This window comes from Anopheles marshallii, assembly GCF_943734725.1.
Source record: "Anopheles marshallii chromosome X unlocalized genomic scaffold, idAnoMarsDA_429_01 X_unloc_23, whole genome shotgun sequence".
Lineage (NCBI taxonomy): Eukaryota > Metazoa > Arthropoda > Insecta > Diptera > Culicidae > Anopheles > Anopheles marshallii.
Genome location: NW_026525813.1, coordinates 19785 through 91873, shown reverse-complemented (window position 1 = coordinate 91873; position 72089 = coordinate 19785).

The window sequence follows — 72089 nt, the reverse complement described above, 5'->3', positions numbered from 1 at the left end:
AAAGGCAACTTGCATACAAGTTTGACTAGTGACAATGAAATTTTGGTTTGCCAAAAAGTTTCCGAAATCGATTTTGGATTTCACTTTTCATTATTTTGGGGGCTCAAAAATGATGTTTTGGTTGGTCTCTGAAAAAATGATTTGTCAAAGTCGAATTTTAATAGGCAACTTGCATACAAGTTTGACTAGTGACAATGAAGTTTTGGTTTGCCAAAAAGTTTCCGAAATCGATTTTGGATTTCACTTTTCATTATTTTGGGGGCTCAAAAATGATGGTTTGGTTGGTCTCTGAAAAAATGATTTGTCAAAGTCGAGTTTTAAAAGGCAACTTGCATACAAGTTTGACTAGTGACAATGAAGTTTTCGTTTGCCAAAAAGTTTCCGAAATCGATTTTGGATTTCACTTTTCATTATTTTGGGGGCTCAAAAATGATGTTTTTGTTGGTGTCTGAAAAAATGATTTGTCAAAGTCGAGTTTTAAAAGGCAACCTGCATACAAGTTTGACTAGTGACAATGAAGTTTTGGTTTGCCAAAAAGTTTCCGAAATCGATTTTGGATTTCACTTTTCATTATTTTGGGGGCTCAAAAATGATGTTTTGGTTGGTCTCTGTAAAAATGATTTGTCAAAGTCGAGTTTGAAAAGGCAACTTGCATACAAGTTTGACTAGTTACATTGAAATTTTGGATTGCCAAAAAGTTTCCGAAATCGATTTTGGATTTCACTTTTCATTATTTTGGGGGCTCAAAAATGATGTTTTGGTTGGTCTCTGAAAAAATGATTTGTCAAAGTCGAATTTTAATAGGCAACTTGCATACAAGTTTGACTAGTGACAATGAAGTTTTGGTTTGCCAAAAAGTTTCTTAAATCGATTTTGGATTTTACTTTTCATTATTTTGGGGGCTCCAAAATGATGTTTTGGTTGGTCTCTGAAAAAATGATTTGTCAAAGTCGAGTTTTAAAAGGCAACTTGCATACAAGTTTGACTAGTTACATTGAAATTTTGGTTTGCCAAAAAGTTTCCGAAATCGATTTTGGATCGAATTTTTCATTATTTTGGGGGCTCAAAAATGATGGTTTGGTTGTTCTCTGAAAAAATGATTTGTCAAAGTCGAGTTTTAAAAGGCAACTTGCATACAAGTTTGACTAGTTACATTTAAATTTTGGTTTGCCAAAAAGTTTCCGAAATCGATTTTGGATCGAACTTTTCATAATTTTTTTGGGCTTAAAAATGATGTTTTGGTTGGTCTCTGAAAAAATGATTTGTCAAAGTCGAATTTTAAAAGGCAACTTGCATACAAGTTTGACTAGTGACAATTAAATTTTGGATTCCCAAAAAGCTTCCGAAATCGATTTTGGATCGAACTTTTCATTATTTTGGGGGCTTAAAAATGATGTTTTGGTTGGTCTCTGAAAAAATGATTTGTCAAAGTCGAATTTTAATAGGCAACTTGCATACAAGTTTGACTAGTGACAATGAAGTTTTGGTTTGCCAAAAAGTTTCCGAAATCGATTTTGGATTTAACTTTTCATTATTTTGGGGGCTCAAAAATGATGTTTTGGTTGGTCTCTGAAAAAATGATTTGTCAAAGTCGAATTTTAATAGGCAACTTGCATACAAGTTTGACTAGTGACAATGAAGTTTTGGTTTGCCAATAAGTTTCCGAAATCGATTTTGGATTTTACTTTTCATGATTTTGGGGGCTTAAAAATGATGTTTTGGTTGGTCTCTGAAAAAATGATTTGTCAAAGTCGAGTTTTAAAAGGCAACTTGCATACAAGTTTGACTAGTGACAATGAAATTTTGGTTTTCCAAAAAGTTTCCGAAATCGATCTTGGATTGCATTTTTCATTATTTTGGGGATCCAAAAATGATGGTTTGGTTGGTCTCTGAAAAAATGATTTGTTAAAGTCGAGTTTTAAAAGGCAGCTTGCATACAAGTTTGACTAGTGACAATGAAATTTTGGTTTGCCAAAAAGTTTCCGAAATCGATTTTGGATTTCACTTTTCATTATTTTGGGGGCTCAAAAATGATGTTTTGGTTGGTCTCTGAAAAAATGATTTGTCAAAGTCGAATTTTAATAGGCAACTTGCATACAAGTTTGACTAGTGACAATGAAGTTTTGGTTTGCCAATAAGTTTCCGAAATCGATTTTGGATTTTACTTTTCATGATTTTGGGGGCTTAAAAATGATGTTTTGGTTGGTCTCTGAAAAAATGATTTGTCAAAGTCGAGTTTTAAAAGGCAACTTGCATACAAGTTTGACTAGTGACAATGAAATTTTGGTTTGCCAAAAAGTTTCCGAAATCGATTTTGGATCGAACTTTTCATTATTTTGGGGGCTCAAAAATGATGGTTTGGTTGGTCTCTGAAAAAATGATTTGTCAAAGTCGAGTTTTAAAAGGCAACTTGCATACAAGTTTGACTAGTGACAATGAAATTTTGGTTTGCCAAAAAGTTTCCGAAATCGATTTTGGATTTAACTTTTCATTATTTTGGGGGCTCAAAAATGATGTTTTGGTTGGTCTCTGAAAAAATGATTTGTCAAAGTCGAGTATTAATAGGCAACTTGCATACAAGTTTGACTAGTGACAATGAAGTTTTGGTTTGCCAAAAAGTTTCCGAAATCGATTTTGGATTTTACTTTTCATTATTTTGGGGGCTTAAAAATGATGTTTTGGTTGGTCTCTGAAAAAATGATTTGTCAAAGTCGAGTTTTAAAAGGAAACTTGCATACAAGTTTGACTAGTGACAATGAAATTTTGGTTTGCCAAAAAGTTTCCGAAATCGATCTTGGATTGCATTTTTCATTATTTTGGGGGCTTAAAAATGATGTTTTGGTTGGTCTCTGAAAAAATGATTTGTCAAAGTCGAATTTTAAAAGGCAACTTGCATACAAGTTTGACTAGTGACAATGAAATTTTGGATTGCCAAAAAGCTTCCGAAATCGATTTTGGATCGAACTTTTCATTATTTTGGGGGCTTAAAAATGATGTTTTGGTTGGTCACTGAAAAAATGAATTTGTCAAAGTCGAGTTTTAAAAGGCAACTTGCATACAAGTTTGACTAGTTACATTGAAATTTTGGTTTGCCAAAAAGTTTCCGAAATCGATTTTGGATCGAACTTATCATTAATTTGGGGGCTCAAAAATGATGTTTTGGTTGGTCTCTAAAAAAATGGTTTGTCAAAGTCGAATTTTAATAGGCAACTTGCATACAAGTTTGGCTAGTGACAATGAAATTTTGGTTTGCCAAAAAGTTTCCGAAATCGATTTTGGATTTCACTTTTCATTATTTTTGGGGCTCAAAAATGATGTTTTGGTTGGTCTCTGAAAAAATGATTTGTCAAAGTCGAGTTTTAAAAAGCAACTTGCATACGAGTTTGACTAGTGACAATGAAATTTTGGTTTGCCAAAAAGTTTCCGAAATCGATTTTGGATTTCACTTTTCATTATTTTGGGGGCTCAAAAATGATGTTTTGGTTGGTCTCTGAAAAAATGATTTGTCAAAGTCGAGTTTTAAAAAGCAACTTGCATACGAGTTTGACTAGTGACAATGAAATTTTGGTGTGCCAAAAAGTTTCCGAAATCGATTTTGGATTTCACTTTTCATTATTTTGGGGGCTTAAAAATGATGGTTTGGTTGGTCTCTGAAAAAATGATTTGTCAAAGTCGAGTTTGAAAAGGCAACTTGCATACAAGTTTGACTAGTTACATTGAAATGTTGGTTTGCAGAAAAGTTTCCGAAATCGATCTTGGATTGCATTTTTCATTATTTTGGGGGCTCAAAAATGATGTTTTGGTTGGTCTCTGAAAAAATGATTTGTCAAAGTCGAGTTTTAAAATGCAACTTGCATACGAGTTTGACTAGTGACAATGAAATTTTGGTTTGCCAAAAAGTTTCCGAAATCGATTTTGGATTTCACTTTTCATTATTTTTGGGGCTCAAAAATGATGTTTTGGTTGGTCTCTGAAAAAATGATTTGTCAAAGTCGAGTTTTAAAAAGCAACTTGCATACGAGTTTGACTAGTGACAATGAAATTTTGGTTTGCCAAAAAGTTTCCGAAATCGATCGTGGATTGCATTTTTCATTATTTTGGGGGCTTAAAAATGATGGTTTGGTTGGTCTCTGAAAAAATGATTTGTCAAAGTCGAGTTTTAAAAGGCAACTTGCATACAAGTTTGACTAGGGACAATGAAATTTTGGATTGCCAAAAAGTTTCCGAAATCGATTTTGGATTTTACTTTTCATTATTTTGGGGGCTTAAAAATGATGTTTTGGTTGGTCTCTGAAAAAATGATTTGTTAAATTCGAGTTTTAAAAGGCACCTTGCATACAAGTTTGACTAGTGACAATGAAATTTTGGTTTGCATAATAATTTCTGAAATCGATTTTGGATTTCACTTTTCATTATTTTTATGGCTCAAAAATGATGGTTTGGTTGGTCTCTGAAAAAATGATTTGTCAAAGTCGAGTTTTAAAAGGCAACTTGCATACAAGTTTGACTAGTTACATTGAAATTTTGGTTTGCCGAAAAGTTTCCGAAATCGATTTTGGATTTCACTTTTTATTATTTAAGGGGCTCAAAAATGATGTTTTGGTTGGTCTCTGAAAAAATGATTTGTCAAAGTCGAGTTTTAAAAGGCAACTTGCATACAAGTTTGACTAGTGACAATGAAATTTTGGTTTGCCAAAAAGTTTCCGAAATCGATTTTGGATTTCACTTTTTATTATTTTGGGGGCTTAAAAATGATGTTTTGGTTGGTCTTAGAAAAAATGATTTGTCAAAGTCGAGTTTTAAAAGGCAACTTGCATACAAGTTTGACTAGCAACAATGAAATTTTGGTTTGCCAAAAAGTTTCCGAAATCGATTTTGGATTTCACTTTTTATTATTTTGGGGGCTCAAAAATGATGTTTTGGTTGGTCTCTGAAAAAATGATTTGTCAAAGTCGAATTTTAATAGGCAACTTGCATACAAGTTTGACTAGTGACAATGAAGTTTTGGTTTGCCAATAAGTTTCCGAAATCGATTTTGGATTTTACTTTTCATGATTTTGGGGGCTTAAAAATGATGTTTTGGTTGGTTTCTGAAAAAATGATTTGTCAAAGTCGAGTTTTAAAAGGCAACTTGCATACAAGTTTGACTAGTGACAATGAAGTTTTGGATTGCCAAAAAGTTTCCGAAATCGATTTTGGATTTCACTTTTCATTATTTTGGGGGCTTAAAAATGATGTTTTGGTTGGTTTCTGAAAAAATGATTTGTCAAAGTCGAGTATTAATAGGCAACTTGCATACAAGTTTGACTAGTGACAATGAAGTTTTGGTTTGCCAAAAAGTTTCCGAAATCGATTTTGGATTTAACTTTTCATTATTTTGGGGGCTCAAAAATGATGTTTTGGTTGGTCTCTGAAAAAATGATTTGTCAAAGTCGAATTTTAATAGGCAACTTGCATACAAGTTTGACTAGTGACAATGAAGTTTTGGTTTGCCAATAAGTTTCCGAAATCGATTTTGGATTTTACTTTTCATGATTTTGGGGGCTTAAAAATGATGTTTTGGTTGGTCTCTGAAAAAATGATTTGTCAAAGTCGAGTATTAATAGGCAACTTGCATACAAGTTTGACTAGTGACAATGAAGTTTTGGTTTGCCAAAAAGTTTCCGAAATCGATTTTGGATTTCACTTTTCATTATTTTGGGGGCTTAAAAATGATGTTTTGGTTGGTCTCTGAAAAAATGATTTGTCAAAGTCGAGTTTTAAAAGGCAACTTGCATACAAGTTTGACTAGTGACAATGAAATTTTGGTTTGCCAAAAAGTTTCCGAAATCGATTTTGGATCGAACTTTTCATTATTTTGGGGGCTCAAAAATGATGTTTTGGTTGGTTTCTGAAAAAATGATTTGTCAAAGTCGAGTTTGAAAAGGCAACTTGCATACAAGTTTGACTAGTGACAATGAAATTTTGGATTGCCAAAAAGTTTCCGAAATCGATTTTGGATTTCACTTTTCATTATTTTGGGGGCTTAAAAATGATGTTTTGGTTGGTTTCTGAAAAAATGATTTGTCAAAGTCGAGTATTAATAGGCAACTTGCATACAAGTTTGACTAGTGACAATGAAGTTTTGGTTTGCCAAAAAGTTTCCGAAATCGATTTTGGATCGAACTTTTCATTATTTTGGGGGCTCAAAAATGATGTTTTGGTTGGTCTCTGAAAAAATGATTTGTCAAAGTCGAGTTTTAAAAGGCAACTTGCATACAAGTTTGACTAGTGACAATGAAACTTTGGTTTGCCAAAAAGTTTCCGAAATCGATTTTGGATCGAACTTTTCATTATTTTGGGGGCTCAAAAATGATGTTTTGGTTGGTCTCTGAAAAAATGATTTGTCAAAGTCGAGTTTTAAAAGGCAACTTGCATACAAGTTTGACTAGTGACAATGAAACTTTGGTTTGCCAAAAAGTTTCCGAAACCGATTTTGGATTTCACTTTTCATTATTTTGGGGGCTTAAAAATGATGTTTTGGTTGGTCTCTGAAAAAATGATTTGTCAAAGTCGAGTTTTAAAAGGCAACTTGCATACAAGTTTGACTAGTTACATTGAAATTTTGGTTTGCCGAAAAGTTTCCGAAATCGATTTTGGATTTCACTTTTCATTATTTTGGGGGCTCAAAAATGATGTTTTGGTTGGTCTCTGAAAAAATGATTTGTCAAAGTCGAGTTTTAAATGGCAACTTGCATACAAGTTTGACTAGTGACAATAAAATTTTGGTTTGCCAAAAAGTTTCCGAAATCGATTTTGGATTTCACTTTTCATTATTTTGGGGGCTTAAAAATGATGTTTTGGTTGGTCTCTGAAAAAATGATTTGTCAAAGTCGAGTTTTAAAAGGCAACTTGCATACAAGTTTGACTAGTTACATTGAAATTTTGGTTTGCCGAAAAGTTTCCGAAATCGATTTTGGATTTCACTTTTCATTATTTTGGGGGCTCAAAAATGATGTTTTGGTTGGTCTCTGAAAAAATGATTTGTCAAAGTCGAGTTTTAAAAGGCAACTTGCATACAAGTTTGACTAGTTACATTGAAATTTTGGTTTGCCGAAAAGTTTCCGAAATCGATTTTGGATTTCACTTTTCATTATTTTGGGGGCTCAAAAATGATGTTTTGGTTGGCCTCTGAAAAAATGATTTGTCAAAGTCGAGTTTTAAAAGGCAACTTGCATACAAGTTTGACTAGTGACAATGAAATTTTGGTTTGCCAAAAAGTTTCCGAAATCGATTTTGGATTTCACTTTTCATTATTTTGGGGGCTTAAAAATGATGTTTTGGTTGGTCTCTGAAAAAATGATTTGTCAAAGTCGAGTTTTAAAAGGCAACTTGCATACAAGTTTGACTAGTGACAATGAAATTTTGGATTGCCAAAAAGTTTCCGAAATCGATTTTGGATTTCACTTTTCATTATTTTGGGGGCTCAAAAATGATGGTTTGGTTGGTCTCTGAAAAAATGATTTGTCAAAGTCGAGTTTTAAAAGGCAACCTGCATACAAGTTTGACTAGTGACAATGAAATTTTGGATTGCCAAAAAGTTTCCGAAATCGATTTTGGATTTCACTTTTAATTATTTTGGGGGCTCAAAAATGATGTTTGGTTGGTCTCTGAAAAAATGATTTGTCAAAGTCGAGTTTTAAAAGGCAACCTGCATACAAGTTTGACTAGTGACAATGAAATTTTGGATTGCCAAAAAGTTTCCGAAATCGATTTTGGATTTCACTTTTCATTATTTTGGGGGCTCAAAAAGGATGGTTTGATTGTTCTCTGAAAAAATGATTTGTCAAAGTCGAGTTTTAAAAGGCAACTTGCATACAAGTTTGACTAGTGACAATGAAATTTTGGATTGCCAAAAAGTTTCCGAAATCGATTTTGGATTTCACTTTTCATTCTTTTGGGGGCTCAAAAATGATGTTTTGGTTGGTCTCTGAAAAAATGATTTGTCAAAGTCGAGTTTTAAAAGGCAATCTGCATACAAGATTGACTAGTGACAATGAAATTTTGGATTGCCAAAGAGTTTCCGAAATCGATTTTGGATTTCACTTTTCATTATTTTGGGGGCTCAAAAATGATGTTTTGGTTGGTCTCTGAAAAAATGATTTGTCAAAGTCGAGTTTTAAAAGGCAACTTGCATACAAGTTTGACTAGTGACAATGAAACTTTGGTTTGCCAAAAAGTTTCCGAAATCGATTTTGGATTTCACTTTTCATTATTTTGGGGGCTTAAAAATGATGTTTTGGTTGGTCTCTGAAAAAATGATTTGTCAAAGTCGAGTTTTAAAAGGCAATCTGCATACAAGATTGACTAGTGACAATGAAATTTTGGTTTGCCAAAAAGTTTCCGAAATCGATTTTGGATTTCACTTTTCATTCTTTTGGGGGCTCAAAAATGATGTTTTGGTTGGTCTCTGAAAAAATGATTTGTCAAAGTCGAGTTTTAAAAGGCAATCTGCATACAAGATTGACTAGTGACAATGAAATTTTGGATTGCCAAAGAGTTTCCGAAATCGATTTTGGATTTCACTTTTCATTATTTTGGGGGCTCAAAAATGATGTTTTGGTTGGTCTCTGAAAAAATGATTTGTCAAAGTCGAGTTTTAAAAGGCAACTTGCATACAAGTTTGACTAGTGACAATGAAACTTTGGTTTGCCAAAAAGTTTCCGAAATCGATTTTGGATTTCACTTTTCATTCTTTTGGGGGCTCAAAAATGATGTTTTGGTTGGTCTCTGAAAAAATGATTTGTCAAAGTCGAGTTTTAAAAGGCAATCTGCATACAAGATTGACTAGTGACAATGAAATTTTGGATTGCCAAAGAGTTTCCGAAATCGATTTTGGATTTCACTTTTCATTATTTTGGGGGCTCAAAAATGATGTTTTGGTTGGTCTCTGAAAAAATGATTTGTCAAAGTCGAGTTTTAAAAGGCAACTTGCATACAAGTTTGACTAGTGACAATGAAACTTTGGTTTGCCAAAAAGTTTCCGAAACCGATTTTGGATTTCACTTTTCATTATTTTGGGGGCTTAAAAATGATGTTTTGGTTGGTCTCTGAAAAAATGATTTGTCAAAGTCGAGTTTTAAAAGGCAACTTGCATACAAGTTTGACTAGTTACATTGAAATTTTGGTTTGCCGAAAAGTTTCCGAAATCGATTTTGGATTTCACTTTTCATTATTTTGGGGGCTCAAAAATGATGTTTTGGTTGGTCTCTGAAAAAATGATTTGTCAAAGTCGAGTTTTAAATGGCAACTTGCATACAAGTTTGACTAGTGACAATAAAATTTTGGTTTGCCAAAAAGTTTCCGAAATCGATTTTGGATTTCACTTTTCATTATTTTGGGGGCTTAAAAATGATGTTTTGGTTGGTCTCTGAAAAAATGATTTGTCAAAGTCGAGTTTTAAAAGGCAACATGCATACAAGTTTGACTAGTTACATTGAAATTTTGGTTTGCCGAAAAGTTTCCGAAATCGATTTTGGATTTCACTTTTCATTATTTTGGGGGCTCAAAAATGATGTTTGGTTGGTCTCTGAAAAAATGATTTGTCAAAGTCGAGTTTTAAAAGGCAACCTGCATACAAGTTTGACTAGTGACAATGAAATTTTGGATTGCCAAAAAGTTTCCGAAATCGATTTTGGATTTTACTTTTCATTATTTTGGGGGCTTAAAAATGATGGTTTGGTTGGTCTCTGAAAAAATGATTTGTCAAAGTCAAGTTTTAAAAGGCAACTTGCATACAAGTTTGACTAGTGACAATGAAATTTTGGTTTGCCAAAAAGTTTCCGAAATCGATTTTGGATTTCACTTTTCATTATTTTGGGGGCTCAAAAAGGATGGTTTGATTGTTCTCTGAAAAAATGATTTGTCAAAGTCGAGTTTTAAAAGGCAACCTGCATACAAGTTTGACTAGTGACAATGAAATTTTGGATTGCCAAAAAGTTTCCGAAATCGATTTTGGATTTCACTTTTCATTCTTTTGGGGGCTCAAAAATGATGTTTTGGTTGGTCTCTGAAAAAATGATTTGTCAAAGTCGAGTTTTAAAAGGCAATCTGCATACAAGATTGACTAGTGACAATGAAATTTTGGATTGCCAAAGAGTTTCCGAAATCGATTTTGGATTTCACTTTTCATTATTTTGGGGGCTCAAAAATGATGTTTTGGTTGGTCTCTGAAAAAATGATTTGTCAAAGTCGAGTTTTAAAAGGCAACTTGCATACAAGTTTGACTAGTGACAATGAAACTTTGGTTTGCCAAAAAGTTTCCGAAATCGATTTTGGATTTCACTTTTCATTATTTTGGGGGCTTAAAAATGATGTTTTGGTTGGTCTCTGAAAAAATGATTTGTCAAAGTCGAGTTTTAAAAGGCAATCTGCATACAAGATTGACTAGTGACAATGAAATTTTGGATTGCCAAAGAGTTTCCGAAATCGATTTTGGATTTCACTTTTCATTATTTTGGGGGCTCAAAAATGATGTTTTGGTTGGTCTCTGAAAAAATGATTTGTCAAAGTCGAGTTTTAAAAGGCAACTTGCATACAAGTTTGACTAGTGACAATGAAACTTTGGTTTGCCAAAAAGTTTCCGAAATCGATTTTGGATTTCACTTTTCATTATTTTGGGGGCTTAAAAATGATGTTTTGGTTGGTCTCTGAAAAAATGATTTGTCAAAGTCGAGTTTTAAAAGGCAATCTGCATACAAGATTGACTAGTGACAATGAAATTTTGGATTGCCAAAGAGTTTCCGAAATCGATTTTGGATTTCACTTTTCATTCTTTTGGGGGCTCAAAAATGATGTTTTGGTTGGTCTCTGAAAAAATGATTTGTCAAAGTCGAGTTTTAAAAGGCAATCTGCATACAAGATTGACTAGTGACAATGAAATTTTGGATTGCCAAAGAGTTTCCGAAATCGATTTTGGATTTCACTTTTCATTATTTTGAGGGCTCAAAAATGATGTTTTGGTTGGTCTCTGAAAAAATGATTTGTCAAAGTCGAGTTTTAAAAGGCAACTTGCATACAAGTTTGACTAGTGACAATGAAACTTTGGTTTGCCAAAAAGTTTCCGAAATCGATTTTGGATTTCACTTTTCATTCTTTTGGGGGCTCAAAAATGATGTTTTGGTTGGTCTCTGAAAAAATGATTTGTCAAAGTCGAGTTTTAAAAGGCAATCTGCATACAAGATTGACTAGTGACAATGAAATTTTGGATTGCCAAAGAGTTTCCGAAATCGATTTTGGATTTCACTTTTCATTATTTTGGGGGCTCAAAAATGATGTTTTGGTTGGTCTCTGAAAAAATGATTTGTCAAAGTCGAGTTTTAAAAGGCAACTTGCATACAAGTTTGACTAGTGACAATGAAACTTTGGTTTGCCAAAAAGTTTCCGAAACCGATTTTGGATTTCACTTTTCATTATTTTGGGGGCTTAAAAATGATGTTTTGGTTGGTCTCTGAAAAAATGATTTGTCAAAGTCGAGTTTTAAAAGGCAACTTGCATACAAGTTTGACTAGTTACATTGAAATTTTGGTTTGCCGAAAAGTTTCCGAAATCGATTTTGGATTTCACTTTTCATTATTTTGGGGGCTCAAAAATGATGTTTTGGTTGGTCTCTGAAAAAATGATTTGTCAAAGTCGAGTTTTAAATGGCAACTTGCATACAAGTTTGACTAGTGACAATAAAATTTTGGTTTGCCAAAAAGTTTCCGAAATCGATTTTGGATTTCACTTTTCATTATTTTGGGGGCTTAAAAATGATGTTTTGGTTGGTCTCTGAAAAAATGATTTGTCAAAGTCGAGTTTTAAAAGGCAACTTGCATACAAGTTTGACTAGTTACATTGAAATTTTGGTTTGCCGAAAAGTTTCCGAAATCGATTTTGGATTTCACTTTTCATTATTTTGGGGGCTCAAAAATGATGTTTTGGTTGGTCTCTGAAAAAATGATTTGTCAAAGTCGAGTTTTAAAAGGCAACTTGCATACAAGTTTGACTAGTTACATTGAAATTTTGGTTTGCCGAAAAGTTTCCGAAATCGATTTTGGATTTCACTTTTCATTATTTTGAGGGCTCAAAAATGATGTTTTGGTTGGCCTCTGAAAAAATGATTTGTCAAAGTCGAGTTTTAAAAGGCAACTTGCATACAAGTTTGACTAGTGACAATGAAATTTTGGTTTGCCAAAAAGTTTCCGAAATCGATTTTGGATTTCACTTTTCATTATTTTGGGGGCTTAAAAATGATGTTTTGGTTGGTCTCTGAAAAAATGATTTGTCAAAGTCGAGTTTTAAAAGGCAACTTGCATACAAGTTTGACTAGTGACAATGAAATTTTGGATTGCCAAAAAGTTTCCGAAATCGATTTTGGATTTCACTTTTCATTATTTTGTGGGCTCAAAAATGATGTTTTGGTTGTTCTCTGAAAAAATGATTTGTCAAAGTCGAGTTTTAAAAGGCAACTTGCATACAAGTTCGACTAGTGACAATGAAGTTTTGGATTGCCAAAAAGTTTCCGAAATTGATTTTGGATTTCACTTTTCATTATTTTCGGGGCTCAAAAATGATGGTTTGGTTGGTCTCTGAAAAAATGATTTGTCAAAGTCGAGTTTTAAACGGCAACTTGCATACAAGTTTGACTAGTGACAATGAAATTTTGGTTTGCAGAAAAGTTTCTGAAATCGATTTTGGATCGAACTTTTCATTATTTTGGGGGCTCAAAAATGATGTTTTGGTTGGTCTCTGAAAAAATGATTTGTCAAAGTCGAGTTTTAAAAGGCAACTTGCATACAAGTTTGACTAGCAACTTTGAAATTTTGGTTTGCATAATAGTTTCTGAAATCGATTTTGGATCGAACTTTTCATTATTTTGGGGGCTCAAAAATGATGTTTTGGTTGGTCTCTGAAAAAATGATTTGTCAAAGTCGAATTTTAATAGGCAACTTGCATACAAGTTTGGCTAGTGACAATGAAGTTTTGGTTTGCCAAACAGTTTCCGAAATCGATTTTGGATTATACTTTTCATTATTTTGGGGGCTTTAAAATGATGTTTTGGTTGGTCTCTGAAAAAATGATTTGTCAAAGTCGAATTTTAATAGGCAACTTGCATACAAGTTTGGCTAGTGACAATGAAGTTTTGGTTTGCCAAAAAGTTTCCGAAATCGATTTTGGATCGAACTTTTCATTATTTTGGGGGCTCAAAAATGATGTTTTTGTTGGTCTCTGAAAAAATGATTTGTCAAAGTCGAGTTTTAAAAGGCAACTTGCATACAAGTTTGACTAGTGACAATGAAATTTTGGTTTGCCAAAAAGTTTCCGAAATCGATTTTGGATCGAACTGTTCATTATTTTGGGGGCTTAAAAATGATGTTTTGGTTGGTCTCTAAAAAAATGATTTGTCAAAGTCGAATTTTAATAGGCAACTTGCATACAAGTTTGACTAGTGACAATGAAGTTTTGGTTTGCCAAAAAGTTTCCGAAATCGATTTTGGATTTCACTTTTCATTATTTTGGGGGCTCAAAAATGATGGTTTGGTTGGTCTCTGAAAAAATGATTTGTCAAAGTCGAGTTTTAAAAGGCAACTTGCATACAAGTTTGACTAGTGACAATGAAGTTTTGGTTTGCCAAAAAGTTTCCGAAATCGATTTTGGATTTCACTTTTCATTATTTTGGGGGCTCAAAAATGATGTTTTGGTTGGTCTCTGAAAAAATGATTTGTCAAAGTCGAGTTTTAATAGGCAACTTGCATACAAGTTTGACTAGTGACAATGAAGTTTTGGTTTGCCAAAAAGTTTCCGAAATCGATTTTGGATTTCACTTTTCATTATTTTGGGGGCTCAAAAATGATGGTTTGGTTGGTCTCTGAAAAAATGATTTGTCAAAGTCGAGTTTTAAAAGGCAACTTGCATACAAGTTTGACTAGTGACAATGAAGTTTTGGTTTGCCAAAAAGTTTCCGAAATCGATGTTGGATTTTACTTTTCATTATTTTGGGGGCTCCAAAATGATGTTTTGGTTGGTCTCTGAAAAAATGATTTGTCAAAGTCGAGTTTTAAAAGGCAACTTGCATACAAGTTTGACTAGTTACATTGAAATTTTGGTTTGCCAAAAAGTTTCCGAAATCGATTTTGGATCGAATTTTTCATTATTTTGGGGGCTCAAAAATGATGGTTTGGTTGTTCTCTGAAAAAATGATTTGTCAAAGTCGAGTTTTAAAAGGCAACTTGCATACAAGTTTGACTAGTTACATTTAAATTTTGGTTTGCCAAAAAGTTTCCGAAATCGATTTTGGATCGAACTTTTCATAATTTTTTTGGGCTTAAAAATGATGTTTTGGTTGGTCTCTGAAAAAATGATTTGTCAAAGTCGAATTTTAAAAGGCAACTTGCATACAAGTTTGACTAGTGACAATTAAATTTTGGATTCCCAAAAAGCTTCCGAAATCGATTTTGGATCGAACTTTTCATTATTTTGGGGGCTTAAAAATGATGTTTTGGTTGGTCTCTGAAAAAATGATTTGTCAAAGTCGAATTTTAATAGGCAACTTGCATACAAGTTTGACTAGTGACAATGAAGTTTTGGTTTGCCAAAAAGTTTCCGAAATCGATTTTGGATTTAACTTTTCATTATTTTGGGGGCTCAAAAATGATGTTTTGGTTGGTCTCTGAAAAAATGATTTGTCAAAGTCGAATTTTAATAGGCAACTTGCATACAAGTTTGACTAGTGACAATGAAGTTTTGGTTTGCCAATAAGTTTCCGAAATCGATTTTGGATTTTACTTTTCATGATTTTGGGGGCTTAAAAATGATGTTTTGGTTGGTCTCTGAAAAAATGATTTGTCAAAGTCGAGTTTTAAAAGGCAACTTGCATACAAGTTTGACTAGTGACAATGAAATTTTGGTTTGCCAAAAAGTTTCCGAAATCGATTTTGGATCGAACTTTTCATTATTTTGGGGGCTTAAAAATGATGTTTTGGTTGGTCTCTGAAAAAATGATTTGTCAAAGTCGAGTTTTAAAAGGCAACTTGCATACAAGTTTGACTAGTGACAATGAAATTTTGGTTTGCCAAAAAGTTTCCGAAATCGATTTTGGATCGAACTTTTCATTATTTTGGGGGCTCAAAAATGATGGTTTGGTTGGTCTCTGAAAAAATGATTTGTCAAAGTCGAGTTTTAAAAGGCAACTTGCATACAAGTTTGACTAGTGACAATGAAGTTTTGGTTTGCCAAAAAGTTTCCGAAATCGATTTTGGATTTAACTTTTCATTATTTTGGGGGCTCAAAAATGATGTTTTGGTTGGTCTCTGAAAAAATGATTTGTCAAAGTCGAGTATTAATAGGCAACTTGCATACAAGTTTGACTAGTGACAATGAAGTTTTGGTTTGCCAAAAAGTTTCCGAAATCGATTTTGGATTTCACTTTTCATTATTTTGGGGGCTTAAAAATGATGTTTTGGTTGGTCTCTGAAAAAATGATTTGTCAAAGTCGAGTTTTAAAAGGAAACTTGCATACAAGTTTGACTAGTGACAATGAAATTTTGGTTTGCCAAAAAGTTTCCGAAATCGATCTTGGATTGCATTTTTCATTATTTTGGGGGCTTAAAAATGATGTTTTGGTTGGTCTCTGAAAAAATGATTTGTCAAAGTCGAATTTTAAAAGGCAACTTGCATACAAGTTTGACTAGTGACAATGAAATTTTGGATTGCCAAAAAGCTTCCGAAATCGATTTTGGATCGAACTTTTCATTATTTTGGGGGCTTAAAAATGATGTTTTGGTTGGTCACTGAAAAAATGAATTTGTCAAAGTCGAGTTTTAAAAGGCAACTTGCATACAAGTTTGACTAGTTACATTGAAATTTTGGTTTGCCAAAAAGTTTCCGAAATCGATTTTGGATCGAACTTATCATTAATTTGGGGGCTCAAAAATGATGTTTTGGTTGGTCTCTAAAAAAATGGTTTGTCAAAGTCGAATTTTAATAGGCAACTTGCATACAAGTTTGGCTAGTGACAATGAAATTTTGGTTTGCCAAAAAGTTTCCGAAATCGATTTTGGATTTCACTTTTCATTATTTTTGGGGCTCAAAAATGATGTTTTGGTTGGTCTCTGAAAAAATGATTTGTCAAAGTCGAGTTTTAAAAAGCAACTTGCATACGAGTTTGACTAGTGACAATGAAATTTTGGTTTGCCAAAAAGTTTCCGAAATCGATTTTGGATTTCACTTTTCATTATTTTGGGGGCTCAAAAATGATGTTTTGGTTGGTCTCTGAAAAAATGATTTGTCAAAGTCGAGTTTTAAAAAGCAACTTGCATACGAGTTTGACTAGTGACAATGAAATTTTGGTTTGCCAAAAAGTTTCCGAAATCGATTTTGGATTTCACTTTTCATTATTTTGGGGGCTTAAAAATGATGGTTTGGTTGGTCTCTGAAAAAATGATTTGTCAAAGTCGAGTTTGAAAAGGCAACTTGCATACAAGTTTGACTAGTTACATTGAAATGTTGGTTTGCAGAAAAGTTTCCGAAATCGATCTTGGATTGCATTTTTCATTATTTTGGGGGCTCAAAAATGATGTTTTGGTTGGTCTCTGAAAAAATGATTTGTCAAAGTCGAGTTTTAAAATGCAACTTGCATACGAGTTTGACTAGTGACAATGAAATTTTGGTTTGCCAAAAAGTTTCCGAAATCGATTTTGGATTTCACTTTTCATTATTTTTGGGGCTCAAAAATGATGTTTTGGTTGGTCTCTGAAAAAATGATTTGTCAAAGTCGAGTTTTAAAAAGCAACTTGCATACGAGTTTGACTAGTGACAATGAAATTTTGGTTTGCCAAAAAGTTTCCGAAATCGATTTTGGATTTCACTTTTCATTATTTTGGGGGCTCAAAAATGATGTTTTGGTTGGTCTCTGAAAAAATGATTTGTCAAAGTCGAGTTTTAAAAGGCAACTTGCATACAAGTTTGACTAGGGACAATGAAATTTTGGATTGCCAAAAAGTTTCCGAAATCGATTTTGGATTTTACTTTTCATTATTTTGGGGGCTTAAAAATGATGTTTTGGTTGGTCTCTGAAAAAATGATTTGTTAAATTCGAGTTTTAAAAGGCACCTTGCATACAAGTTTGACTAGTGACAATGAAATTTTGGTTTGCATAATAATTTCTGAAATCGATTTTGGATTTCACTTTTCATTATTTTGATGGCTCAAAAATGATGGTTTGGTTGGTCTCTGAAAAAATGATTTGTCAAAGTCGAGTTTTAAAAGGCAACTTGCATACAAGTTTGACTAGTTACATTGAAATTTTGGTTTGCCGAAAAGTTTCCGAAATCGATTTTGGATTTCACTTTTTATTATTTTAGGGGCTCAAAAATGATGTTTTGGTTGGTCTCTGAAAAAATGATTTGTCAAAGTCGAGTTTTAAAAGGCAACTTGCATACAAGTTTGACTAGTGACAATGAAATTTTGGTTTGCCAAAAAGTTTCCGAAATCGATTTTGGATTTCACTTTTTATTATTTTGGGGGCTTAAAAATGATGTTTTGGTTGGTCTTAGAAAAAATGATTTGTCAAAGTCGAGTTTTAAAAGGCAACTTGCATACAAGTTTGACTAGCAACAATGAAATTTTGGTTTGCCAAAAAGTTTCCGAAATCGATTTTGGATTTCACTTTTTATTATTTTGGGGGCTTAAAAATGATGCTTCGGTTGGTCTTAGAAAAAATGATTTGTCAAAGTCGAGTTTTAAAAGGCAACTTGCATACAAGTTTGACTAGTGACAATGAAATTTTGGATTGCCAAAAAGTTTCCGAAATCGATTTTGGATTTCACTTTTCATTATTTTGGGGGCTTAAAAATGATGTTTTGGTTGGTTTCTGAAAAAATGATTTGTCAAAGTCGAGTATTAATAGGCAACTTGCATACAAGTTTGACTAGTGACAATGAAGTTTTGGTTTGCCAAAAAGTTTCCGAAATCGATTTTGGATTTAACTTTTCATTATTTTGGGGGCTCAAAAATGATGTTTTGGTTGGTCTCTGAAAAAATGATTTGTCAAAGTCGAATTTTAATAGGCAACTTGCATACAAGTTTGACTAGTGACAATGAAGTTTTGGTTTGCCAATAAGTTTCCGAAATCGATTTTGGATTTTACTTTTCATGATTTTGGGGGCTTAAAAATGATGTTTTGGTTGGTCTCTGAAAAAATGATTTGTCAAAGTCGAGTATTAATAGGCAACTTGCATACAAGTTTGACTAGTGACAATGAAGTTTTGGTTTGCCAAAAAGTTTCCGAAATCGATTTTGGATTTCACTTTTCATTATTTTGGGGGCTTAAAAATGATGTTTTGGTTGGTCTCTGAAAAAATGATTTGTCAAAGTCGAGTTTTAAAAGGCAACTTGCATACAAGTTTGACTAGTGACAATGAAATTTTGGTTTGCCAAAAAGTTTCCGAAATCGATTTTGGATCGAACTTTTCATTATTTTGGGGGCTCAAAAATGATGTTTTGGTTGGTCTCTGAAAAAATGATTTGTCAAAGTCGAGTTTGAAAAGGCAACTTGCATACAAGTTTGACTAGTGACAATGAAATTTTGGATTGCCAAAAAGTTTCCGAAATCGATTTTGGATTTCACTTTTCATTATTTTGGGGGCTTAAAAATGATGTTTTGGTTGGTTTCTGAAAAAATGATTTGTCAAAGTCGAGTATTAATAGGCAACTTGCATACAAGTTTGACTAGTGACAATGAAGTTTTGGTTTGCCAAAAAGTTTCCGAAATCGATTTTGGATTTCACTTTTCATTATTTTGGGGGCTTAAAAATGATGTTTTGGTTGGTCTCTGAAAAAATGATTTGTCAAAGTCGAGTTTTAAAAGGCAACTTGCATACAAGTTTGACTAGTGACAATGAAATTTTGGTTTGCCAAAAAGTTTCCGAAATCGATTTTGGATCGAACTTTTCATTATTTTGGGGGCTCAAAAATGATGTTTTGGTTGGTCTCTGAAAAAATGATTTGTCAAAGTCGAGTTTTAAAAAGCAACTTGCATACAAGTTTGACTAGTGACAATGAAATTTTGATTTGCCAAAAAGTTTCCGAAATCGATTTTGGATCGAACTTTTCATTATTTTGGGGGCTTAAAAATGATGTTTTGGTTGGTTTCTGAAAAAATGATTTGTCAAAGTCGAGTATTAATAGGCAACTTGCATACAAGTTTGACTAGTGACAATGAAGTTTTGGTTTGCCAAAAAGTTTCCGAAATCGATTTTGGATTTCACTTTTCATTATTTTGGGGGCTTAAAAATGATGTTTTGGTTGGTCTCTGAAAAAATGATTTGTCAAAGTCGAGTTTTAAAAGGCAACTTGCATACAAGTTTGACTAGTGACAATGAAGTTTTGGTTTGCCAAAAAGTTTCCGAAATCGATTTTGGATTTTACTTTTCATTATTTTGGGGGCTTAAAAATGATGTTTTGGTTGGTCTCTGAAAAAATGATTTGTCAAAGTCGAGTTTTAAAAGGAAACTTGCATACAAGTTTGACTAGTGACAATGAAATTTTGGTTTGCCAAAAAGTTTCCGAAATCGATCTTGGATTGCATTTTTCATTATTTTGGGGGCTTAAAAATGATGTTTTGGTTGGTCTCTGAAAAAATGATTTGTCAAAGTCGAATTTTAAAAGGCAACTTGCATACAAGTTTGACTAGTGACAATGAAATTTTGGATTGCCAAAAAGCTTCCGAAATCGATTTTGGATCGAACTTTTCATTATTTTGGGGGCTTAAAAATGATGTTTTGGTTGGTCTCTGAAAAAATGAATTTGTCAAAGTCGAGTTTTAAAAGGCAACTTGCATACAAGTTTGACTAGTTACATTGAAATTTTGGTTTGCCAAAAAGTTTCCGAAATCGATTTTGGATCGAACTTATCATTATTTTGGGGGCTCAAAAATGATGTTTTGGTTGGTCTCTGAAAAAATGATTTGTCAAAGTCGAGTTTTAAAAGGCAACTTGTATACAAGTTTGACTAGTGACAATGAAATTTTGGTTTGCCAAAAAGTTTCCGAAATCGATTTTAGATCGAAATTTTCATTATTTTGGGGGCTCAAAAATGATGTTTTGGTTGGTCTCTGAAAAAATGATTTGTCAAAGTCGAATTTTAATAGGCAACTTGCATACGAGTTTGACTAGTGACAATGAAATTTTGGTTTGCCAAAAAGTTTCCGAAATCGATTTTGGATTTCACTTTTCATTATTTTTGGGGCTCAAAAATGATGTTTTGGTTGGTCTCTGAAAAAATGATTTGTCAAAGTCGAGTTTTAAAAAGCAACTTGCATACGAGTTTGACTAGTGACAATGAAATTTTGGTTTGCCAAAAAGTTTCCGAAATCGATTTTGGATTTCACTTTTCATTATTTTGGGGGCTCAAAAATGATGTTTTGGTTGGTCTCTGAAAAAATGATTTGTCAAAGTCGAGTTTTAAAAAGCAACTTGCATACGAGTTTGACTAGTGACAATGAAATTTTGGTTTGCCAAAAAGTTTCCGAAATCGATTTTGGATTTCACTTTTCATTATTTTGGGGGCTTAAAAATGATGGTTTGGTTGGTCTCTGAAAAAATGATTTGTCATAGTCGAGTTTGAAAAGGCAACTTGCATACAAGTTTGACTAGTTACATTGAAATGTTGGTTTGCAGAAAAGTTTCCGAAATCGATCTTGGATTGCATTTTTCATTATTTTGGGGGCTCAAAAATGATGTTTTGGTTGGTCTCTGAAAAAATGATTTGTCAAAGTCGAGTTTTAAAATGCAACTTGCATACGAGTTTGACTAGTGACAATGAAATTTTGGTTTGCCAAAAAGTTTCCGAAATCGATTTTGGATTTCACTTTTCATTATTTTTGGGGCTCAAAAATGATGTTTTGGTTGGTCTCTGAAAAAATGATTTGTCAAAGTCGAGTTTTAAAAAGCAACTTGCATACGAGTTTGACTAGTGACAATGAAATTTTGGTTTGCCAAAAAGTTTCCGAAATCGATTTTGGATTTCACTTTTCATTATTTTGGGGGCTCAAAAATGATGTTTTGGTTGGTCTCTGAAAAAATGATTTGTCAAAGTCGAGTTTTAAAAGGCAACTTGCATACAAGTTTGACTAGTGACAATGAAATTTTGGTTTGCCAAAAAGTTTCCGAAATCGATCTTGGATTGCATTTTTCATTATTTTGGGGGCTTAAAAATGATGGTTTGGTTGGTCTCTGAAAAAATGATTTGTCAAAGTCGAGTTTTAAAAGGCAACTTGCATACAAGTTTGACTAGTGACAATGAAATTTTGGATTGCCAAAAAGTTTCCGAAATCGATTTTTAATTTTACTTTTCATTATTTTGGGGGCTTAAAAATGATGTTTTGGTTGGTCTCTGAAAAAATGATTTGTTAAATTCGAGTTTTAAAAGGCACCTTGCATACAAGTTTGACTAGTGACAATGAAATTTTGGTTTGCATAATACTTTCTGAAATCGATTTTGGATTTCACTTTTCATTATTTTGATGGCTCAAAAATGATGGTTTGGTTGGTCTCTGAAAAAATGATTTGTCAAAGTCGAGTTTTAAAAGGCAACTTGCATACAAGTTTGACTAGTTACATTGAAATTTTGGTTTGCCGAAAAGTTTCCGAAATCGATTTTGGATTTCACTTTTTATTATTTTAGGGGCTCAAAAATGATGTTTTGGTTGGTCTCTGAAAAAATGATTTGTCAAAGTCGAGTTTTAAAAGGCAACTTGCATACAAGTTTGACTAGTGACAATGAAATTTTGGTTTGCCAAAAAGTTTCCGAAATCGATTTTGGATTTCACTTTTTATTATTTTGGGGGCTTAAAAATGATGTTTTGGTTGGTCTTAGAAAAAATGATTTGTCAAAGTCGAGTTTTAAAAGGCAACTTGCATACAAGTTTGACTAGTAACAATGAAATTTTGGTTTGCCAAAAAGTTTCCGAAATCGATTTTGGATTTCACTTTTTATTATTTTGGGGGCTTAAAAATGATGTTTTGGTTGGTCTCTGAAAAAATGATTTGTCAAAGTCGAGTTTTAAAAGGCAGCTTGCATACAAGTTTGACTAGTGACAATGAAATTTTGGTTTGCCAAAAAGTTTCTGAAATCGATTTTGGATTTCACTTTTCATTATTTTGGGGGCTTAAAAATGATGGTTTGGTTGGTCTCTGAAAAAATGATTTGTCAAAGTCGAGTTTTAAAAAGCAACTTGCATACAAGTTTGACTAGTGACAATGAAGTTTTGGATTGCCAAAAAGTTTCCGAAATCGATTTTGGATTTCACTTTTCATTATTTTGGGGGCTTAAAAATGATGGTTTGGTTGGTCTCTGAAAAAATGATTTGTCAAAGTCGAGTTTTAAAAGGCAACTTGCATACAAGTTTGACTAGTGACAATGAAATTTTGGTTTGCCAAAAAGTTTCCGAAATCGATTTTGGATTTCACTTTTCATTATTTTGGGGGCTCAAAATTGATGTTTTGGTTGGTCTCTGAAAAAATGATTTGTCAAAGTCGAGTTTTAAAAGGCAACTTGCATACAAGTTTGACTAGTGACAATGAAATTTTGGTTTGCCAAAAAGTTTCCGAAATCGATTTTGGATTTCACTTTTCATTATTTTGGGGGCTCAAAAATGATGGTTTGGTTGGTCTCTGAAAAAATGATTTGTCAAAGTCGAGTTTTAAAAGGCAACTTGCATACAAGTTTGACTAGTGACAATGAAATTTTGGTTTGCCAAAAAGTTTCCGAAATCGATTTTGGATTTCACTTTTCATTATTTTGGGGGCTCAAAAATGTTGTTTTGGTTGGTCTCTGAAAAAATGATTTGTCAAAGTCGAGTTTTAAAAGGCAACTTGCATACAAGTTTGACTAGTGACAATAAAAATTTTGGTTTGCCAAAAAGTTTCCGAAATCGATTTTGGATTTCACTTTTCATTATTTTGGGGGCTCAAAAATGATGTTTTGGTTGGTCTCTAAAAAAATGATTTGTCAAAGTCGAGTTTTAAAAGGCAACTTGCATACAAGTTTGACTAGTGACAATGAAATTTTGGATTGCCAAAAAGTTTCCGAAATCGATTTTTTATCGAACTTTTCATTATTTTGGGGGCTCAAAAATGATGTTTTGGTTGGTCTCTGAAAAAATGATTTGTCAAAGTCGAGTTTTAAAAGGCAACTTGCATACAAGTTTGACTAGTGACAATGAAATTTTGGTTTGCCAAAAAGTTTCCGAAATCGATTTTTTATCGAACTTTTCATTATTTTGGGGGCTCGAAAATGATGTTTTGGTTGGTCTCTGAAAAAATGATTTGTCAAAGTCGAGTTTTAAAAGGCAACTTGCATACAAGTTTGACTAGTGACAATGAAATTTTGGATTGCCAAAAAGTTTCCGAAATCGATCGTGGATTGCACTTATCATTATTTTGGGGGCTTAAAAATGATGTTTTGGTTGGTCTCTGAAAAAATGATTTGTCAAAGTCGAGTTTTAAAAGGCAACTTGCATACAAGTTTGACTAGTGACAATGAAATTTTGGATTGCCAAAAAGTTTCCGAAATCGATCGTGGATTGCACTTATCATTATTTTGGGGGCTTAAAAATGATGTTTTGGTTGGTCTCTGAAAAAATGATTTGTCAAAGTCGAGTTTTAAAAGGCAACTTGCATACAAGTTTGACTAGTGACAATGAAATTTTGGTTTGCCAAAAAGTTTCCGAAATCGATTTTGGATTTCACTTTTTATTATTTTGGGGGCTTAAAAATGATGCTTCGGTTGGTCTTAGAAAAAATGATTTGTCAAAGTCGAGTTTTAAAAGGCAACTTGCATACAAGTTTGACTAGTGACAATGAAATTTTGGATTGCCAAAAAGTTTCCGAAATCGATTTTGGATTTCACTTTTCATTATTTTGGGGGCTTAAAAATGATGTTTTGGTTGGTCTCTGAAAAAATGATTTGTCAAAGTCGAGTTTTAAAAGGCAACTTGCATACAAGTTTGACTAGTGACAATGAAATTTTGGTTTGCCAAAAAGTTTCCGAAATCGATTTTGGATTTCACTTTTCATTATTTTGGGGGCTCAAAAATGATGTTTTGGTTGGTCTCTGAAAAAATGATTTGTCAAAGTCAAGTTTTAAAAAGCAACTTGCATACGAGTTTGAATAGTGACAATGAAATTTTGGTTTGCCAAAAAGTTTCCGAAATCGATTTTGGATTTCACTTTTCATTATTTTGGGGGCTTAAAAATGATGGTTTGGTTGGTCTCTGAAAAAATGATTTGTCAAAGTCGAGTTTGAATAGGCAACTTGCATACAAGTTTGACTAGTTACATTGAAATGTTGGTTTGCAGAAAAGTTTCCGAAATCGATTTTGGATTTCACTTTTCATTATTTTGGGGGCTCAAAAATGATGTTTTGGTTGGTCTCTGAAAAAATGATTTGTCAAAGTCGAGTTTTAAAAGGCAACTTGCATACAAGTTTGACTAGTGACAATGAAATTTTGGTTTGCCAAAAAGTTTCCGAAATCGATTTTGGATTTCACTTTTCATTATTTTGGGGGCTCAAAAATGATGTTTTGGTTGGTCTCTGAAAAAATGATTTGTCAAAGTCGAGTTTTAAAAGGCACCTTGCATACAAGTTTGACTAGTGACAATGAAATTTTGGTTTGCATAATAATTTCTGAAATCGATTTTGGATTTCACTTTTCATTATTTTGATGGCTCAAAAATGATGGTTTGGTTGGTCTCTGAAAAAATGATTTGTCAAAGTCGAGTTTTAAAAGGCAACTTGCATACAAGTTTGACTAGTTACATTGAAATTTTGGTTTGCCGAAAAGTTTCCGAAATCGATTTTGGATTTCACTTTTTATTATTTTAGGGGCTCAAAAATGATGTTTTGGTTGGTCTCTGAAAAAATGATTTGTCAAAGTCGAGTTTTAAAAGGCAACTTGCATACAAGTTTGACTAGTGACAATGAAATTTTGGTTTGCCAAAAAGTTTCCGAAATCGATTTTGGATTTCACTTTTCATTATTTTGGGGGCTCAAAAATGTTGTTTTGGTTGGTCTCTGAAAAAATGATTTGTCAAAGTCGAGTTTTAAAAGGCAACTTGCATACAAGTTTGACTAGTGACAATAAAAATTTTGGTTTGCCAAAAAGTTTCCGAAATCGATTTTGGATTTCATTTTTCATTATTTTGGGGGCTTAAAAATGATGTTTTGGTTGGTCTCTGAAAAAATGATTTGTCAAAGTCAAGTTTTAATAGGCAACTTGCATACAAGTTTGACTAGTGACAATGACATTTTGGTTTGCCAAAAAGTTTCCGAAATCGATTTTGGATTTCACTTTTCATTATTTTGGGGGCTTAAAAATGATGTTTTGGTTGGTCTCTAAAAAATGATTTGTCAAAGTCGAGTTTTAAAAGGCAACTTGCATACAAGTTTGACTAGTGACAATGAAATTTTGGATTGCCAAAAAGTTTCCGAAATCGATCGTGGATTGCACTTATCATTATTTTGGGGGCTTAAAAATGATGTTTTGGTTGGTCTCTGAAAAAATGATTTGTCAAAGTCGAGTTTTAAAAGGCAACTTGCATACAAGTTTGACTAGTGACAATGAAATTTTGGATTGCCAAAAAGTTTCCGAAATCGATCGTGGATTGCACTTATCATTATTTTGGGGGCTTAAAAATGATGTTTTGGTTGGTCTCTGAAAAAATGATTTGTCAAAGTCGAGTTTTAAAAGGCAACTTGCATACAAGTTTGACTAGTGATAATGAAATTTTGGTTTGCCAAAAAGTTTCCGAAATCGATTTTGGATTTCACTTTTTATTATTTTGGGGGCTTAAAAATGATGCTTCGGTTGGTCTTAGAAAAAATGATTTGTCAAAGTCGAGTTTTAAAAGGCAACTTGCATACAAGTTTGACTAGTGACAATGAAATTTTGGATTGCCAAAAAGTTTCCGAAATCGATTTTGGATTTCACTTTTCATTATTTTGGGGGCTTAAAAATGATGTTTTGGTTGGTCTCTGAAAAAATGATTTGTCAAAGTCGAGTTTTAAAAGGCAACTTGCATACAAGTTTGACTAGTGACAATGAAATTTTGGATTGCCAAAAAGTTTCCGAAATCGATCGTGGATTGCACTCCTCATTATTTTGGGGGCTTAAAAATGATGTTTTGGTTGGTCTCTGAAAAAATGATTTGTCAAAGTCGAGTTTTAAAAGGCAACTTGCATACAAGTTTGACTAGTGACAATGAAATTTTGGATTGCCAAAAAGTTTCCGAAATCGATCGTGGATTGCACTCCTCATTATTTTGGGGGCTTAAAAATGATGTTTTGGTTGGTCTCTGAAAAAATGATTTGTCAAAGTCGAGTTTTAAAAGGCAACTTGCATACAAGTTTGACTAGTGACAATGAAATTTTGGTTTGCCAAAAAGTTTCCGAAATCGATTTTGGATTTCACTTTTCATTATTTTGGGGGCTCAAAAATGATGTTTTGGTTGGTCTCTGAAAAAATGATTTGTCAAAGTCGAGTTTTAAAAGGCAACTTGCATACAAGTTTGACTAGTGACAATGAAATTTTGGTTTGCCAAAAAGTTTCCGAAATCGATTTTGGATTTCACTTTTCATTATTTTGGGGGCTCAAAAATGATGGTTTGGTTGGTCTCTGAAAAAATGATTTGTCAAAGTCGAGTTTTAAAAGGCAACTTGCATACAAGTTTGACTAGTGACAATGAAATTTTGGTTTGCCAAAAAGTTTCCAAAATCGATTTTGGATTTCACTTTTCATTATTTTGGGGGCTCAAAAATGTTGTTTTGGTTGGTCTCTGAAAAAATGATTTGTCAAAGTCGAGTTTTAAAAGGCAACTTGCATACAAGTTTGACTAGTGACAATAAAAATTTTGGTTTGCCAAAAAGTTTCCGAAATCGATTTTGGATTTCACTTTTCATTATTTTGGGGGCTTAAAAATGATGTTTTGGTTGGTCTCTGAAAAAATGATTTGTCAAAGTCGAGTTTTAAAAGGCAACTTGCATACAAGTTTGACTAGTGACAATGAAATTTTGGTTTGCCAAAAAGTTTCCGAAATCGATTTTGGATTTCACTTTACATTATTTTGGGGGCTCAAAAATGATGTTTTGGTTGGTCTCTGAAAAAATGATTTGTCAAAGTCGAGTTTTAAAAGGCAACTTGCATACAAGTTTGACTAGTGACAATGAAATTTTGGTTTGCCAAAAAGTTTCCGAAATCGATTTTGGATTTCACTTTTCATTATTTTGGGGGCTCAAAAATGATGTTTTGGTTGGTCTCTGAAAAAATGATTTGTCAAAGTCGAGTTTTAAAAGGCAACTTGCATACAAGTTTGACTAGTGACAATAAAATTTTGGTTTGCCAAAAAGTTTCCGAAATCGATTTTGGATCGATCTTTTCATTATTTTGGGGGCTCGAAAATGATGTTTTGGTTGGTCTCTGAAAAAATGATTTGTCAAAGTCGAGTTTTAAAAGGCAACTTGCATACAAGTTTGACTAGTGACAATGAAATTTTGGATTGCCAAAAAGTTTCCGAAATCGATCGTGGATTGCACTTATCATTATTTTGGGGGCTTAAAAATGATGTTTTGGTTGGTCTCTGAAAAAATGATTTGTCAAAGTCGAGTTTTAAAAGGCAACTTGCATACAAGTTTGACTAGTGACAATGAAATTTTGGATTGCCAAAAAGTTTCCGAAATCGATCGTGGATTGCATTTATCATTATTTTGGGGGCTTAAAAATGATGTTTTGGTTGGTCTCTGAAAAAATGATTTGTCAAAGTCGAGTTTTAAAAGGCAACTTGCATACAAGTTTGACTAGTGACAATGAAATTTTGGTTTGCCAAAAAGTTTCCGAAATCGATTTTGGATTTCACTTTTTATTATTTTGGGGGCTTAAAAATGATGCTTCGGTTGGTCTTAGAAAAAATGATTTGTCAAAGTCGAGTTTTAAAAGGCAACTTGCATACAAGTTTGACTAGTGACAATGAAATTTTGGATTGCCAAAAAGTTTCCGAAATCGATCGTGGATTGCACTTATCATTATTTTGGGGGCTTAAAAATGATGTTTTGGTTGGTCTCTGAAAAAATGATTTGTCAAAGTCGAGTTTTAAAAGGCAACTTGCATACAAGTTTGACTAGTGACAATGAAATTTTGGATTGCCAAAAAGTTTCCGAAATCGATCGTGGATTGCACTCCTCATTATTTTGGGGGCTTAAAAATGATGTTTTGGTTGGTCTCTGAAAAAATGATTTGTCAAAGTCGAGTTTTAAAAGGCAACTTGCATACAAGTTTGACTAGTGACAATGAAATTTTGGTTTGCCAAAAAGTTTCCGAAATCGATTTTGGATTTCACTTTTTATTATTTTGGGGGCTTAAAAATGATGCTTCGGTTGGTCTTAGAAAAAATGATTTGTCAAAGTCGAGTTTTAAAAGGCAACTTGCATACAAGTTTGACTAGTCACAATGAAATTTTGGATTGCCAAAAAGTTTCCGAAATCGATTTTGGATTTCACTTTTCATTATTTTGGGGGCTTAAAAATGATGGTTTGGTTGGTCTCTGAAAAAATGATTTGTCAAAGTCGAGTTTTAAAAAGCAACTTGCATACGAGTTTGACTAGTGACAATGAAATTTTGGTTTGCCAAAATGTTTCCGAAATCGATTTTGGATTTCACTTTTCATTATTTTGGGGGCTTAAAAATGATATTTTGGTTGGTCGAGTTTCAAAAAGGCAACTTGCATGCAAGTTTGACTAGTGACAATGAAATTTTGGTTTGCCAAAAAGTTTCCGAAATCGATTTTGGATTTCACTTTTCATTATTTTGGGGGCTCAAAAATGATGTTTTGGTTGGTCTCTGAAAAAATGATTTGTCAAAGTCGAGTTTTAAAAGGCAACTTGCATACAAGTTTGACTAGTGACAATGAAATTTTGGTTTAACAAAAAGTTTCCGAAATCGATTTTGGATTTCACTTTTCATTATTTTGGGGGCTTAAAAATGATGTTTTGGTTGGTCTCTGAAAAAATGATTTGTCAAAGTCGAGTTTTAAAAGGCAACTTGCATACAAGTTTGACTAGTGACAATGAAATTTTGGATTGCCAAAAAGTTTCCGAAATCGATTTTTAATTTTACTTTTCATTATTTTGGGGGCTTAAAAATGATGTTTTGGTTGGTCTCTGAAAAAATGATTTGTCAAAGTCGAGTTTTAAAAGGCAACTTGCATACAAGTTTGACTAGTGACAATGAAATTTTGGTTTAACAAAAAGTTTCCGAAATCGATTTTGGATTTCACTTTTCATTATTTTGGGGGCTCAAAAATGATGTTTTGGTTGGTCTCTGAAAAAATGATTTGTCAAAGTCGAGTTTTAAAAGGCAACTTGCATACAAGTTTGACTAGTGACAATGAAATTTTGGTTTGCATAATAATTTCTGAAATCGATTTTGGATTTCACTTTTCATTATTTTGATGGCTCAAAAATGATGGTTTGGTTGGTCTCTGAAAAAATGATTTGTCAAAGTCGAGTTTTAAAAGGCAACTTGCATACAAGTTTGACTAGTTACATTGAAATTTTGGTTTGCCGAAAAGTTTCCGAAAACGATTTTGGATTTCACTTTTTATTATTTTGGGGGCTCAAAAATGATGTTTTGGTTGGTCTCTGAAAAAATGATTTGTCAAAGTCGAGTTTTAAAAGGCAACTTGCATACAAGTTTGACTAGTGACAATGAAATTTTGGTTTGCCAAAAAGTTTCCGAAATCGATTTTGGATTTCACTTTTTATTATTTTGGGGGCTTAAAAATGATGTTTTGGTGGGTCTCTGAAAAAAAATGATTTGTCAAAGTCGAGTTTTAAAAGGCAACTTGCATACAAGTTTGACTAGTGACAATGAAATTTTGGATTGCCAAAAAGTTTCCGAAATCGATTTTGGATTTCACTTTTTATTATTTTGGGGGCTTAAAAATGATGCTTCGGTTGGTCTTAGAAAAAATGATTTGTCAAAGTCGAGTTTTAAAAGGCAACTTGCATACAAGTTTGACTAGTGACAATGAAATTTTGGATTGCCAAAAAGTTTCCGAAATCGATTTTGGATTTCACTTTTCATTATTTTGGGGGCTCAAAAATGATGTTTTGGTTGGTCTCTGAAAAAATGATTTGTCAAAGTCGAGTTTTAAAAGGCAACTTGCATACAAGTTTGACTAGTGACAATGAAATTTTGGTTTGCCAAAAAGTTTCCGAAATCGATTTTGGATTTCACTTTTCATTATTTTGGGGGCTCAAAAATGATGTTTTGGTTGGTCTCTGAAAAAATGATTTGTCAAAGTCGAGTTTTAAAAGGCAACTTGCATACAAGTTTGACTAGTGACAATGAAATTTTGGTTTGCCAAAAAGTTTCCGAAATCGATTTTGGATTTCACTTTTAATTATTTTGGGGGCTCAAAAATGATGGTTTGGTTGGTCTCTGAAAAAATGATTTGTCAAAGTCGAGTTTTAAAAGGCAACTTGCATACAAGTTTGACTAGTGACAATGAAATTTTGGTTTGCCAAAAAAATTCCGAAATCGATTTTGGATTTCACTTTTCATTATTTTGGGGGCTCAAAAATGTTGTTTTGGTTGGTCTCTGAAAAAATGATTTGTCAAAGTCGAGTTTTAAAAGGCAACTTGCATACAAGTTTGACTAGTGACAATAAAAATTTTGGTTTGCCAAAAAGTTTCCGAAATCGATTTTGGATTTCACTTTTCATTATTTTGGGGGCTTAAAAATGATGTTTTGGTTGGTCTCTGAAAAAATGATTTGTCAAAGTCGAGTTTTAAAAGGCAACTTGCATACAAGTTTGACTAGTGACAATGAAATTTTGGTTTGCCAAAAAGTTTCCGAAATCGATTTTGGATTTCACTTTACATTATTTTGGGGGCTCAAAAATGATGTTTTGGTTGGTCTCTGAAAAAATGATTTGTCAAAGTCGAGTTTTAAAAGGCAACTTGCATACAAGTTTGACTAGTGACAATGACATTTTGGTTTGCCAAAAAGTTTCCGAAATCGATTTTGGATTTCACTTTTCATTATTTTAGGGGCTTAAAAATGATGTTTTGGTTGGTCTCTGAAAAAATGATTTGTCAAAGTCGAGTTTTAAAAGGCAACTTGCATACAAGTTTGACTAGTGACAATGACATTTTGGTTTGCCAAAAAGTTTCCGAAATCGATTTTGGATTTCACTTTTCATTATTTTGGGGGCTTAAAAATGATGTTTTGGTTGATCTCTGAAAAAATGATTTGTTAAAGTCGAGTTTTAAAAGGCAACTTGCATACAAGTTTGACTAGTGACAATGACATTTTGGTTTGCCAAAAAGTTTCCGAAATCGATTTTGGATTTTACTTTTCATTATTTTGGGGGCTCAAAAATGATGTTTTGGTTGGTCTCTGAAAAAATGATTTGTCAAAGTCGAGTTTTAAAAGGCAACTTGCATACAAGTTTGACTAGTGACAATGACATTTTGGTTTGCCAAAAAGTTTCCGAAATCGATTTTGGATTTTACTTTTCATTATTTTGGGGGCTCAAAAATGATGTTTTGGTTGGTCTCTGAAAAAATGATTTGTCAAAGTCGAGTTTTAAAAGGCAACTTGCATACAAGTTTGACTAGTGACAATGACATTTTGGTTTGCCAAAAAGTTTCCGAAATCGATTTTGGATTTTACTTTTCATTATTTTGGGGGCTCAAAAATGATGTTTTGGTTGGTCTCTGAAAAAATGATTTGTCAAAGTCGAGTTTTAAAAGGCAACTTGCATACAAGTTTGACTAGTGACAATGACATTTTGGTTTGCCAAAAAGTTTCCGAAATCGATTTTGGATTTTATTTTTCATTATTTTGGGGGCTCAAAAATGATGTTTTGGTTGGTCTCTGAAAAAATGATTTGTCAAAGTCGAGTTTTAAAAGGCAACTTGCATACAAGTTTGACTAGTGACAATGACATTTTGGTTTGCCAAAAAGTTTCCGAAATCGATTTTGGATTTTACTTTTCATTATTTTGGGGGCTCAAAAATGATGTTTTGGTTGGTCTCTGAAAAAATGATTTGTCAAAGTCGAGTTTTAAAAGGCAACTTGCATACAAGTTTGACTAGTGACAATGACATTTTGGTTTGCCAAAAAGTTTCCGAAATCGATTTTGGATTTTACTTTTCATTATTTTAGGGGCTTAAAAATGATGTTTTGGTTGGTCTCTGAAAAAATGATTTGTCAAAGTCGAGTTTTAAAAGGCAACTTGCATACAAGTTTGACTAGTGACAATGAAATTATGGTTTGCAAAAAAGTTTCCGAAATCGATTTTGGATTTCACTTTTCATTATTTTGGGGGCTCAAAAATGATGTTTTGGTTGGTCTCTGAAAAAATGATTTGTCAAAGTCGAGTTTTAAAAGGCAACTTACATACAAGTTTGACTAGTGACAATGAAATTTTGGTTTGCCAAAAAGTTTCCGAAATCGATTTTGGATTTCACTTTTCATTATTTTGGGGGCTCAAAAATGATGTTTTGGTTGGTCTCTGAGAAAATGATTTGTCAAAGTCGAGTTTTAAAAGGCAACTTGCATACAAGTTTGACTAGTTACATTGAAATTTTGGTTTGCCTAAAAGATTCCGAAAACGATTTTGGATCGAACTTTTCATTATTTTGGGGGCTTAAAAATGATGTTTTGGTTGGTCTCTGAAAAAATGATTTGTCAAAGTCGAGTTTTAAAAGGCAACTTGCATACAAGTTTGACTAGTGACAATGAAATTATGGTTTGCAAAAAAGTTTCCGAAATCGATTTTGGATTTCACTTTTCATTATTTTGGGGGCTCAAAAATGATGTTTTGGTTGGTCTCTGAAAAAATGATTTGTCAAAGTCGAGTTTTAAAAGGCAACTTGCATACAAGTTTGACTAGTGACAATGACATTTTGGTTTGCCAAAAAGTTTCCGAAATCGATTTTGGATTTTACTTTTCATTATTTTGGGGGCTCAAAAATGATGTTTTGGTTGGTCTCTGAAAAAATGATTTGTCAAAGTCGAGTTTTAAAAGGCAGCTTGCATACAAGTTTGACTAGTGACAATGACATTTTGGTTTGCCAAAAAGTTTCCGAAATCGATTTTGGATTTTACTTTTCATTATTTTGGGGGCTCAAAAATGATGTTTTGGTTGGTCTCTGAAAAAATGATTTGTCAAAGTCGAGTTTTAAAAGGCAACTTGCATACAAGTTTGACTAGTGACAATGACATTTTGGTTTGCCAAAAAGTTTCCGAAATCGATTTTGGATTTTACTTTTCATTATTTTGGGGGCTCAAAAATGATGTTTTGGTTGGTCTCTGAAAAAATGATTTGTCAAAGTCGAGTTTTAAAAGGCAACTTGCATACAAGTTTGACTAGTGACAATGACATTTTGGTTTGCCAAAAAGTTTCCGAAATCGATTTTGGATTTTACTTTTCATTATTTTGGGGGCTCAAAAATGATGTTTTGGTTGGTCTCTGAAAAAATGATTTGTCAAAGTCGAGTTTTAAAAGGCAACTTGCATACAAGTTTGACTAGTGACAATGACATTTTGGTTTGCCAAAAAGTTTCCGAAATCGATTTTGGATTTTACTTTTCATTATTTTGGGGGCTCAAAAATGATGTTTTGGTTGGTCTCTGAAAAAATGATTTGTCAAAGTCGAGTTTTAAAAGGCAACTTGCATACAAGTTTGACTAGTGACAATGACATTTTGGTTTGCCAAAAAGTTTCCGAAATCGATTTTGGATTTTACTTTTCATTATTTTGGGGGCTCAAAAATGATGTTTTGGTTGGTCTCTGAAAAAATGATTTGTCAAAGTCGAGTTTTAAAAGGCAACTTGCATACAAGTTTGACTAGTGACAATGACATTTTGGTTTGCCAAAAAGTTTCCGAAATCGATTTTGGATTTTACTTTTCATTATTTTGGGGGCTCAAAAATGATGTTTTGGTTGGTCTCTGAAAAAATGATTTGTCAAAGTCGAGTTTTAAAAGGCAACTTGCATACAAGTTTGACTAGTGACAATGACATTTTGGTTTGCCAAAAAGTTTCCGAAATCGATTTTGGATTTTACTTTTCATTATTTTGGGGGCTCAAAAATGATGTTTTGGTTGGTCTCTGAAAAAATGATTTGTCAAAGTCGAGTTTTAAAAGGCAACTTGCATACAAGTTTGACTAGTGACAATGACATTTTGGTTTGCCAAAAAGTTTCCGAAATCGATTTTGGATTTTACTTTTCATTATTTTGGGGGCTCAAAAATGATGTTTTGGTTGGTCTCTGAAAAAATGATTTGTCAAAGTCGAGTTTTAAAAGGCAACTTGCATACAAGTTTGACTAGTGACAATGACATTTTGGTTTGCCAAAAAGTTTCCGAAATCGATTTTGGATTTTACTTTTCATTATTTTGGGGGCTCAAAAATGATGTTTTGGTTGGTCTCTGAAAAAATGATTTGTCAAAGTCGAGTTTTAAAAGGCAACTTGCATACAAGTTTGACTAGTGACAATGACATTTTGGTTTGCCAAAAAGTTTCCGAAATCGATTTTGGATTTTACTTTTCATTATTTTGGGGGCTCAAAAATGATGTTTTGGTTGGTCTCTGAAAAAATGATTTGTCAAAGTCGAGTTTTAAAAGGCAACTTGCATACAAGTTTGACTAGTGACAATGACATTTTGGTTTGCCAAAAAGTTTCCGAAATCGATTTTGGATTTTACTTTTCATTATTTTGGGGGCTCAAAAATGATGTTTTGGTTGGTCTCTGAAAAAATGATTTGTCAAAGTCGAGTTTTAAAAGGCAACTTGCATACAAGTTTGACTAGTGACAATGACATTTTGGTTTGCCAAAAAGTTTCCGAAATCGATTTTGGATTTTACTTTTCATTATTTTGGGGGCTCAAAAATGATGTTTTGGTTGGTCTCTGAAAAAATGATTTGTCAAAGTCGAGTTTTAAAAGGCAACTTGCATACAAGTTTGACTAGTGACAATGACATTTTGGTTTGCCAAAAAGTTTCCGAAATCGATTTTGGATTTTACTTTTCATTATTTTGGGGGCTCAAAAATGATGTTTTGGTTGGTCTCTGAAAAAATGATTTGTCAAAGTCGAGTTTTAAAAGGCAACTTGCATACAAGTTTGACTAGTGACAATGACATTTTGGTTTGCCAAAAAGTTTCCGAAATCGATTTTGGATTTTACTTTTCATTATTTTGGGGGCTCAAAAATGATGTTTTGGTTGGTCTCTGAAAAAATGATTTGTCAAAGTCGAGTTTTAAAAGGCAACTTGCATACAAGTTTGACTAGTGACAATGACATTTTGGTTTGCCAAAAAGTTTCCGAAATCGATTTTGGATTTTACTTTTCATTATTTTGGGGGCTCAAAAATGATGTTTTGGTTGGTCTCTGAAAAAATGATTTGTCAAAGTCGAGTTTTAAAAGGCAACTTGCATACAAGTTTGACTAGTGACAATGACATTTTGGTTTGCCAAAAAGTTTCCGAAATCGATTTTGGATTTTACTTTTCATTATTTTGGGGGCTCAAAAATGATGTTTTGGTTGGTCTCTGAAAAAATGATTTGTCAAAGTCGAGTTTTAAAAGGCAACTTGCATACAAGTTTGACTAGTGACAATGACATTTTGGTTTGCCAAAAAGTTTCCGAAATCGATTTTGGATTTTACTTTTCATTATTTTGGGGGCTCAAAAATGATGTTTTGGTTGGTCTCTGAAAAAATGATTTGTCAAAGTCGAGTTTTAAAAGGCAACTTGCATACAAGTTTGACTAGTGACAATGACATTTTGGTTTGCCAAAAAGTTTCCGAAATCGATTTTGGATTTTACTTTTCATTATTTTGGGGGCTCAAAAATGATGTTTTGGTTGGTCTCTGAAAAAATGATTTGTCAAAGTCGAGTTTTAAAAGGCAACTTGCATACAAGTTTGACTAGTGACAATGACATTTTGGTTTGCCAAAAAGTTTCCGAAATCGATTTTGGATTTTACTTTTCATTATTTTGGGGGCTCAAAAATGATGTTTTGGTTGGTCTCTGAAAAAATGATTTGTCAAAGTCGAGTTTTAAAAGGCAACTTGCATACAAGTTTGACTAGTGACAATGACATTTTGGTTTGCCAAAAAGTTTCCGAAATCGATTTTGGATTTTACTTTTCATTATTTTGGGGGCTCAAAAATGATGTTTTGGTTGGTCTCTGAAAAAATGATTTGTCAAAGTCGAGTTTTAAAAGGCAACTTGCATACAAGTTTGACTAGTGACAATGACATTTTGGTTTGCCAAAAAGTTTCCGAAATCGATTTTGGATTTTACTTTTCATTATTTTGGGGGCTCAAAAATGATGTTTTGGTTGGTCTCTGAAAAAATGATTTGTCAAAGTCGAGTTTTAAAAGGCAACTTGCATACAAGTTTGACTAGTGACAATGACATTTTGGTTTGCCAAAAAGTTTCCGAAATCGATTTTGGATTTTACTTTTCATTATTTTGGGGGCTCAAAAATGATGTTTTGGTTGGTCTCTGAAAAAATGATTTGTCAAAGTCGAGTTTTAAAAGGCAACTTGCATACAAGTTTGACTAGTGACAATGACATTTTGGTTTGCCAAAAAGTTTCCGAAATCGATTTTGGATTTTACTTTTCATTATTTTGGGGGCTCAAAAATGATGTTTTGGTTGGTCTCTGAAAAAATGATTTGTCAAAGTCGAGTTTTAAAAGGCAACTTGCATACAAGTTTGACTAGTGACAATGACATTTTGGTTTGCCAAAAAGTTTCCGAAATCGATTTTGGATTTTACTTTTCATTATTTTGGGGGCTCAAAAATGATGTTTTGGTTGGTCTCTGAAAAAATGATTTGTCAAAGTCGAGTTTTAAAAGGCAACTTGCATACAAGTTTGACTAGTGACAATGACATTTTGGTTTGCCAAAAAGTTTCCGAAATCGATTTTGGATTTTACTTTTCATTATTTTGGGGGCTCAAAAATGATGTTTTGGTTGGTCTCTGAAAAAATGATTTGTCAAAGTCGAGTTTTAAAAGGCAACTTGCATACAAGTTTGACTAGTGACAATGACATTTTGGTTTGCCAAAAAGTTTCCGAAATCGATTTTGGATTTTACTTTTCATTATTTTGGGGGCTCAAAAATGATGTTTTGGTTGGTCTCTGAAAAAATGATTTGTCAAAGTCGAGTTTTAAAAGGCAACTTGCATACAAGTTTGACTAGTGACAATGACATTTTGGTTTGCCAAAAAGTTTCCGAAATCGATTTTGGATTTTACTTTTCATTATTTTGGGGGCTCAAAAATGATGTTTTGGTTGGTCTCTGAAAAAATGATTTGTCAAAGTCGAGTTTTAAAAGGCAACTTGCATACAAGTTTGACTAGTGACAATGACATTTTGGTTTGCCAAAAAGTTTCCGAAATCGATTTTGGATTTTACTTTTCATTATTTTGGGGGCTCAAAAATGATGTTTTGGTTGGTCTCTGAAAAAATGATTTGTCAAAGTCGAGTTTTAAAAGGCAACTTGCATACAAGTTTGACTAGTGACAATGACATTTTGGTTTGCCAAAAAGTTTCCGAAATCGATTTTGGATTTTACTTTTCATTATTTTGGGGGCTCAAAAATGATGTTTTGGTTGGTCTCTGAAAAAATGATTTGTCAAAGTCGAGTTTTAAAAGGCAACTTGCATACAAGTTTGACTAGTGACAATGACATTTTGGTTTGCCAAAAAGTTTCCGAAATCGATTTTGGATTTTACTTTTCATTATTTTGGGGGCTCAAAAATGATGTTTTGGTTGGTCTCTGAAAAAATGATTTGTCAAAGTCGAGTTTTAAAAGGCAACTTGCATACAAGTTTGACTAGTGACAATGACATTTTGGTTTGCCAAAAAGTTTCCGAAATCGATTTTGGATTTTACTTTTCATTATTTTGGGGGCTCAAAAATGATGTTTTGGTTGGTCTCTGAAAAAATGATTTGTCAAAGTCGAGTTTTAAAAGGCAACTTGCATACAAGTTTGACTAGTAACAATGAAATTCTGGTTTGCATAATAGTTTCTGAAATCGATCTTGGATTCCACTTTTCATTATTTTGGGGGCTCAAAAATGATGTTTTGGTTGGTCTCTGAAAAAATGATTTGTCAAAGTCGAGTTTGAAAAGGCAACTTGCATACAAGTTTGACTAGTGACAATGAAATTTTGGATTGCCAAAAAGTTTCCGAAATCGATTTTGGATTTCACTTTTCATTATTTTGGGGGCTTAAAAATGATGTTTTGGTTGGTCTCTGAAAAAATGATTTTTAAAAGTCGAGTTTTAAAAGGCAACTTGCATACAAGTTTGACTAGTTACATTGAAATTTTGGTTTGCCAAAAAGATTCCGAAAACGATTTTGGATCGAACTTTTCATTATTTTGGGGGCTCAAAAATGATGTTTTGGTTGGTCTCTGAAAAAATGATTTGTCAAAGTCGAGTTTTAAAAGGCAACTTGCATACAAGTTTGACTAGTAACAATGAAATTCTGGTTTGCATAATAGTTTCTGAAATCGATCTTGGATTCCACTTTTCATTATTTTGGGGGCTCAAAAATGATGTTTTGGTTGGTCTCTGAAAAAATGATTTGTCAAAGTCGAGTTTGAAAAGGCAACTTGCATACAAGTTTGACTAGTGACAATGAAATTTTGGATTGCCAAAAAGTTTCCGAAATCGATTTTGGATTTCACTTTTCATTATTTTGGGGGCTTAAAAATGATGTTTTGGTTGGTCTCTGAAAAAATGATTTTTAAAAGTCGAGTTTTAAAAGGCAACTTGCATACAAGTTTGACTAGTTACATTGAAATTTTGGTTTGCCAAAAAGTTTCCGAAATCGATTTTGGATTTTACTTTTCATTATTTTGGGGGCTCAAAAATGATGTTTTGGTTGGTCTCTGAAAAAATGATTTGTCAAAGTCGAGTTTTAAAAGGCAACTTGCATACAAGTTTGACTAGTGACAATGACATTTTGGTTTGCCAAAAAGTTTCCGAAATCGATTTTGGATTTTACTTTTCATTATTTTGGGGGCTCAAAAATGATGTTTTGGTTGGTCTCTGAGAAAATGATTTGTCAAAGTCGAGTTTTAAAAGGCAACTTGCATACAAGTTTGACTAGTTACATTGAAATTTTGGTTTGCCAAAAAGATTCCGAAAACGATTTTGGATCGAACTTTTCATTATTTTGGGGGCTCAAAAATGATGTTTTGGTTGGTCTCTGAAAAAATGATTTGTCAAAGTCGAGTTTTAAAAGGCAACTTGCATACAAGTTTGACTAGTGACAATGACATTTTGGTTTGCCAAAAAGTTTCCGAAATCGATTTTGGATTTTACTTTTCATTATTTTGGGGGCTCAAAAATGATGTTTTGGTTGGTCTCTGAAAAAATGATTTGTCAAAGTCGAGTTTTAAAAGGCAACTTGCATACAAGTTTGACTAGTGACAATGACATTTTGGTTTGCCAAAAAGTTTCCGAAATCGATTTTGGATTTTACTTTTCATTATTTTGGGGGCTCAAAAATGATGTTTTGGTTGGTCTCTGAAAAAATGATTTGTCAAAGTCGAGTTTTAAAAGGCAACTTGCATACAAGTTTGACTAGTGACAATGACATTTTGGTTTGCCAAAAAGTTTCCGAAATCGATTTTGGATTTTACTTTTCATTATTTTGGGGGCTCAAAAATGATGTTTTGGTTGGTCTCTGAAAAAATGATTTGTCAAAGTCGAGTTTTAAAAGGCAACTTGCATACAAGTTTGACTAGTGACAATGACATTTTGGTTTGCCAAAAAGTTTCCGAAATCGATTTTGGATTTTACTTTTCATTATTTTGGGGGCTCAAAAATGATGTTTTGGTTGGTCTCTGAAAAAATGATTTGTCAAAGTCGAGTTTTAAAAGGCAACTTGCATACAAGTTTGACTAGTGACAATGACATTTTGGTTTGCCAAAAAGTTTCCGAAATCGATTTTGGATTTTACTTTTCATTATTTTGGGGGCTCAAAAATGATGTTTTGGTTGGTCTCTGAAAAAATGATTTGTCAAAGTCGAGTTTTAAAAGGCAACTTGCATACAAGCTTGACTAGTTACATTGAAATTTTAGTTTGCCAAAAAGTTTCCGAAATCGATTTTGGATTTCACTTTTCATTATTTTGGGGGCTCAAAAATGATGGTTTGGTTGGTCTCTGAAAAAATGATTTGTCAAAGTCGAGTTTTAAAAGGCAACTTGCATACAAGTTTGACTAGTGACAATGAAATTTTGGTTTTCCAAAAAGTTTCCGAAATCGATTTTGGATTTCACTTTTCATTATTTTGGGGGCTTAAAAATGATGTTTTGGTTGGTCTCTGAAAAAATGATTTGTCAAAGTCGAATTTTAAAAGGCAACTTGCATACAAGCTTGACTAGTTACATTGAAATTTTAGTTTGCCAAAAAGTTTCCGAAATCGATTTTGGATTTCACTTTTCATTATTTTGGGGGCTTAAAAATGATGGTTTGGTTGGTCTCTGAAAAAATGATTTGTCAAAGTTGAGTTTTAAAAGGCAACTTGCATACAAGTTTGACTAGTGACAATGAAATTTTGGTTTGCCAAAAAATTTCCGAAATCGATTTTGGATCGAACTTTTCATTATTTTGGGGGCTCAAAAATGATGTTTTGGTTGGTCTCTGAAAAAATGATTTGTCAAAGTCGAGTTTTAAAAGGCAACTTGCATACAAGCTTGACTAGTGACAATGATAATTTGGTTTGCCAAAAAGATTCCGAAAACGATTTTGGATCGAACTTTTCATTATTTTGGGGGCTTAAAAATGATGGTTTGGCTGGTCTCTGAAAAAATGATTTGTCAAAGTCGAATTTTAATAGGCAACTTGCATACAAGTTTGACTAGTGACAATGAAGTTTTGGTTTGCCAAAAAGTTTCCGAAATCGATTTTGGATTTCACTTTTCATTATTTTGGGGGCTCAAAAATGATGTTTTGGTTGGTCTCTGAAAAAATGATTTGTCAAAGTCGAGTTTTAAAAGGCAACTTGCATACAAGTTTGACTAGTGACAATGAAATTTTGGTTTGCCAAAAAGTTTCCGAAATCGATTTTGGATTGTACTTTTCATTATTTTGGGGGCTCAAAAATGATGTTTTGGTTGGTCTCTGAAAAAATGATTTGTCAAAGTCGAATTTTAATAGGCAACTTGCATACAAGTTTGACTAGTGACAATGAAATTTTGGTTTGCCAAAAAGTTTCCGAAATCGATTTTGGATTTCACTTTTCATTATTTTGGGGGCTTAAAAATGATGTTTTGGTTGGTCTCTGAAAAAATGATTTGTCAAAGTCGAGTTTTAAAAGGCAACTTGCATACAAGTTTGACTAGTTACATTGAAATGTTGGTTTGCCAAAAAGTTTCCGAAATCGATTTTGGATTTCACTTTTCATTATTTTGGGGGCTCAAAAATGATGTTTTGGTTGGTCTCTGAAAAAATGATTTGTCAAAGTCGAGTTTTAAAAGGCAACTTGCATACAAGTTTGACTAGTGACAATGAAATTTTGGTTTGCCAAAAAGTTTCCGAAATCGATTTTGGATTTCACTTTTCATTATTTTGGGGGCTTAAAAATGATGTTTTGGTTGGTCTCTGAAAAAATGATTTGTCAAAGTCGAGTTTTAAAAGGCAACTTGCATACAAGTTTGACTAGTTACATTGAAATGTTGGTTTGCCAAAAAGTTTCCGAAATCGATTTTGGATTTCACTTTTCATTATTTTGGGGGCTCAAAAATGATGTTTTGGTTGGTCTCTGAAAAAATGATTTGTCAAAGTCGAGTTTTAAAAGGCAACTTGCATACAAGTTTGACTAGTTACATTGAAATGTTGGTTTGCCAAAAAGTTTCCGAAATCGATTTTGGATTTCACTTTTAATTATTTTGGGGGTTCAAAAATGTTTTTTTTGTTGGTCTCTGAAAAATGATTTGTCAAAGTCGAGTTTTAAAAGGCAACTTGCATACAAGTTTGACTAGTGACAATGAAATTTTGGTTTGCCAAAAAGTTTCCGAAATCGATTTTGGATTTTACTTTTCATTATTTTGGGGGCTCAAAAATGATGTTTTGGTTGGTCTCTGAAAAAATGGTTTGTCAAAGTCGAATTTTAATAGGCAACTTGCATACAAGTTTGACTAGTTACATTGAAATTTTGGTTTGCCAAATAGTTTCCGAAATCGATTTTGGATCGAACTTTTCATTATTTTGGGGGCTTAAAAATGATGTTTTGGTTGGTCTCTGAAAAAATGATTTGTCAAAGTCGAGTTTTAAAAGGCAACTTGCATACAAGTTTGACTAGTGACAATGAAGTTTTGGTTTGCCAAAAAGTTTCCGAAATCGATTTTGGATTTCACTTTTCATTATTTTGGGGGCTTAAAAATGATGTTTTGGTTGGTCTCTGAAAAAATGATTTGTCAAAGTCGAGTTTTAAAAGGCAACTTGCATACAAGTTTGACTAGTGACAATGAAATTTTGGTTTGCCAAAAAGTTTCCGAAATCGATTTTGGATTTCACTTTTCATTATTTTGGGGGCTCAAAAATGATGTTTTGGTTGGTCTCTGAAAAAATGGTTTGTCAAAGTCGAATTTTAATAGGCAACTTGCATACAAGTTTGACTAGTTACATTGAAATGTTGGTTTGCCAAAAAGTTTCCGAAATCGATTTTGGATCGAACTTTTCATTATTTTGGGGGCTTAAAAATGATGTTTTGGTTGGTCTCTGAAAAAATGATTTGTCAAAGTCGAGTTTTAAAAGGCAACTTGCATACAAGTTTGACTAGTGACAATGAAATTTTGGTTTGCCAAAAAGTTTCCGAAATCGATTTTGGATTTCACTTTTCATTATTTTGGGGGCTCAAAAATGATGTTTTGGTTGGTCTCTGAAAAAATGGTTTGTCAAAGTCGAATTTTAATAGGCAACTTGCATACAAGTTTGACTAGTTACATTGAAATGTTGGTTTGCCAAAAAGTTTCCGAAATCGATTTTGGATCGAACTTTTCATTATTTTGGGGGCTTAAAAATGATGTTTTTGTTGGTCTCTGAAAAAATGATTTGTCAAAGTCGAATTTTAATAGGCAACTTGCATACAAGTTTGACTAGTGACAATGAAATTTTGGTTTGCCAAAAAGTTTCCGAAATTGATTTTGGATCGAACTTTTCATTATTTTGGGGGCTTAAAAATGATGTATTGGTTGGTCTCTGAAAAAATGATTTGTCAAAGTCGAGTTTTAAAAGGCAACTTGCATACAAGTTTGACTAGTGACAATGAAATTTTGGTTTGCCAAAAAGTTTCCGAAATCGACTTTGGATTTCACTTTTCATTATTTTGGGGGCTCAAAAATGATGTTTTGGTTGGTCTCTGAAAAAATGATTTGTCAAAGTCGAGTTTTAAAAGGCAACTTGCATACAAGTTTGACTAGTGACAATGGAATTTTGGTTTGCCAAAAAGTTTCCGAAATCGATTTTGGATTGCATTTTTCATTATTTTGGGGGCTCAAAAATGATGGTTTGGTTGGTCTCTGAAAAAATGATTTGTCAAAGTCGAATTTTAAAAGGCAACTTGCATACAAGTTTGACTAGTGACAATGAAATTTTGGTTTGCCAAAAAGTTTCCGAAATCGATTTTGGATTGTACTTTTCATTATTTTGGGGGCTCAAAAATGATGTTTTGGTTGGTCTCTGAAAAAATGATTTGTCAAAGTCGAGTTTTAAAAGGCAACTTGCATACAAGTTTGACTAGTGACAATGGAATTTTGGTTTGCCAAAAAGTTTCCGAAATCGATTTTGGATTGCATTTTTCATTATTTTGGGGGCTCAAAAATGATGTTTTGGTTGGTCTCTGAAAAAATGATTTGTCAAAGTCGAGTTTTAAAAGGCAACTTGCATACAAGTTTGACTAGTGACAATGAAATTTTGGTTTGCCAAAAAGTTTCCGAAATCGATTTTGGATTGCATTTTTCATTATTTTGGGGGCTCAAAAATGATGTTTTGGTTGGTCTCTGAAAAAATGATTTGTCAAAGTCGAGTTTTAAAAGGCAACTTGCATACAAGTTTGACTAGTGACAATGAAATTTTGGTTTGCCAAAAAGTTTCCGAAATCGATTTTGGATTTCATTTTTCATTATTTTGGGGGCTCAAAAATGATGTTTTTGTTGGTCTCTGAAAAAATGATTTGTCAAAGTCGAGTTTTAAAAGGCAACTTGCATACAAGTTTGACTAGTGACAATGAAATTTTGGTTTGCCAAAAAGTTTCCGAAATCGATTTTGGATTTCACTTTTCATTATTTTGTGGGCTCAAAAATGATGTTTTTGTTGGTCTCTGAAAAATTGATTTGTCAAAGTCGAATTTTAATAGGCAACTTGCATACAAGTTTGACTAGTGACAATGAAGTTTTGGTTTGCCAAAAAGTTTCCGAAATCGATTTTTGATTTCACTTTTCATTATTTTGGGGGCTCAAAAATGATGTTTTTGTTGGTCTCTGAAAAAATGATTTGTCAAAGTCGAATTTTAAAAGGCAACTTGCATACAAGTTTGACTAGTGACAATGAAATTTTGGATTGCCAAAAAGCTTCCGAAATCGATTTTGGATCGAACTTTTCATTATTTTGGGGGCTTAAAAATGATGGTTTGGTTGGTCTCTGAAAAAATGATTTGTCAAAGTCGAATTTTAATAGGCAACTTGCATACAAGTTTGACTAGTGACAATGAAATTTTGGTTTGCCAAAAAGTTTCCGAAATCGATTTTGCATCGAACTTTTCATTATTTTGGGGGCTTAAAAATGATGGTTTGGTTGGTCTCTGAAAAAATGATTTGTCAAAGTCGAGTTTTAATAGGCAGCTTGCATACAAGTTTGACTAGTGACAATGAAATTTTGGTTTGCCAAAAAGTTTCTGAAATCGATTTTGGATTTCACTTTTCATTATTTTGGGGGCTCAAAAATGATGTTTTGGTTGGTCTCTGAAAAAATGATTTGTCAAAGTCGAGTTTTAAAAGGCAACTTGCATACAAGTTTGACTAGTGACAATGAAATTTTGGTTTGCCAAAAAGTTTCCGAAATCGATTTTGGATCGAACTTTTCATTATTTTGGGTGCTCAAAAATGATGTTTTGGTTGGTCTCTGAAAAAATGATTTGTCAAAGTCGAGTTTTAAAAGGCAACTTGCATACAAGTTTGAGTGGTAACAATGAAATTTTGGTTTGCCAAAAAGTTTCCGAAATCAATTTTGGATTTCACTTTTCATTATTTTGGGGGCTTAAAAATGATGTTTTGGTTGGTCTCTAAAAAAATGATTTGTCAAAGTCGAGTTTTAAAAGGCAACTTGCATACAAGTTTGACTAGTGACAATGAAATTTTGGTTTGCCAAAAAGTTTCTGAAATCGATTTTGGATTTCACTTTTCATTATTTTGGGGGCTCAAAAATGATGTTTTGGTTGGTCTCTGAAAAAATGATTTGTCAAAGTCGAGTTTTAAAAGGCAACTTGCATACAAGTTTGACTAGTGACAATGAAATTTTGGTTTGCCAAAAAGATTCCGAAATCGATTTTTTCATTTCACTTTTCATTATTTTGGGGGCTTAAAAATAATGTTTTGGTTGGTCTCTGTAAAAATGATTTGTCAAAGTCGAGTTTTAAAAGGCAACTTGCATACAAGTTTGACTAGTGACAATGAAATTTTGGTTTGCCAAAAAGTTTCCGAAATCGATTTTGGATTTCACTTTTCATTATTTTGGGGGCTCAAAAATGATGTTTTGGTTGGTCTCTGAAAAAATGATTTGTCAAAGTCGAGTTTTAAAAGGCAACTTGCATACAAGTTTGACTAGTGACAATGAAGTTTTGGTTTGCCAAAAAGTTTCCGAAATCGATTTTGGATTTCACTTTTCATTATTTTGGGGGCTAAAAAATGATGTTTTGGTTGGTCTCTGAAAAAATGATTTGTCAAAGTCGAGTTTTAAAAGGCAACTTGCATACAAGTTTGACTAGTGACAATGAAATTTTGGTTTGCCAAAAAGTTTCCGAAATCGATTTTGGATTTCACTTTTCATTATTTTGGGGGCTTAAAAATGATGGTTTGGTTGGTCTCTGAAAAAAAGATTTGTCAAAGTCGAGTTTTAAAAGGCAACTTGCATACAAGTTTGACTAGTGACAATGAAGTTTTGGTTTGCCAAAAAGTTTCCGAAATCGATTTTGGATTTCACTTTTCATTATTTTGGGGGCTAAAAAATGATGTTTTGGTTGGTCTCTGAAAAAATGATTTGTCAAAGTCGAGTTTTAAAAGGCAACTTGCATACAAGTTTGACTAGTGACAATGAAATTTTGGTTTGCCAAAAAGTTTCCGAAATCGATTTTGGATTTCACTTTTCATTATTTTGGGGGCTTAAAAATGATGGTTTGGTTGGTCTCTGAAAAAAAGATTTGTCAAAGTCGAGTTTTAAAAGGCAACTTGCATACAAGTTTGACTAGTTACATTGAAATGTTGGTTTGCCAAAAAGTTTCCGAAATCGATTTTGGATTTCACTTTTCATTATTTTGGGGGCTCAAAAATGATGTTTTGGTTGGTCTCTGAAAAAATGATTTGTCAAAGTCGAGTTTTAAAAGGCAACTTGCATACAAGTTTGACTAGTGACAATGAAATTTTGGTTTGCCAAAAAGTTTCCGAAATCGATTTTGGATTTCACTTTTCATTATTTTGGGGGCTTAAAAATGATGTTTTGGTTGGTCTCTGAAAAAATGATTTGTCAAAGTCGAGTTTTAAAAGGCAACTTGCATACAAGTTTGACTAGTTACATTGAAATGTTGGTTTGCCAAAAAGTTTCCGAAATCGATTTTGGATTTCACTTTTCATTATTTTGGGGGCTCAAAAATGATGTTTTGGTTGGTCTCTGAAAAAATGATTTGTCAAAGTCGAGTTTTAAAAGGCAACTTGCATACAAGTTTGACTAGTGACAATGAAATTTTGGTTTGCCAAAAAGATTCCGAAATCGATTTTTTCATTTCACTTTTCATTATTTTGGGGGCTTAAAAATAATGTTTTGGTTGGTCTCTGTAAAAATGATTTGTCAAAGTCGAGTTTTAAAAGGCAACTTGCATACAAGTTTGACTAGTGACAATGAAATTTTGGTTTGCCAAAAAGTTTCCGAAATCGATTTTGGATTTCACTTTTCATTATTTTGGGGGCTCAAAAATGATGTTTTGGTTGGTCTCTGAAAAAATGATTTGTCAAAGTCGAGTTTTAAAAGGCAACTTGCATACAAGTTTGACTAGTGACAATGAAATTTTGGTTTGCCAAAAAGATTCCGAAATCGATTTTTTCATTTCACTTTTCATTATTTTGGGGGCTTAAAAATAATGTTTTGGTTGGTCTCTGTAAAAATGATTTGTCAAAGTCGAGTTTTAAAAGGCAACTTGCATACAAGTTTGACTAGTGACAATGAAATTTTGGTTTGCCAAAAAGTTTCCGAAATCGATTTTGGATTTCACTTTTCATTATTTTGGGGGCTCAAAAATGATGTTTTGGTTGGTCTCTGAAAAAATGATTTGTCAAAGTCGAGTTTTAAAAGGCAACTTGCATACAAGTTTGACTAGTGACAATGAAATTTTGGTTTGCCAAAAAGATTCCGAAATCGATTTTTTCATTTCACTTTTCATTATTTTGGGGGCTTAAAAATAATGTTTTGGTTGGTCTCTGTAAAAATGATTTGTCAAAGTCGAGTTTTAAAAGGCAACTTGCATACAAGTTTGACTAGTGACAATGAAATTTTGGTTTGCCAAAAAGTTTCCGAAATCGATTTTGGATTTCACTTTTCATTATTTTGGGGGCTCAAAAATGATGTTTTGGTTGGTCTCTGAAAAAATGATTTGTCAAAGTCGAGTTTTAAAAGGCAACTTGCATACAAGTTTGACTAGTGACAATGAAGTTTTGGTTTGCCAAAAAGTTTCCGAAATCGATTTTGGATTTCACTTTTCATTATTTTGGGGGCTAAAAAATGATGTTTTGGTTGGTCTCTGAAAAAATGATTTGTCAAAGTCGAGTTTTAAAAGGCAACTTGCATACAAGTTTGACTAGTGACAATGAAATTTTGGTTTGCCAAAAAGTTTCCGAAATCGATTTTGGATTTCACTTTTCATTATTTTGGGGGCTTAAAAATGATGGTTTGGTTGGTCTCTGAAAAAAAGATTTGTCAAAGTCGAGTTTTAAAAGGCAACTTGCATACAAGTTTGACTAGTTACATTGAAATGTTGGTTTGCCAAAAAGTTTCCGAAATCGATTTTGGATTTCACTTTTCATTATTTTGGGGGCTCAAAAATGATGTTTTGGTTGGTCTCTGAAAAAATGATTTGTCAAAGTCGAGTTTTAAAAGGCAACTTGCATACAAGTTTGACTAGTGACAATGAAATTTTGGTTTGCCAAAAAGTTTCCGAAATCGATTTTGGATTTCACTTTTCATTATTTTGGGGGCTTAAAAATGATGTTTTGGTTGGTCTCTGAAAAAATGATTTGTCAAAGTCGAGTTTTAAAAGGCAACTTGCATACAAGTTTGACTAGTTACATTGAAATGTTGGTTTGCCAAAAAGTTTCCGAAATCGATTTTGGATTTCACTTTTCATTATTTTGGGGGCTCAAAAATGATGTTTTGGTTGGTCTCTGAAAAAATGATTTGTCAAAGTCGAGTTTTAAAAGGCAACTTGCATACAAGTTTGACTAGTTACATTGAAATGTTGGTTTGCCAAAAAGTTTCCGAAATCGATTTTGGATTTCACTTTTAATTATTTTGGGGGTTCAAAAATGTTTTTTTTGTTGGTCTCTGAAAAAATGATTTGTCAAAGTCGAGTTTTAAAAGGCAACTTGCATACAAGTTTGACTAGTGACAATGAAATTTTGGTTTGCCAAAAAGTTTCCGAAATCGATTTTGGATTTTACTTATCATTATTTTGGGGGCTCAAAAATGATGTTTTGGTTGGTCTCTGAAAAAATGGTTTGTCAAAGTCGAATTTTAATAGGCAACTTGCATACAAGTTTGACTAGTGACAATGAAGTTTTGGTTTGCCAAATAGTTTCCGAAATCGATTTTGGATCGAACTTTTCATTATTTTGGGGGCTTAAAAATGATGTTTTGGTTGGTCTCTGAAAAAATGATTTGTCAAAGTCGAGTTTTAAAAGGCAACTTGCATACAAGTTTGACTAGTGACAATGAAGTTTTGGTTTGCCAAAAAGTTTCCGAAATCGATTTTGGATTTCACTTTTCATTATTTTGGGGGCTTAAAAATGATGTTTTGGTTGGTCTCTGAAAAAATGATTTGTCAAAGTCGAGTTTTAAAAGGCAACTTGCATACAAGTTTGACTAGTGACAATGAAATTTTGGTTTGCCAAAAAGTTTCCGAAATCGATTTTGGATTTCACTTTTCATTATTTTGGGGGCTCAAAAATGATGTTTTGGTTGGTCTCTGAAAAAATGGTTTGTCAAAGTCGAATTTTAATAGGCAACTTGCATACAAGTTTGACTAGTTACATTGAAATGTTGGTTTGCCAAAAAGTTTCCGAAATCGATTTTGGATCGAACTTTTCATTATTTTGGGGGCTTAAAAATGATGTTTTGGTTGGTCTCTGAAAAAATGATTTGTCAAAGTCGAGTTTTAAAAGGCAACTTGCATACAAGTTTGACTAGTGACAATGAAATTTTGGTTTGCCAAAAAGTTTCCGAAATCGATTTTGGATTTCACTTTTCATTATTTTGGGGGCTCAAAAATGATGTTTTGGTTGGTCTCTGAAAAAATGGTTTGTCAAAGTCGAATTTTAATAGGCAACTTGCATACAAGTTTGACTAGTTACATTGAAATGTTGGTTTGCCAAAAAGTTTCCGAAATCGATTTTGGATCGAACTTTTCATTATTTTGGGGGCTTAAAAATGATGTTTTTGTTGGTCTCTGAAAAAATGATTTGTCAAAGTCGAATTTTAATAGGCAACTTGCATACAAGTTTGACTAGTGACAATGAAATTTTGGATTGCCAAAAAGTTTCCGAAATTGATTTTGGATCGAACTTTTCATTATTTTGGGGGCTTAAAAATGATGTATTGGTTGGTCTCTGAAAAAATGATTTGTCAAAGTCGAGTTTTAAAAGGCAACTTGCATACAAGTTTGACTAGTGACAATGAAATTTTGGTTTGCCAAAAAGTTTCCGAAATCGACTTTGGATTTCACTTTTCATTATTTTGGGGGCTCAAAAATGATGTTTTGGTTGGTCTCTGAAAAAATGATTTGTCAAAGTCGAGTTTTAAAAGGCAACTTGCATACAAGTTTGACTAGTGACAATGAAATTTTGGTTTGCCAAAAAGTTTCCGAAATCGATTTTGGATCGAACTTTTTAATATTTTGGGGGCTTAAAAATGATGTTTTGGTTGGTCTCTAAAAAAATGATTTTTCAAAGTCGAGTTTTAATAGGCAGCTTGCATACAAGTTTGACTAGTGACAATGAAATTTTGGTTTGCCAAAAAGTTTCTGAAATCGATTTTGGATTTCACTTTTCATTATTTTGGGGGCTCAAAAATGATGTTTTGGTTGGTCTCTGAAAAAATGATTTGTCAAAGTCGAGTTTTAAAAGGCAACTTGCATACAAGTTTGACTAGTGACAATGGAATTTTATTTTGCCAAAAAGTTTCCGAAATCGATTTTGGATTGCATTTTTCATTATTTTGGGGGCTCAAAAATGATGTTTTGGTTGGTCTCTGAAAAAATGATTTGTCAAAGTCGAGTTTTAAAAGGCAACTTGCATACAAGTTTGACTAGTGACAATGAAATTTTGGTTTGCCAAAAAGTTTCCGAAATCGACTTTGGATTTCACTTTTCATTATTTTGGGGGCTCAAAAATGATGTTTTGGTTGGTCTCTGAAAAAATGATTTGTCAAAGTCGAGTTTTAATAGGCAGCTTGCATACAAGTTTGACTAGTGACAATGAAATTTTGGTTTGCCAAAAAGTTTCTGAAATCGATTTTGGATTTCACTTTTCATTATTTTGGGGGCTCAAAAATGATGTTTTGGTTGGTCTCTGAAAAAATGGTTTGTCAAAGTCGAATTTTAATAGGCAACTTGCATACAAGTTTGACTAGTGACAATGGAATTTTGGTTTGCCAAAAAGTTTCCGAAATCGATTTTGGATTTCACTTTTCATTATTTTGGGGGCTTAAAAATGATGTTTTGGTTGGTCTCTGAAAAAATGATTTGTCAAAGTCGAGTTTTAAAAGGCAACTTGCATACAAGTTTGACTAGTGACAATGAAATTTTGGTTTGCCAAAAAGTTTCCGAAATCGATTTTGGATTTCACTTTTCATTATTTTGGGGGCTCAAAAATGATGTTTTGGTTGGTCTCTGAAAAAATGGTTTGTCAAAGTCGAATTTTAATAGGCAACTTGCATACAAGTTTGACTAGTTACATTGAAATGTTGGTTTGCCAAAAAGTTTCCGAAATCGATTTTGGATCGAACTTTTCATTATTTTGGGGGCTTAAAAATGATGTTTTGGTTGGTCTCTGAAAAAATGATTTGTCAAAGTCGAGTTTTAAAAGGCAACTTGCATACAAGTTTGACTAGTGACAATGAAATTTTGGTTTGCCAAAAAGTTTCCGAAATCGATTTTGGATTTCACTTTTCATTATTTTGGGGGCTCAAAAATGATGTTTTGGTTGGTCTCTGAAAAAATGGTTTGTCAAAGTCGAATTTTAATAGGCAACTTGCATACAAGTTTGACTAGTTACATTGAAATGTTGGTTTGCCAAAAAGTTTCCGAAATCGATTTTGGATCGAACTTTTCATTATTTTGGGGGCTTAAAAATGATGTTTTTGTTGGTCTCTGAAAAAATGATTTGTCAAAGTCGAATTTTAATAGGCAACTTGCATACAAGTTTGACTAGTGACAATGAAATTTTGGTTTGCCAAAAAGTTTCCGAAATTGATTTTGGATCGAACTTTTCATTATTTTGGGGGCTTAAAAATGATGTATTGGTTGGTCTCTGAAAAAATGATTTGTCAAAGTCGAGTTTTAAAAGGCAACTTGCATACAAGTTTGACTAGTGACAATGAAATTTTGGTTTGCCAAAAAGTTTCCGAAATCGACTTTGGATTTCACTTTTCATTATTTTGGGGGCTCAAAAATGATGTTTTGGTTGGTCTCTGAAAAAATGATTTGTCAAAGTCGAGTTTTAAAAGGCAACTTGCATACAAGTTTGACTAGTGACAATGGAATTTTGGTTTGCCAAAAAGTTTCCGAAATCGATTTTGGATTGCATTTTTCATTATTTTGGGGGCTCAAAAATGATGGTTTGGTTGGTCTCTGAAAAAATGATTTGTCAAAGTCGAATTTTAAAAGGCATACAAGTTTGACTAGTGACAATGAAATTTTGGTTTGCCAAAAAGTTTCCGAAATCGATTTTGGATTGTACTTTTCATTATTTTGGGGGCTCAAAAATGATGTTTTGGTTGGTCTCTGAAAAAATGATTTGTCAAAGTCGAGTTTTAAAAGGCAACTTGCATACAAGTTTGACTAGTGACAATGAAATTTTGGTTTGCCAAAAAGTTTCCGAAATCGATTTTGGATTGCATTTTTCATTATTTTGGGGGCTCAAAAATGATGTTTTGGTTGGTCTCTGAAAAAATGATTTGTCAAAGTCGAGTTTTAAAAGGCAACTTGCATACAAGTTTGACTAGTGACAATGAAATTTTGGTTTGCCAAAAAGTTTCCGAAATCGATTTTGGATTGCATTTTTCATTATTTTGGGGGCTCAAAAATGATGTTTTGGTTGGTCTCTGAAAAAATGATTTGTCAAAGTCGAGTTTTAAAAGGCAACTTGCATACAAGTTTGACTAGTGACAATGAAATTTTGGTTTGCCAAAAAGTTTCCGAAATCGATTTTGGATTTCATTTTTCATTATTTTGGGGGCTCAAAAATGATGTTTTTGTTGGTCTCTGAAAAAATGATTTGTCAAAGTCGAGTTTTAAAAGGCAACTTGCATACAAGTTTGACTAGTGACAATGGAATTTTGGTTTGCCAAAAAGTTTCCGAAATCGATTTTGGATTGCATTTTTCATTATTTTGGGGGCTCAAAAATGATGTTTTGGTTGGTCTCTGAAAAAATGATTTGTCAAAGTCGAGTTTTAAAAGGCAACTTGCATACAAGTTTGACTAGTGACAATGAAATTTTGGTTTGCCAAAAAGTTTCCGAAATCGATTTTGGATTGCATTTTTCATTATTTTGGGGGCTCAAAAATGATGTTTTGGTTGGTCTCTGAAAAAATGATTTGTCAAAGTCGAGTTTTAAAAGGCAACTTGCATACAAGTTTGACTAGTGACAATGAAATTTTGGTTTGCCAAAAAGTTTCCGAAATCGATTTTGGATTGCATTTTTCATTATTTTGGGGGCTCAAAAATGATGGTTTGGTTGGTCTCTGAAAAAATGATTTGTCAAAGTCGAGTTTTAAAAGGCAACTTGCATACAAGTTTGACTAGTGACAATGGAATTTTGGTTTGCCAAAAAGTTTCCGAAATCGATTTTGGATTGCATTTTTCATTATTTTGGGGGCTCAAAAATGATGTTTTGGTTGGTCTCTGAAAAAATGATTTGTCAAAGTCGAGTTTTAAAAGGCAACTTGCATACAAGTTTGACTAGTGACAATGAAATTTTGGTTTGCCAAAAAGTTTCCGAAATCGATTTTGGATTGCATTTTTCATTATTTTGGGGGCTCAAAAATGATGTTTTGGTTGGTCTCTGAAAAAATGATTTGTCAAAGTCGAGTTTTAAAAGGCAACTTGCATACAAGTTTGACTAGTGACAATGAAATTTTGGTTTGCCAAAAAGTTTCCGAAATCGATTTTGGATTTCATTTTTCATTATTTTGGGGGCTCAAAAATGATGTTTTTGTTGGTCTCTGAAAAAATGATTTGTCAAAGTCGAGTTTTAAAAGGCAACTTGCATACAAGTTTGACTAGTGACAATGAAATTTTGGTTTGCCAAAAAGTTTCCGAAATCGATTTTGGATCGAACTTTTCATTATTTTGAAGGCTTAATAATGATGTTTTGGTTGGTCTCTGAAAAAATTATTTGTCAAAGTCGAATTTTAATAGGCAACTTGCATACAAGTTTGACTAGTGACAATGAAATTTTGGTTTGCCAAAAAGTTTCCGAAATCGATTTTGGATTTCACTTTTCATTATTTTGTGGGCTCAAAAATGATGTTTTTGTTGGTCTCTGAAAAATTGATTTGTCAAAGTCGAATTTTAATAGGCAACTTGCATACAAGTTTGACTAGTGACAATGAAGTTTTGGTTTGCCAAAAAGTTTCCGAAATCGATTTTTGATTTCACTTTTCATTATTTTGGGGGCTTAAAAATGATGTTTTTGTTGGTCTCTGAAAAAATGATTTGTCAAAGTCGAATTTTAAAAGGCAACTTGCATACAAGTTTGACTAGTGACAATGAAATTTTGGATTGCCAAAAAGCTTCCGAAATCGATTTTGGATCGAACTTTTCATTATTTTGGGGGCTTAAAAATGATGGTTTGGTTGGTCTCTGAAAAAATGATTTGTCAAAGTCGAATTTTAATAGGCAACTTGCATACAAGTTTGACTAGTGACAATGAAATTTTGGTTTGCCAAAAAGTTTCCGAAATCGATTTTGCATCGAACTTTTCATTATTTTGGGGGCTTAAAAATGATGGTTTGGTTGGTCTCTGAAAAAATGATTTGTCAAAGTCGAGTTTTAATAGGCAGCTTGCATACAAGTTTGACTAGTGACAATGAAATTTTGGTTTGCCAAAAAGTTTCTGAAATCGATTTTGGATTTCACTTTTCATTATTTTGGGGGCTCAAAAATGATGTTTTGGTTGGTCTCTGAAAAAATGATTTGTCAAAGTCGAGTTTTAAAAGGCAACTTGCATACAAGTTTGACTAGTGACAATGAAATTTTGGTTTGCCAAAAAGTTTCCGAAATCGATTTTGGATCGAACTTTTCATTATTTTGGGTGCTCAAAAATGATGTTTTGGTTGGTCTCTGAAAAAATGATTTGTCAAAGTCGAGTTTTAAAAGGCAACTTGCATACAAGTTTGAGTGGTAACAATGAAATTTTGGTTTGCCAAAAAGTTTCCGAAATCAATTTTGGATTTCACTTTTCATTATTTTGGGGGCTTAAAAATGATGTTTTGGTTGGTCTCTAAAAAAATGATTTGTCAAAGTCGAGTTTTAAAAGGCAACTTGCATACAAGTTTGACTAGTGACAATGAAATTTTGGTTTGCCAAAAAGTTTCTGAAATCGATTTTGGATTTCACTTTTCATTATTTTGGGGGCTCAAAAATGATGTTTTGGTTGGTCTCTGAAAAAATGATTTGTCAAAGTCGAGTTTTAAAAGGCAACTTGCATACAAGTTTGACTAGTGACAATGAAATTTTGGTTTGCCAAAAAGATTCCGAAATCGATTTTTTCATTTCACTTTTCATTATTTTGGGGGCTTAAAAATAATGTTTTGGTTGGTCTCTGTAAAAATGATTTGTCAAAGTCGAGTTTTAAAAGGCAACTTGCATACAAGTTTGACTAGTGACAATGAAATTTTGGTTTGCCAAAAAGTTTCCGAAATCGATTTTGGATTTCACTTTTCATTATTTTGGGGGCTCAAAAATGATGTTTTGGTTGGTCTCTGAAAAAATGATTTGTCAAAGTCGAGTTTTAAAAGGCAACTTGCATACAAGTTTGACTAGTGACAATGAAGTTTTGGTTTGCCAAAAAGTTTCCGAAATCGATTTTGGATTTCACTTTTCATTATTTTGGGGGCTAAAAAATGATGTTTTGGTTGGTCTCTGAAAAAATGATTTGTCAAAGTCGAGTTTTAAAAGGCAACTTGCATACAAGTTTGACTAGTGACAATGAAATTTTGGTTTGCCAAATAGTTTCCGAAATCGATTTTGGATTTCACTTTTCATTATTTTGGGGGCTTAAAAATGATGGTTTGGTTGGTCTCTGAAAAAAAGATTTGTCAAAGTCGAGTTTTAAAAGGCAACTTGCATACAAGTTTGACTAGTTACATTGAAATGTTGGTTTGCCAAAAAGTTTCCGAAATCGATTTTGGATTTCACTTTTCATTATTTTGGGGGCTCAAAAATGATGTTTTGGTTGGTCTCTGAAAAAATGATTTGTCAAAGTCGAGTTTTAAAAGGCAACTTGCATACAAGTTTGACTAGTGACAATGAAATTTTGGTTTGCCAAAAAGTTTCCGAAATCGATTTTGGATTTCACTTTTCATTATTTTGGGGGCTTAAAAATGATGTTTTGGTTGGTCTCTGAAAAAATGATTTGTCAAAGTCGAGTTTTAAAAGGCAACTTGCATACAAGTTTGACTAGTTACATTGAAATGTTGGTTTGCCAAAAAGTTTCCGAAATCGATTTTGGATTTCACTTTTCATTATTTTGGGGGCTCAAAAATGATGTTTTGGTTGGTCTCTGAAAAAATGATTTGTCAAAGTCGAGTTTTAAAAGGCAACTTGCATACAAGTTTGACTAGTTACATTGAAATGTTGGTTTGCCAAAAAGTTTCCGAAATCGATTTTGGATTTCACTTTTAATTATTTTGGGGGTTCAAAAATGTTTTTTTTGTTGGTCTCTGAAAAAATGATTTGTCAAAGTCGAGTTTTAAAAGGCAACTTGCATACAAGTTTGACTAGTGACAATGAAATTTTGGTTTGCCAAAAAGTTTCCGAAATCGATTTTGGATTTTACTTTTCATTATTTTGGGGGCTCAAAAATGATGTTTTGGTTGGTCTCTGAAAAAATGGTTTGTCAAAGTCGAATTTTAATAGGCAACTTGCATACAAGTTTGACTAGTGACAATGAAGTTTTGGTTTGCCAAATAGTTTCCGAAATCGATTTTGGATCGAACTTTTCATTATTTTGGGGGCTTAAAAATGATGTTTTGGTTGGTCTCTGAAAAAATGATTTGTCAAAGTCGAGTTTTAAAAGGCAACTTGCATACAAGTTTGACTAGTGACAATGAAGTTTTGGTTTGCCAAAAAGTTTCCGAAATCGATTTTGGATTTCACTTTTCATTATTTTGGGGGCTTAAAAATGATGTTTTGGTTGGTCTCTGAAAAAATGATTTGTCAAAGTCGAATCTTAAAAGGCAACTTGCATACAAGTTTGACTAGTTACATTGAAATTTTGGTTTGCCAAATAGTTTCCGAAATCGATTTTGGATTTCACTTTTCATTATTTTGGGGGCTCAAAAATGATGTTTTGGTTGGTCTCTGAAAAAATGATTTGTCAAAGTCGAGTCATAAAAGGCAACTTGCATACAAGTTTGACTAGTGACAATGAAGTTTTGGTTTGCCAAAAAGTTTCCGAAATCGATTTTGGATCGATTTTTCCATTATTTTGGGGGCTCAAAAATGATGTTTTGGTTGGTCTCTGAAAAAATGATTTGTCAAAGTCGAATTTTAATAGGCAACTTGCATACAAGTTTGACTAGTGACAATGAAGTTTTGGTGTGCCAAAAAGTTTCCGAAATCGATTTTGGATTTCACTTTTCATTATTTTGGGGGCTTAAAAATGATGTTTTGGTTGGTCTCTGAAAAAATGATTTGTCAAAGTCGAGTTTTAAAACGCAACTTGCATACAAGTTTGACTAGTGACAATGAAGTTTTGGTTTGCCAAATAGTTTCCGAAATCGATTTTGGATCGAACTTTTCATTATTTTGGGGGCTTAAAAATGATGTTTTGGTTGGTCTCTGAAAAAATGATTTGTCAAAGTCGAGTTTTAAAAGGCAACTTGCATACAAGTTTGACTAGTGACAATGAAGTTTTGGTTTGCCAAAAAGTTTCCGAAATCGATTTTGGATTTCACTTTTCATTATTTTGGGGGCTTAAAAATGATGTTTTGGTTGGTCTCTGAAAAAATGATTTGTCAAAGTCGAATCTTAAAAGGCAACTTGCATACAAGTTTGACTAGTTACATTGAAATTTTGGTTTGCCAAATAGTTTCCGAAATCGATTTTGGATTTCACTTTTCATTATTTTGGGGGCTCAAAAATGATGTTTTGGTTGGTCTCTGAAAAAATGATTTGTCAAAGTCGAGTCATAAAAGGCAACTTGCATACAAGTTTGACTAGTGACAATGAAGTTTTGGTTTGCCAAAAAGTTTCCGAAATCGATTTTGGATCGATTTTTCCATTATTTTGGGGGCTCAAAAATGATGTTTTGGTTGGTCTCTGAAAAATGATTTGTCAAAGTCGAGTTTTAAAAGGCAACTTGCATACAAGTTTGACTAGTGACAATGAAATTTTGGTTTGCCAAAAAGTTTCCGAAATCGATTTTGGATCGAACTTTTCAATATTTTGGGGGCTTAAAAATGATGTTTTGGTTGGTCTCTGAAAAAATGATTTGTCAAAGTCGAGTTTTAAAAGGCAACTTGCATACAAGTTTGACTAGTGACAATGAAGTTTTGGTTTGCCAAAAAGTTTCCGAAATCGATTTTGGATCGAACTGTTCGTTATTTTGGGGGCTCAAAAATGATGTTTTGGTTGGTCTCTGAAAAAATGATTTGTCAAAGTCGAATTTTAATAGGCAACTTGCATACAAGTTTGACTAGTGACAATGAAGTTTTGGTGTGCCAAAAAGTTTCCGAAATCGATTTTGGATTTTACTTTTCATTATTTTGGGGGCTTAAAAATGATGTTTTGGTTGGTCTCTGAAAAAATGATTTGTCAAAGTCGAATCTTAAAAGGCAACTTGCATACACGTTTGACTAGTTACATTGAAATTTTGGTTTGCCAAATAGTTTCCGAAATCGATTTTGGATCGAACTTTTCATTATTTTGGGGGCTCAAAAATGATGTTTTGGTTGGTCTCTGAAAAAATGATTTGTCAAAGTCGAGTTTTAAAACGCAACTTGCATACAAGTTTGACTAGTGACAATGAAGTTTTGGTTAGCCAAAAAGTTTCCGAAATCGATTTTGGATCGAACTTTTCATTATTTTGGGGGCTCAAAAATGATGTTTTGGTTGGTCTCTGAAAAAATGATTTGTTAAAGTCGAGTTTTAAAAGGCAACTTGCATACAAGCTTGACTAGTGACAATGAAATTTTGGTTTGCCAAAAAGTTTCCGAAATCGATTTTGGATCGAACTTTTCATTATTTTGGGGGCTCAAAAATGATGTTTTGGTTGGTCTCTGAAAAAATGATTTGTTAAAGTCGAGTTTTAAAAGGCAACTTGCATACAAGCTTGACTAGTGACAATGAAATTTTGGTTTGCCAAAAAGTTTCCGAAGTCGATTTTGGATTTTACTTTTCATTATTTTGGGGGCTTAAAAATGATGTTTTGGTTGGTCTCTGAAAAAATGATTTGTCAAAGTCGAATCTTAAAAGGCAACTTGCATACAAGTTTGACTAGTTACATTGAAATTTTGGTTTGCCAAATAGTTTCCGAAATCGATTTTGGATCGAACTTTTCATTATTTTGGGGGCTCAAAAATGATGTTTTGGTTGGTCTCTGAAAAAATGATTTGTTAAAGTCGAGTTTTAAAAGGCAACTTGCATACAAGCTTGACTAGTGACAATGAAGTTTTGGTTTGCCAAAAAGTTTCCGAAATCGATTTTGGATCGAACTTTTCATTATTTTGGGGGCTCAAAAATGATGTTTTGGTTGGTCTCTGAAAAAATGATTTGTCAAAGTAGAGTTTTAAAACGCAACTTGCATACAAGTTTGACTAGTGACAATGAAGTTTTGGTGTGCCAAAAAGTTTCCGAAATCGATTTTGGATCGAACTTTTCATTATTTTGGGGGCTCAAAAATGATGTTTTGGTTGGTCTCTGAAAAAATGATTTGTCAAAGTCGAATTTTAATAGGCAACTTGCATACAAGTTTGACTAGTGACAATGAAGTTTTGGTGTGCCAAAAAGTTTCCGAAATCGATTTTGGATTTTACTTTTCATTATTTTGGGGGCTTAAAAATGATGTTTTGGTTGGTCTCTGAAAAAATGATTTGTCAAAGTCGAATCTTAAAAGGCAACTTGCATACACGTTTGACTAGTTACATTGAAATTTTGGTTTGCCAAATAGTTTCCGAAATCGATTTTGGATCGAACTTTTCATTATTTTGGGGGCTCAAAAATGATGTTTTGGTTGGTCTCTGAAAAAATGATTTGTCAAAGTCGAGTTTTAAAACGCAACTTGCATACAAGTTTGACTAGTGACAATGAAGTTTTGGTTAGCCAAAAAGTTTCCGAAATCGATTTTGGATCGAACTTTTCATTATTTTGGGGGCTCAAAAATGATGTTTTGGTTGGTCTCTGAAAAAATGATTTGTTAAAGTCGAGTTTTAAAAGGCAACTTGCATACAAGCTTGACTAGTGACAATGAAATTTTGGTTTGCCAAAAAGTTTCCGAAATCGATTTTGGATCGAACTTTTCATTATTTTGGGGGCTCAAAAATGATGTTTTGGTTGGTCTCTGAAAAAATGATTTGTTAAAGTCGAGTTTTAAAAGGCAACTTGCATACAAGCTTGACTAGTGACAATGAAATTTTGGTTTGCCAAAAAGTTTCCGAAGTCGATTTTGGATTTTACTTTTCATTATTTTGGGGGCTTAAAAATGATGTTTTGGTTGGTCTCTGAAAAAATGATTTGTCAAAGTCGAATCTTAAAAGGCAACTTGCATACAAGTTTGACTAGTTACATTGAAATTTTGGTTTGCCAAATAGTTTCCGAAATCGATTTTGGATCGAACTTTTCATTATTTTGGGGGCTCAAAAATGATGTTTTGGTTGGTCTCTGAAAAAATGATTTGTTAAAGTCGAGTTTTAAAAGGCAACTTGCATACAAGCTTGACTAGTGACAATGAAGTTTTGGTTTGCCAAAAAGTTTCCGAAATCGATTTTGGATCGAACTTTTCATTATTTTGGGGGCTCAAAAATGATGTTTTGGTTGGTCTCTGAAAAAATGATTTGTCAAAGTCGAGTTTTAAAAGGCAACTTGCATACAAGTTTGACTAGTGACAATGAAGTTTTGGTTTGCCAAAAAGTTTCCGAAATCGATTTTGGATCGAACTGTTCGTTATTTTGGGGGCTCAAAAATGATGTTTTGGTTGGTCTCTGAAAAAATGATTTGTCAAAGTCGAATTTTAATAGGCAACTTGCATACAAGTTTGACTAGTGACAATGAAGTTTTGGTGTGCCAAAAAGTTTCCGAAATCGATTTTGGATTTTAATTTTCATTATTTTGGGGGCTTAAAAATGATGTTTTGGTTGGTCTCTGAAAAAATGATTTGTCAAAGTCGAATCTTAAAAGGCAACTTGCATACACGTTTGACTAGTTACATTGAAATTTTGGTTTGCCAAATAGTTTCCGAAATCGATTTTGGATCGAACTTTTCATTATTTTGGGGGCTCAAAAATGATGTTTTGGTTGGTCTCTGAAAAAATGATTTGTCAAAGTCGAGTTTTAAAACGCAACTTGCATACAAGTTTGACTAGTGACAATGAAGTTTTGGTTAGCCAAAAAGTTTCCGAAATCGATTTTGGATCGAACTTTTCATTATTTTGGGGGCTCAAAAATGATGTTTTGGTTGGTCTCTGAAAAAATGATTTGTTAAAGTCGAGTTTTAAAAGGCAACTTGCATACAAGCTTGACTAGTGACAATGAAATTTTGGTTTGCCAAAAAGTTTCCGAAATCGATTTTGGATCGAACTTTTCATTATTTTGGGGGCTCAAAAATGATGTTTTGGTTGGTCTCTGAAAAAATGATTTGTCAAAGTCGAATTTTAATAGGCAACTTGCATACAAGTTTGACTAGTGACAATGAAGTTTTGGTGTGCCAAAAAGTTTCCGAAATCGATTTTGGATTTTACTTTTCATTATTTTGGGGGCTTAAAAATGATGTTTTGGTTGGTCTCTGAAAAAATGATTTGTCAAAGTCGAATCTTAAAAGGCAACTTGCATACAAGTTTGACTAGTTACATTGAAATTTTGGTTTGCCAAATAGTTTCCGAAATCGATTTTGGATCGAACTTTTCATTATTTTGGGGGCTCAAAAATGATGTTTTGGTTGGTCTCTGAAAAAATGATTTGTTAAAGTCGAGTTTTAAAAGGCAACTTGCATACAAGCTTGACTAGTGACAATGAAGTTTTGGTTTGCCAAAAAGTTTCCGAAATCGATTTTGGATCGAACTTTTCATTATTTTGGGGGCTCAAAAATGATGTTTTGGTTGGTCTCTGAAAAAATGATTTGTCAAAGTAGAGTTTTAAAACGCAACTTGCATACAAGTTTGACTAGTGACAATGAAGTTTTGGTTAGCCAAAAAGTTTCCGAAATCGATTTTGGATCGAACTTTTCATTATTTTGGGGGCTCAAAAATGATGTTTTGGTTGGTCTCTGAAAAAATGATTTGTTAAAGTCGAGTTTTAAAAGGCAACTTGCATACAAGCTTGACTAGTGACAATGAAATTTTGGTTTGCCAAAAAGTTTCCGAAATCGATTTTGGATCGAACTTTTCATTATTTTGGGGGCTCAAAAATGATATTTTGGTTGGACTCTGAAAAAATGATTTGTTAAAGTCGAGTTTTAAAAGGCAACTTGCATACAAGCTTGACTAGTGACAATGAAATTTTGGTTTGCCAAAAAGTTTCCGAAATCGATTTTGGATCGAACTTTTCATTATTTTGGGGGCTTAAAAATGATGTTTTGGTTGGTCTCTGAAAAAATGATTTGTCAAAGTCGAGTTTTAAAACGCAACTTGCATACAAGTTTGACTAGTGACAATGAAGTTTTGGTTAGCCAAAAAGTTTCCGAAATCGATTTTGGATCGAACTTTTCATTATTTTGGGGGCTCAAAAATGATGTTTTGGTTGGTCTCTGAAAAAATGATTTGTCAAAGTCGAGTTTTAAAAGGCAACTTGCATACAAGTTTGACTAGTGACAATGAAGTTTTGGTTAGCCAAAAAGTTTCCGAAATCGATTTTGGATCGAACTTTTCATTATTTTGGGGGCTCAAAAATGATGTTTTGGTTGGTCTCTGAAAAAATGATTTGTCAAAGTCGAATTTTAATGGGCAACTTGCATACAAGTTTGACTAGTGACAATGAAGTTTTGGTTTGCCAAAAAGTTTCCGAAATCGATTTTGGATCGAACTTTTCATTATTTTGGGGGCTTAAAAATGATGTTTTGGTTGGTCTCTGAAAAAAAGATTTGTCAAAGTCGAATTTTAATAGGCAACTTGCATACAAGTTTGACTAGTGACAATGAAGTTTTGGTTTGCCAAAAAGTTTCCGAAATCGATTTTGGATTTTACTTTTCATTATTTTGGGGGCTCAGAAATGATGTTTTGGTTGGTCTCTGAAAAAATGATTTGTCAAAGTCGAGTTTTAAAAGGCAACTTGCATACAAGTTTGACTAGTGACAATGAAATTTTGGTTTGCCAAAAAGTTTCCGAAATCGATTTTGGATCGAACTTTTCAATATTTTGGGGGCTTAAAAATGATGTTTTGGTTGGTCTCTGAAAAAATGATTTGTCAAAGTCGAGTTTTAAAACGCAACTTGCATACAAGTTTGACTAGTGACAATGAAGTTTTGGTTAGCCAAAAAGTTTCCGAAATCGATTTTGGATCGAACTTTTCATTATTTTGGGGGCTCAAAAATGATGTTTTGGTTGGTCTCTGAAAAAATGATTTGTCAAAGTCGAATTTTAATAGGCAACTTGCATACAAGTTTGACTAGTGACAATGAAGTTTTGGTTTGCCAAAAAGTTTCTTAAATCGATTTTGGATTTTACTTTTCATTATTTTGGGGGCTTAAAAATGATGTTTTGGTTGGTCTCTGAAAAAATGATTTGTCAAAGTCGAGTTTTAAAAGGCAACTTGCATACAAGTTTGACTAGTTACATTGAAATTTTGGTTTGCCAAAAAGTTTCCGAAATCGATTTTGGATCGAACTTTTCATTATTTTGGGGGCTCACAAATGATGTTTTGGTTGGTCTCTGGAAAAATGATTTGTCAAAGTCGAGTTTTAAAAGGCAACTTGCATACAAGTTTGACTAGTGACAATGAAATTTTGGTTTGCCAAAAAGTTTCTTAAATCGATTTTAGATTTCACTTTTCATTATTTTGGGGGCTTTAAAATGATGTTTTGGTTGGTCTCTGAAAAAATGATTTGTCAAAGTCGAGTTTTAAAAGGCAACTTGCATACAAGTTTGACTAGTGACAATGAAATTTTGGTTTGCCAAAAAGTTTCCGAAATCGATTTTGGATTTAACTTTTCATTATTTTGGGGGCTTAAAAATGATGTTTTGGTTGGTCTCTGAAAAAATGATTTGTCAAAGTCGAGTTTTAAAACGCAACTTGCATACAAGTTTGACTAGTGACAATGAAGTTTTGGTTAGCCAAAAAGTTTCCGAAATCGATTTTGGATCGAATTTTTCATTATTTTGGGGGCTCAAGAATGATGTTTTGGTTGGTCTCTGAAAAAATGATTTGTCAAAGTCGAATTTTAATAGGCAACTTGCATACAAGTTTGACTAGTGACAATGAAGTTTTGGTTTGCCAAAAAGTTTCCGAAATCGATTTTGGATCGAACTTTTATTATTTTGGGGGCTTAAAAATGATGTTTTGGTTGGTCTCTGAAAAAAAGATTTGTCAAAGTCGAGTTTTAAAAGGCAACTTGCATACAAGTTTGACTAGTGACAATGAAGTTTTGGTTTGCCAAAAAGTTTCCGAAATCGATTTTGGATTTTACTTTTCATTATTTTGGGGGCTCAGAAATGATGTTTTGGTTGGTCTCTGAAAAAATGATTTGTCAAAGTCGAGTTTTAAAAGGCAACTTGCATACAAGTTTGACTAGTGACAATGAAATTTTGGTTTGCCAAAAAGTTTCCGAAATCGATTTTGGATCGACTTTTTCAATATTTTGGGGGCTTAAAAATGATGTTTTGGTTGGTCTCTGAAAAAATGATTTGTCAAAGTCGAGATTTAAAACGCAACTTGCATACAAGTTTGACTAGTGACAATGAAGTTTTGGTTAGCCAAAAAGTTTCCGAAATCGATTTTGGATCGAACTTTTCATTATTTTGGGGGCTCAAAAATGATGTTTTGGTTGGTCTCTGAAAAAATGATTTGTCAAAGTCGAGTTTTAAAAGGCAACTTGCATACAAGTTTGACTAGTTACATTGAAATTTTGGTTTGCCAAAAAGTTTCCGAAATCGATTTTGGATTTTACTTTTCATTATTTTGGGGGCTTAAAAATGATGTTTTGGTTGGTCTCTGAAAAAATGATTTGTCAAAGTCGAGTTTTAAAAGGCAACTTGCATACAAGTTTGACTAGTGACAATGAAATTTTGGATTGCCAAAAAGTTTCCGAAATCGATTTTGGATTTAACTTTTCATTATTTTGGGGGCTTAAAAATGATGTTTTGGTTGGTCTCTGAAAAAATGATTTGTCAAAGTCGAGTTTTAAAACGCAACTTGCATACAAGTTTGACTAGTGACAATGAAGTTTTGGTTAGCCAAAAAGTTTCCGTAATCGATTTTGGATCGAACTTTTCATTATTTTGGGGGCTTAAAAATGATGTTTTGGTTGGTCTCTGAAAAAATGATTTGTCAAAGTCGAGTTTTAAAAGGCAACTTGCATACAAGTTTGACTAGTTACATTGAAATTTTGGTTTGCCAAAAAGTTTCCGAAATCGATTTTGGATTTTACTTTTCATTATTTTGGGGGCTTAAAAATGATGTTTTGGTTGGTCTCTGAAAAAATGATTTGTCAAAGTCGAGTTTTAAAAGGCAACTTGCATACAAGTTTGACTAGTGACAATGAAATTTTGGATTGCCAAAAAGTTTCCGAAATCGATTTTGGATTTTACTTTTCATTATTTTGGGGGCTCAGAAATGATGTTTTGGTTGGTCTCTGAAAAAATGATTTGTCAAAGTCGAGTTTTAAAAGGCAACTTGCATACAAGTTTGACTAGTGACAATGAAATTTTGGTTTGCCAAAAAGTTTCCGAAATCGATTTTGGATCGAACTTTTCAATATTTTGGGGGCTTAAAAATGATGTTTTGGTTGGTCTCTGAAAAAATGATTTGTCAAAGTCGAGTTTTAAAACGCAACTTGCATACAAGTTTGACTAGTGACAATGAAGTTTTGGTTAGCCAAAAAGTTTCCGAAATCGATTTTGGATCGAACTTTTCATTATTTTGGGGGCTCAAAAATGATGTTTTGGTTGGTCTCTGAAAAAATGATTTGTCAAAGTCGAGTTTTAAAAGGCAACTTGCATACAAGTTTGACTAGTTACATTGAAATTTTGGTTTGCCAAAAAGTTTCCGAAATCGATTTTGGATTTTACTTTTCATTATTTTGGGGGCTTAAAAATGATGTTTTGGTTGGTCTCTGAAAAAATGATTTGTCAAAGTCGAGTTTTAAAAGGCAACTTGCATACAAGTTTGACTAGTGACAATGAAATTTTGGATTGCCAAAAAGTTTCCGAAATCGATTTTGGATTTAACTTTTCATTATTTTGGGGGCTTAAAAATGATGTTTTGGTTGGTCTCTGAAAAAATGATTTGTCAAAGTCGAGTTTTAAAACGCAACTTGCATACAAGTTTGACTAGTGACAATGAAATTTTGGTTTGCCAAAAAGTTTCCGAAATCGATTTTGGATTTTACTTTTCATTATTTTGGGGGCTTAAAAATGATGTTTTGGTTGGTCTCTGAAAAAATGATTTGTCAAAGTCGAGTTTTAAAACGCAACTTGCATACAAGTTTGACTAGTGACAATGAAGTTTTGGTTAGCCAAAAAGTTTCCGAAATCGATTTTGGATCGAACTTTTCATTATTTTGGGGGCTCAAAAATGATGTTTTGGTTGGTCTCTGAAAAAATGATTTGTCAAAGTCGAGTTTTATAAGGCAACTTGCATACAAGTTTGACTAGTGACAATGAAGTTTTGGTGTGCCAAAAAGTTTCCGAAATCGATTTTGGATTTTACTTTTCATTATTTTGGGGGCTTAAAAATGATGTTTTGGTTGGTCTCTGAAAAAATGATTTGTCAAAGTCGAGTTTTAAAAGGCAACTTGCATACAAGTTTGACTAGTGACAATGAAATTTTGGATTGCCAAAAAGTTTCCGAAATCGATTTTGGATTTAACTTTTCATTATTTTGGGGGCTTAAAAATGATGTTTTGGTTGGTCTCTGAAAAAATGATTTGTCAAAGTCGAGTTTTAAAACGCAACTTGCATACAAGTTTGACTAGTGACAATGAAGTTTTGGTTAGCCAAAAAGTTTCCGAAATCGATTTTGGATCGAACTTTTCATTATTTTGGGGGCTCAAAAATGATGTTTTGGTTGGTCTCTGAAAAAATGATTTGTCAAAGTCGAGTTTTAAAAGGCAACTTGCATACAAGTTTGACTAGTTACATTGAAATTTTGGTTTGCCAAAAAGTTTCCGAAATCGATTTTGGATCGAACTTTTCATTATTTTGGGGGCTCACAAATGATGTTTTGGTTGGTCTCTGGAAAAATGATTTGTCAAAGTCGAGTTTTAAAAGGCAACTTGCATACAAGTTTGACTAGTGACAATGACATTTTGGTTTGCCAAAAAGTTTCCGAAATCGATTTTGGATTTTACTTTTCATTATTTTGGGGGCTCAGAAATGATGTTTTGGTTGGTCTCTGAAAAAATGATTTGTCAAAGTCGAGTTTTAAAAGGCAACTTGCATACAAGTTTGACTAGTGACAATGAAATTTTGGTTTGCCAAAAAGTTTCCGAAATCGAATTTGGATCGAATTTTTCATTATTTTGGGGGCTCAAAAATGATGTTTTGGTTGGTCTCTGAAAAAATGATTTGTCAAAGTCGAGTTTTAAAAGGCAACTTGCATACAAGCTTGACTAGTGACAATGAAATTTTGGTTTGCCAAAAAGTTTCCGAAATCGATTTTGGATCGAACTGTTCGTTATTTTGGGGGCTCAAAAATGATGTTTTGGTTGGTCTCTGAAAAAATGATTTGTCAAAGTCGAATTTTAATAGGCAACTTGCATACAAGTTTGACTAGTGACAATGAAGTTTTGGTGTGCCAAAAAGTTTCCGAAATCGATTTTGGATTTTACTTTTCATTATTTTGGGGGCTTAAAAATGATGTTTTGGTTGGTCTCTGAAAAAATGATTTGTCAAAGTCGAGTTTTAAAACGCAACTTGCATACAAGTTTGACTAGTGACAATGAAGTTTTGGTTAGCCAAAAAGTTTCCGAAATCGATTTTGGATCGAACTTTTCATTATTTTGGGGGCTCAAAAATGATGTTTTGGTTGGTCTCTGAAAAAATGATTTGTCAAAGTCGAGTTTTAAAAGGCAACTTGCATACAAGTTTGACTAGTGACAATGAAATTTTGGATTGCCAAAAAGTTTCCGAAATCGATTTTGGATTTAACTTTTCATTATTTTGGGGGCTTAAAAATGATGTTTTGGTTGGTCTCTGAAAAAATGATTTGTCAAAGTCGAGTTTTAAAACGCAACTTGCATACAAGTTTGACTAGTGACAATGAAGTTTTGGTTAGCCAAAAAGTTTCCGAAATCGATTTTGGATCGAACTTTTCATTATTTTGGGGGCTCAAAAATGATGTTTTGGTTGGTCTCTGAAAAAATGATTTGTCAAAGTCGAGTTTTAAAAGGCAACTTGCATACAAGTTTGACTAGTTACATTGAAATTTTGGTTTGCCAAAAAGTTTCCGAAATCGATTTTGGATTTAACTTTTCATTATTTTGGGGGCTCAAAAATGATGTTTTGGTTGGTCTCTGAAAAAATGATTTGTCAAAGTCGAGTTTTAAAACGCAACTTGCATACAAGTTTGACTAGTGACAATGAAATTTTGGATTGCCAAAAAGTTTCCGAAATCGATTTTGGATTTCACTTTTCATTATTTTGGGGGCTCAAAAATGTTGTTTTGGTTGATCTCTGAAAAAATGATTTGTCAAAGTCGAGTTTTAAAAGGCAACTTGCATACAAGTTTGACTAGTGACAATGAAATTTTGGTTTGCCAAAAAGTTTCCGAAATCGATTTTGGATATAACTCTTCATTATTTTGGGGGCTTAAAAATGATGGTTTGGTTGGTCTCTGAAAAAATGATTTGTCAAAGTCGAGTTTTAAAAGGCAACTTGCATACAAGTTTGACTAGTGACAATGAAATTTTGGTTTGCCAAAAAGTTTCCGAAATCGATTTTGGATTTCACTTTTCATTATTCTGGGGGCTCAAAAATGATGTTTTGGTTGATCTCTGAAAAAATGATTTGTCAAAGTCGAGTTTTAAAAGGCAACTTGCATACAAGTTTGACTAGTGACAATGAAATTTTGGATTGCCAAAAAGTTTCCGAAATCGATTTTGGATTTCACTTTTCATTATTCTGGGGGCTCAAAAATGTTGTTTTGGTTGATCTCTGAAAAAATGATTTGTCAAAGTCGAGTTTTAAAAGGCAACTTGCATACAAGTTTGACTAGTGACAATGAAATTTTGGTTTGCCAAAAAGTTTCCGAAATCGATTTTGGATATAACTCTTCATTATTTTGGGGGCTTAAAAATGATGGTTTGGTTGGTCTCTGAAAAAATTATTTGTCAAAGTCGAGTTTTAAAAGGCAACTTGCATACAAGTTTGACTAGTGACAATGAAATTTTGGTTTGCCAAAAAGTTTCCGAAATCGATTTTGGATTTCACTTTTCATTATTCTGGGGGCTCAAAAATGATGTTTTGGTTGATCTCTGAAAAAATGATTTGTCAAAGTCGAGTTTTAAAAGGCAACTTGCATACAAGTTTGACTAGTGACAATGAAATTTTGGTTTGCCAAAAAGTTTCCGAAATCGATTTTGGATATAACTCTTCATTATTTTGGGGGCTTAAAAATGATGGTTTGGTTGGTCTCTGAAAAAATGATTTGTCAAAGTCGAGTTTTAAAAGGCAACTTGCATACAAGTTTGACTAGTGACAATGAAATTTTGGTTTGCCAAAAAGTTTCCGAAATCGATTTTGGATTTCACTTTTCATTATTCTGGGGGCTCAAAAATGATGTTTTGGTTGATCTCTGAAAAAATGATTTGTCAAAGTCGAGTTTTAAAAGGCAACTTGCATACAAGTTTGACTAGTGACAATGAAATTTTGGTTTGCCAAAAAGTTTCCGAAATCGATTTTGGATTTCACTTTTCATTATTTTGGGGGCTCAAAAATGATGTTTTGGTTGATCTCTGAAAAAATGATTTGTCAAAGTCGAGTTTTAAAAGGCAACTTGCATACAAGTTTGACTAGTGACAATGAAATTTTGGATTGCCAAAAAGTTTCCGAAATCGATTTTGGATTTCACTTTTCATTATTTTGGGGGCTCAAAAATGTTGTTTTGGTTGATCTCTGAAAAAATGATTTGTCAAAGTCGAGTTTTAAAAGGCAACTTGCATACAAGTTTGACTAGTGACAATGAAATTTTGGTTTGCCAAAAAGTTTCCGAAATCGATTTTGGATATAACTCTTCATTATTTTGGGGGCTTAAAAATGATGGTTTGGTTGGTCTCTGAAAAAATGATTTGTCAAAGTCGAGTTTTAAAAGGCAACTTGCATACAAGTTTGACTAGTGACAATGAAATTTTGGTTTGCCAAAAAGTTTCCGAAATCGATTTTGGATCGAACTTTTCATTATTTTGGGGGCTCAAAAATGATGTTTTGGTTGGTCTCTGAAAAAATGATTTGTCAAAGTCGAGTTTTAAAAGGCAACTTGCATACAAGTTTGACTAGTGACAATGACATTTTGGTTTGCCAAAAAGTTTCCGAAATCGATTTTGGATTTTACTTTTCATTATTTTGGGGGCTTAAAAATGATGTTTTGGTTGGTCTCTGAAAAAATGATTTGTCAAAGTCGAGTTTTAAAAGGCAACTTGCATACAAGTTTGACTAGTGACAATGACATTTTGGTTTGCCAAAAAGTTTCCGAAATCGATTTTGGATTTTACTTTTCATTATTTTGGGGGCTTAAAAATGATGTTTTGGTTGGTCTCTGAAAAAATGATTTGTCAAAGTCGAGTTTTGAAAGGCAACTTGCATACAAGTTTGACTAGTGACAATGAAATTTTGGATTGCCAAAAAGTTTCCGAAATCGATTTTGGATTTTACTTTTCATTATTTTGGGGGCTTAAAAATGATGTTTTGGTTGGTCTCTGAAAAAATGATTTGTCAAAGTCGAGTTTTAAAAGGCAACTTGCATACAAGTTTGACTAGTGACAATGAAATTTTGGTTTGCATAATAGTTTCCGAAATCGATTTTGGATCGAACTTTTCATTATTTTGGGGGCTCAAAAATGATGTTTTGGTTGGTCTCTGAAAAAATGATTTGTCAAAGTCGAGTTTTAAAAGGCAACTTGCATACAAGTTTGACTAGTGACAATGACATTTTGGTTTGCCAAAAAGTTTCCGAAATCGATTTTGGATTTTACTTTTCATTATTTTGGGGGCTTAAAAATGATGTTTTGGTTGGTCTCTGAAAAAATGATTTGTCAAAGTCGAGTTTTAAAAGGCAACTTGCATACAAGTTTGACTAATGACAATGAAATTTTGGATTGCCAAAAAGTTTCCGAAATCGATTTTGGATTTTACTTTTCATTATTTTGGGGGCTTAAAAATGATGTTTTGGTTGGTCTCTGAAAAAATGATTTGTCAAAGTCGAGTTTTGAAAGGCAACTTGCATACAAGTTTGACTAGTGACAATGAAATTTTGGTTTGCCAAAAAGTTTCCGAAATCGATTTTGGATTTTACTTTTCATTATTTTGGGGGCTTAAAAATGATGTTTTGGTTGGTCTCTGAAAAAATGATTTGTCAAAGTCGAGTTTTAAAAGGCAACTTGCATACAAGTTTGACTAATGACAATGAAATTTTGGATTGCCAAAAAGTTTCCGAAATCGATTTTGGATCGAACTTTTCATTATTTTGGGGGCTCAAAAA